At 41.6% G+C, this 53505-nt stretch overlaps 1 protein-coding gene across 2 annotated transcripts; it reads left to right on the top strand.

Moving 5' to 3' along the window:
• Nucleotides 1-11331: 11331 nt before the first annotated feature.
• Nucleotides 11332-51015, top strand: SUCO (SUN domain containing ossification factor). Of its 2 annotated transcripts, XM_031047269.2 has the most exons (24): nt 11332-11567; nt 23037-23145; nt 25402-25503; nt 26772-26917; nt 30121-30261; nt 30444-30594; nt 32528-32648; nt 32863-32987; nt 33462-33529; nt 34155-34262; nt 35401-35506; nt 37416-37436; nt 37670-37725; nt 38687-38778; nt 39509-39574; nt 40778-40852; nt 41431-41527; nt 42261-43421; nt 44308-44395; nt 45072-45176; nt 46960-47114; nt 47467-47558; nt 48779-48834; nt 48996-51015. In XM_031047269.2, the coding sequence occupies exons 1-24, from the start codon at nt 11503-11505 to the stop codon at nt 49440-49442; spliced, it is 3753 nt and encodes a 1250-aa protein (XP_030903129.2). In that variant the 5' UTR covers nt 11332-11502; the 3' UTR covers nt 49443-51015. The 2 variants fall into 2 exon arrangements, with proteins under 2 accessions (XP_030903129.2, XP_030903130.2); XM_031047270.2 differs by lacking the exon at nt 37416-37436 and having other exon boundaries at nt 48996-49442.
• Nucleotides 51016-53505: the final 2490 nt, after the last annotated feature.

Below are 53505 nucleotides of genomic sequence, written 5' to 3'. Positions count from 1 at the left end.
TCAATGTGATCAGACAAAAAGCCATTTATTGCAAAACATTAACTCCTTATATACTATTGCTTACACACACTTACAGCAATTTGGCATATCATGATTGGATACTTGTCTTGAAGACCCTTAGTGACTAACATATAATTGGCTGAGCACAGGTGTGAGAACTTGACCTCGAACACTTGCCAACAGTCCACAGTTCTCATAACTCAGTGAATTCCAGCTTCTTCTTATCTTGCTTGCTTAAGCTTCCTTGGGCCTCCCATGGCCTTGCTGTATCTTTCAGAGTTATTCAGAGCTCATGTAACAAATAACCATTCTCCTGTGAGAACACTGTCTCCACAAGGGAGCTCAAGATTTTGAACAAACTGTCATTCTCCCAAAGTTGCAAAGTAAAGCAGGGGCCTGCAAGAGAAAAGTCTGGAGGGCAGCACACCCCTCCTGCTCAGTGAGAAGTGCCACGGCCGCCAAAGTGGAGGGACATCACCTCCCACAGGCAGGAGCAAGGCAATGCTATGTTCTTGTGCACAGCCATGATGCATTAGGGACCAGGAACAGCAGCTGGGCTGAGGCTGGGACATGATGCTGCCTCCATGTGGTCAGGTCCATCTGGAAACTCCAGTGGAGGGGGAGAGAACAGAGGCGAGGGTGCTTCTTGTGCTCCTTGAAATATTCTCTACTGTGGCACCAAAGTTCCCCTTGGTGGCAGAGAGAGGCCAGAGGCTGCTGCTGGTCCATGACTCTCAGCATCCCCAAGCTGTGCTGCATGATGTCAGTCATGGCAAAGCAAAAAGCCCTTCTGGAAGATGTCAGCATAGGAGCCATAGCCCCCCATGGGGTGCTCAGCCACCAGACAAGGGTATCACCCTGATGCTGGCTCCACACCCTTGGCAGTGCTGAAGCAGTGCCAAGACCCATGAGCCTGGCATCCACTTGGTGCTTGGGAGACTGCAATGGGCTCTGATGTGGAGCAACTGCCACTGCAGCACTGGCACTGCATCCACACGGGACGGCAGTGTGTCCTCTGTCACAGTGTGTGCTCTGTCACAGTGTGTGCTCTGTCACAGTGTGTGCTCCGTCACAGTGTGTACGCTGTCACAGTGTGTGCTCTGTCACAATGTGTACGCTGTCACAGTGTGAGCACATTGCCCACAGTCCAAAGGGCGGCTCAGCCCTGCCTGGGTGGCCCAGACTTTGCCTGCAGGGGAATGACTTGCCTGCCGGCACAACAACCCTAGCGGGACCTGCCACGGGATCCGCCACGTCACCATCCGTTCCTGCCAGTCAGAGGGGAATGTGCACTGTGGAGTCACTGCTCAGCCCTCCTGGGGCTACGTGGCCGATGGGGCTCTCCTGGCAGGGATGAGCAGTATCTAAGGTCAAGGATGCAAAAGCCGTTTGTGAGCACATCTTAATTCCCACTCCGGAGTCCACACAAGACCTCCCTCACCTCACAGTTAGGTGTCCCCAGGTGCCACGGGCCTCTGGAGAGTCTGTAAGATGGTGAGTGCTTTGAATCCCTCTGCCGAAAAGCAGGGATGAGGAGCTGGATTTCATCGTACTACAAACTCTGTGTATATTGGCTTGGCTGTCCCCTGCCCTTTGCAAGGGGACCCCACTGTGGATCTGTTTAGCATCTGACAGGCTCTGAATGTTTGAATGCACTGCTAAAGCTGTTTGGAAGGAACGTTGGAAAAGGTGGCAGGCCAGGACTGAAATAGCTGTGACTGATGTAGACCTCCACTGGAGATATTTGAATATCAAACTATGCATGGCATGGTACCCTCCTGAAGGGCTCAGAGCTGCCTCCAGGTGTGTCTGCTTCTCCTCAGGGTGGGTACATCACTTGTGCCACAGACGTAGTCTCTGAAATAATGAAACAGCACACTCTGCTTAGGGTTTGAGCTTGCCTGAGACTGCACGGATGAGAGCAGCTCCTGCACTGCTCCATGCCCTTGGCTGGGGCTCTTCCCCTGCATCCCACCCATGTCACCCCATGGGGGACAGGGCTGTTCCAGCTGCAGGTCTGTGATGGCACCAGAAGCTTTGCAGGCTGCCTTGCGGTGCCTCACCATGCCTCTGCAGCAAGTGGTGCCTGCAAAGGTTGTGCTGCGTATCCTGGGCTGCTGCGATGGAGCTGGGTCCCTCCGTGGGCCTGGGGCAGTGGCACAGATGGGGCTGCCTGTGAGCACAGCTATGGATGCTTCGGCTTCATTTCTGTCAAGTGATTCCCCAGCCCTCCCTGGTGACCCTGGAGCTGAACCCTCCCACCACAGGAGCATTTTCCAGTGGGAGGCTGGCGGAGCTCCAGCTGCTGAATTTTTCTGTGCCCAGAGACCATCTCCTGCCCTAAACGGCCCCATGACAGGGGCCATGTCTGCTCTCTTGCAATCACCTACTTAAGGATGTTTTGGATTCAGTCCCCAGCATGGAGTGGAACATCACCGACCCAGTGCCTCACAGCTAGGCTGAGCCCTGAGGGAAGATGCTGAGGCATGAGGGGCTGATTGCCCTGATGTCCTCCATAGTGGTGTGCCCAGGCATCGGGGAGTCTGGTGCTGCTTCAGCTCTCCCAGGCATCTCTTTTCCCTGTGTGCCGATTTTCATTTCAAGAGCACAGCCTTCCCTATGGAGAGGAGCCTGTAAAATGGTGCAAGGGACATTGCTGGAGACCCTATGGAGGCATTCCTGGGAGATTTGCCTCTGTCCAGGACAGAGAGAGGACCTAAATGCTGGTAAATCACTGTTTTTCTCTTGTGCCAGCATCCTAGGAGCACATGGGCCAGGCTGGACAAGATGTGGGGGGTTGCAAGGGAGAATAAGACAGTAGGAAGGGAGGCAGAGCAGCCAGGGAAAAGGGAAACCAGTGCCCTCCCAGGCAATAAGCTGAGATAAGGAGGTACCCAGTGATGCTTCTCTGGGCTGGGGAGTCCAGGAAACCGGGCTCGGGTCTGAGGAGCCCAGGCTGCATTGGCATCTGCCAGGTGAGCTTTGGGATTTGCTGAGCCTGTTGCAGAGGCAGAAGGACAGGAAAGCTGCTGTGGAGCTAGGTCAAGGAGCTAGGGCAGAAGCGAAATACTGTGGAAAGGCACAAGGATGTGACATGTGGAAGACACAGCCTCTGAGGCAGCTGCAAAACTGAGTTCCCTTGGCCCTGGCATTCCCCAGTGGTCAGCATGGACTGGTGAAGCCCTGTGGAAAAATGCCCTCCCCACCACCTGCACTGGGCTCCAGGCATAGATAGGGGCAAGTTGGCCCAGCTGAGATCCCAGCCAGCTCCAGTGCAGTGGGTCAGCAGGGTCCTTTTCCATCGGGGAGCTCTGTGAAAGTCAACCTGTCACTAATGAAGATGGTTTTGTATTTTAATCTGCTTTAAAAATAAAAATCCCTAGGAAGTGCAGCACAAAATGGTATCAACAATTTGCTCTGCCAGATGCAGGGTGCTCCAAAGTGTGACACTTCCAAACTTCAGCTGCCCAGGTAAGCTCAGCTCAACCCTCTGCCATAGCTGGCACATTCCTAATGCACACAGGGGTGAAACCAGACACGAGGGTGAAAAACCCAAAACCTGCCTGTGGGACCTGAGCGTGGATTGCCATGAAAGCTGGAAGGTGAAAAATATCCAAGATTCAGGACTTGGGAGGGTCTTATGATTCACACAGGTGACCCTGAGACCTGCCAAAGCAGGGCTGGGGCTCCAGTACAAAGCTTTGCTGAGTGGTTTCTGACTCTGTTCCTCTTTCTTTAGCCCTGAATCTGAAGTGTGGGGATGGGATGTGAAGTGCTGACCCAGCTTTGCCACTGTCAGCAAAAAGACATCAAGAACTGCAAGTGGCAAAATACCAAAAACCCCAACTCCCTTGAGGGCAGACAAATGCACCATTGGGGAGAGCTGGTACCCAGGGTGGTGGCTGCTGGAGCCACACACCAGCTTTCCCACACCAGCTGTCCATTGCCCTGAGCCTCATGCAGCAGCTGCTTCCCTCCTCTTACAGCTCTGGGATATGGAGCAAGAGGCACAAAGGGACCTGGGGTTTCCTAACAAGGTTTTTACTGTCTGCCCAGGGTATGTTTATGTTCTTTAGCTGTATAATTGCAAAGCCAGAAATAGATGGGGAGGGGGGGCATTGGATGAAATAGTGTATGCAAACAGGCTGGCTTTTATGGGTAATGAGGCTGGGGAAAAATTTGGCATACAGAGGTCAAAGCAGGTTGTAAATCACTGCTTTAGCTTGGTGCACTGTAAAAGGATCCTCCTCTGTGCTCACCTTCCCACTTGACTAGTAAGGAAGCATTTGTTCAAATACAGCATGGCCTCAACCTGGAAACACAGCAGTTTCACAGGAGATATTCACCCCAGGAGCCCTTCCTGCCCTCTTCCCATGAACATCTAACTGGAGTCTCCAAACAGGAGGCCATGTGTTTGGGAATTATGGTGTGATGGGGGGCTGAGATGTGTTTTACACACACAGTACTTCTCCCTGCGATACAAGTACATCCTATACCAGAACACGGGGACGAGGGTCCCCTGCACCAGGGTCTCCAGGACACACATGTTCCTCTGACGGCATGTGGGTCCCTGAGGAGTGACACTCCCTGCTCCTGTCGCCCCCCCCGCCCTGTTCCTAAATGTCTGCCATGGAGAGGATGGAGCCAGGTGGGAATTACATTTATTTTAGTGCTTGGCAAGAGGGTAAGAAAGTGGCTGAGCCTATGGGGTTCACTGTGTGTGCCTGGACTGCCCTCCTCCTCTCTCACCTTCACCGCTTGCATCTGGCAGAGGTGCTGCTGCTCCTGCTCAGGCTGCATTGCCATGATGGCACATTCCAGCAGAGCTGTCTCTGGGCCTCAACCACCCTTCCAGCTGTGGGGGCGTGCACGGGGTGTCTCAGTTTTGGTTTTGTGTGGAGAAAGCAGTGATGTGCTGTCTTGCTGGATCACACATTGCCTGCCTTGGCCTCAATTTGCATGGGGCCATAGGAGAAACCCAGCACTGGGTTGCACTGGGTGCTTTCCCAGCCCCTCTGCTTGCCCTCAGTGCTTATAGGCAGCTGAAGCCCACACTGTCCTCCCAGAAATAAAGCCCCCAAAAGCTTAACGCCTCCATTACCAAGCTGTGCTGCTTCTTGGTTTCTGTAGCAAGATTTACTTTTTCTTTTCCCAGGGGGCTCAGACAGCAGCTGCCAGGAAGCACCAGGGGAACCAGCAGGCAGTGTCACAGCAGTTCACCCCGCTGACAGCCCCTGGTCCCACACCACATTTCCACCATGTGACCAAGAGCTAATTTTGATTCTCTGTGATTCAGCTGCCGACAGCCCTGGACCTTCTCTACTCCATCAGCCCCCCTGCCCTGATGGCAAGAGCAGCTCCTTAGCTGCTGACCATCTTGTCTCTCTGGCTGGCAGCAAGCAGCAGCCTCTGCACTGGTGTCACTGCATCAAGCAAGGATGCTGCTTATGGTTGTACCTTGAAAGTCTTCTGCCAGGTTAAGCGACGGCTCCTTGAAGCCATTTTCTATCAGTTCCCAAGCACTGGCTGTAGGAAATGGTGTTTTCTGTTCATGCAGGATGAGGCTCTGTGGTCCCAGAAGGGGTCCTTCCTGCTGCATCCTACCTGGCCATCCTTGCTGGAACAATCATTTCATCTCCTATTTCTAGGCAAAGATAAATTCAAACGGAGCCATGGCAAATAAGCAAAACAAATTGAAATGTTTCCAAAAGTGGAATTCCCATCTCAATTAATTTTCTCCATCTTATTTAAAGTTTTGACTTTCAGGTTTTGAGCCGCTAAAGAGGGGGCACAGAGCCAGGCAGAGGAAATCTCTCTCCCACCCTGGCTGTGCCCCTGGAGAGCCACATGAGCTGTCTAAACGGGTGGTCCCAGCCATGGTCCATCAGTGCTTTTGAGAGCCACAGGACTGTGCCACCACCTACCCTTGCTAGATTTCAAGGCTCTTTCAGGCAGGATTGAGGCTTGCTGGCTGGAGATCAGAGCAGTTGCTCTTCTACACCAGGTCACGCAGCCCTAGCCAAGTGTCACTGTGCAATCATCCCTGCCTGCCGTGAGAGCTGCCCGCCGCTCCTCAGCGCCATCGCACACCACTGCACTGCCCACATTAAATAAACCTAATGAGTCTCTGTGCACAGCAGGTGTTTTGGTCAGCTCCATCAACCGGTCACTGTGACTGTCCTCACAGCCTGGCAGCCCAGGGTGGTGCCCACCAGGTTTTAAAGAGGGGTGTGGAAGCAGGAATCAGCATCCATACAGGGGATGCCTTTAGGGCTGCACAGACACAGGTCCTCCCCATGGGACAGCATGGCAGCCCCAGCCCTGCAGAGACATGACATGAGCAGGATCACTGAGCGTGCAAACTCTACCAACAGTCCCGGCTGCCTCAGCCCAGGGGTGAAACCCTGCAGCAACCTTCCCCCAGAGTCCCATATCTTGGAGGCAGTTTATTGAGTGATGCAAGCGTAATTAGCTCAGCTGGAGGCAGAGCTGCTCGTTTGATTTTGCAAGGCAAATTATTCCAACCCCTTTTCTGTTTTATGCAGCCTGTTTCCCTTCAGTGTGAAGTGCAGACGAATTCAGGATTTTTTTCTAAGTTAAGTTTTATGCTGAATTCTTTCCTGCAAGTGGTTAACAGTTCATCTAAAGTCAGAGGAAGTTCTTGAAAGCAATCTTGCAATTTACAGCTTTTCCTTTACTAAATAAGAAACGGTCAGGAAATTAAACAGGAAATTGTGTCTGGAAGGAACAAAAGTTACATTGTCAAAGCCTCCTTATGAAAGATTTACTTTATTTTAATCAGTAAGGAGCCAAGATCAATAGTCAGAAGAGGAAGGAGCTTCTGTGAATTAAATAATACGTGGAAAGAAACCCAACACTTGGGAAAACAAGAAGCCTTTGTAAAGAGCAGATAGGGATGAATGGGACAGAAGGTTTAGCATCTGCTTCCTGAAAATGCTGGAAACAAAGGCCCAGGACATAACTCAGGATCAGGTATCTCTCCAGAAGTCAAACACTGCTCCCTGGCCTTGGTGCCCAAATCCCGGAGAGATACTCTATAGCCTGTGCAACACTCTGGATCTATTCGAGTGTTAAAAGAGTCCAATAGACAAGCATTGCCCCATAGCCATGCAGGGTTTGCAGGTAAAACCACAGCATCTTTTTTCTCCTCCTGCTCAGAAACACCACACTGAGGTGCCCTTTGGGTGGCTCCCTCCAGGTCTCCCTACTTGGGGCACTGAGCACGACGACCCGGCTTTTATTCCGTCAGCAGAGCAACGCTTGTACCACTGCCGGTGCAACACGTTACACTTTATATACCCAGTCTTTTGCGCCTGCACATCACCATTGCAGGCCATGGAGAGCCCTCCCCACCCAGGGGATGCAGGTACATACACCATCAGGTGGTACAGTGGCTCGAATTCAGCCCCTGCCCCAGCTCACCTCATGCTGGGCTATAGCCAAGAGAGATCTGGCTAAGAGCAAGCCAAAATTCCACTGCGAACATATAGCACCTTTTGAGAATCCCATGCAAATATTTGCTCCCAAGTAACCCTACAGTACCTTGGGCTTTGGGCTAATCATGGGTTCTAGCTGGGTAAGCTGTAAATTTTTTTACTATTACATTGCTCATCTTATCAGTGGTTGAGAAACAAGCTCAGTAAGCACTGGTATGTGGGTATGTCAGAGGTGATGCCTCAAAGCCTCTGTCTGGCTTAATAGGCACCAGGCTCTTTTGGTAGATGTTTATACCTGGTGGGGACTAACTCAAAGGAGGTTTTTCTCCAGGATCCTGACTGTATACCTGTATACCTGACAGGATACCTGTCACTGTAATGGTTCCCCTGAAATGATCTATCTTCTGTGACAGCTCTTTAGCTGTGTTTGGTCTAAACTGTATGTGATTAATTCCCAGCTGGTAACAGGACCAAAGTGTGTGGGAGCTGTGCCAGTTGAGAGCAGCTGCATGGGCTCAGCAAGTGTGGCTTCACAGCCTTTTCCCCTTCTCTTGGGGGAAAAGCTTTTGGTAAAGAAGCTGGAAGAATTACTGTCCTGGGAGCAAGGCAGAAGCTGACAATGGAGATGGTCCCAGCCGTATGCTGTGGCATGGCCCCGAGGAAAACACCACCTGCAAGCGCTGGGGCAAGTGCTCTGGCTGGAAATGCATAGCAATGAGTTAATAAATGTTTACCAGCTCTTCTAGCAGACAACTGAGCAGTTGTTTCAATTTATAATGCTTTATGGAAGGATTTCTCTACTGCTTTGCTCCTGGCCATCCCCAATGCACAGAGGTTGTGGCTGAAGCTGTGTTGGTGGGATGGGGAAGCGCTCTCTGCCTGCAGGGTGACTTGACTACTGTGAATCCTTGGAGAGGCTGAAGGCAGGACACTGGGTGTGTAGATGCACACCTTGCCTGGCATCTTCCTGTGCTGACACACTGCTCTCGCTCAAAAGGTAAGGTACCATAACTGGCAGCATCCATGAAGGTGATGAGTCCCACCCTGGGGGTCATGTCACCACGGAGGGACAGAAGGAGGCAGCTGCAGCCAAAGCTCCCATTGCCCTGCCTCTCTGCAGCAGCCTCCAGCCCTGAAAGGGGAGATGTATGGCATTCCCTGACATGGCTAAATCAGCTGCAGGTGGGACCTGCGCTCTTGCTCCCATGGCTCGGGGAATTTCCCACCTCCCAGGCAGCTCCCTGGGGCCACCATAGAGGCACACCCCTGGGCAGACATACTTTCTGCACCAATGATGCTCTGAGCATGGTCCTGCTGCCGGCCCCTGGAGGCACAGCAGAGCCCTCCACACAGCATCTCTGCTTGAAACCCTCACAAGGACAGTTAGACGCCCTCACAGCCACAGATCCATGCTGCTGCTGTGCCATGTCTTAGCTCTGCTGCTGCAAAAGGCTGAAGAAACCCTCATAGCAAAGGTGCTTGCTCATGCTCCACCAGTGCCACGAGGCAGCTAATCAGTGTTTTTCAGGACTCACCTCACTTCCATAACTGGTTGGGCAGCTCCTGTGTGATCCATGCTCCTGGGGCAACAGGATCTGACCCAGGAGCTGAGTGGCACCGGGGCAGGAGACTGGATGCTGACGCACTGGGAAAGCTGCCAGTGGGTTCTGTGGCTGGCACTGGGACATAGAGCAAAGCCGCTCTCTGTCAGAGCCACCTGCCTGGCCACTTTCATCTCGGTATAATCCGTACTGTGGTTTAGCAAGCCCATTTCCCATTGCCAGAGGTTCACATTAAATCCCATGGGCTTCTTTTGAAACCTACCAGTGACTTGCACAGGAATTTCTTCCTGTTCAACTTCAAGAGTCGCAGACTCATCCAGACAGCTCCTAGCCTGGCTAAGCTGCAAGGCATGGAGCAGCAGGTGCTGCTCTGCACCTCAACTTGCTGCCCCATGTGCTGTGCTGTTATTCCCCGTTTCCCAAAGAGATACAGGTACTGCAGGACAGGCCATTTCTGTCACTGGGAAGCCCATGGTTTGCTGACCCAGGGGGCTTTAAGCCACAGCCTGTGTAGAGATGAGGCACAAAGCTGGAGCTTCTCCCTCTTCCGTTCTCAATGTGTTGGCACACAGGTCTGTCTGCTGTCTGCAGCATTCTGAGCTCTCGGAAGGGTGGGGGATGCCAAGTGTTAATGAAAACACAGTATTACAAGGTGAGAAATCAGAAAAGAACAGACACAAAGACTCTCCAGAGGTTTCCAGTGCCAGCTGGGAAAGTTACTTGCAGCTGGTTGACTACAGTCAATCCATCCTGCAGCTTGTCATCATCAAGCTGAGAGCTGCAGGCACCCCTCCTTTTGGGAGCAGCCCCGGACCTCCGTAAGGGCCAGTTCATGGGGCTGGAGATGCTCTGGGATAAACAGGAACCAGGATCTAGAATGGCCCTGCTCCTGCAAGGATTGCTGTGATTCACACCCTCCCCTTCTGCTCTCGGGGCAAAGCTGTACTTCCCTGTTCGGAGTTCTGACATGTGCATGTGTCCAACACAGCATGCTGGTGACTAATCCACCTGTGCCTTCCAAGGCTGTCGTAATGCCCCATGTGCTGGGTGAGCAGCACACGTTGTTGTTCCCTGTGGATCTGATTATGCTGTGGCAGCAGGAACCCCAATCCTGAGCCATTTTTTGGTGACAGTAAGCTGTAAGGATGGTTTTCTTGGCTACCACAGCTCAGTGTAAAGCCCATTTTAGAACACCTTGCTTCAGATTTAGGCGTGGCTATCTACAAAATCCCTAACGTTTTTGGGTGTTTTTTCGCACCCAAATGTGCCTGTACCAGGAAAGGCACCTCTCCTTTGTCACACATTGGGCACGGGCACCCAGCTGCCGAGGTCATGCTCATGGCTGCCAGGCCTGCATCTCCCAGCAGTGCTCCGCAACCCCCAGGCATCAGAAGGCAGTGCTAGGCAGGGAAACAGGGGAGTTCTGTGCGGGCAGCTGCTGGGATGGGGAGAGAAGCTGGTCCAGCAGGGCTTGGCCAGGCTGCCAGGTCCCAGGCACTTCCCGTGTGGGGCTCAGGACACACCTGAGGACCTGCCGGGCAAACTGTGGCTTGGCTCTTTCTCCTGCAATGAATGAATATGCACAAAACCACACTAAACACTTCTCTGGCACCACCTGTGCCGACAGACTCGAGCCGGGCTGCCATGCGGCTGTCAGTGGGTGAAACCCAATCCCAACCGCTCCTCACGGGCTCCCGCAGACCACCCGCAAAATGGCTTCTTGGCCCCCACTCGCAGCAGCAGACCCCGCCGCCCCGCCTTCTGCCCCGGAACTACAGATCCCATCAGCCCCGGCAAACAGCTTCCGGTCCACGCCCATTCCGTGACGATGATTCCGCTGGGGGCCTTAAGCGACACCAATCAGCGCTCGGCTCTGCGGGGCAACCAGCGAAGAAGCCCGATTTAAAAAATACATTTTAAAAACGGTCATGTCGGAAAGCCGTTGCTTAAAACGCCCTCGCACTGGAAATAATGACGTTCTTCGCGTGCATCTCTGCCTCAGACTTTGCTGTTAGCAGTCGTTTATTACTGTGGCCGTTTCCCTTTAAGGTCTTGTTTGACACGGACACCTCAGAGGGGTCCTTTGGAGGGCGGGGAAAGGGAAAGCGACTCTCTTCATTTGTCGCCGTGCTCGAGGGGAGAAGCCAACCCTCGTTGGCAACCGGGGTTTAGGGGCGTGGCCACGCCAAAACGCGCAGGCCATTGGTCTCGGCGGAGCGAGGGGGCGTGGCGAGATGTCGTAATGGGTGACGCGTATCCTTCCAGCTCAGCGCGTGAAGGGATAAGGGGCGAGGGGGAGGGGCCCGGTCCGGCGGGCAGTAACGGCTGCGCTCGGTCGCACTGCTGTGCGTCGCGTGGAGGAGGGGCCGCCCCAACGGTCGTTCCTCTTTAGCGGCCGCCGCTGCTCACGCTTCTCCTGCGGTCCCTCTGCCGGGGAGGATGTGCCGCCGCTTCCCGGCCGCGGCAGGTAGACGGGGGAGACGATGAGGGAGCCGCCCCGCCGGCTTCTGGCCCTGGGCTCCTGCCTCTTCCTCTGCGCCCTGCTCTGGTGAGTCCCGGCCCCTCCGCGGCCCTTCGCCCTCACGGTAGGGAGGCTCCTCCGAGGCCTTCGGGCCGAGTGTGTTCTGCTTCTCGGAGCTCCTTGAGAGGACATAGGAGGAGGACCCCGCTGCCGGGCCTGCCTGCAGCTTTGCCGCTGCCGTCTTTTCCGGCAGCTCGGGGACCTCGGTCCGCTCACGGTGCTTAGCCTGGGGAGCCTTTTTCTGCCCCAGCTGCGGCGGGGAGAGCGCCTTGGTCGGGATACTGAGGGCTAATGGCCAGAGACACATAGAGTGGGAGGTGAAAGCGGAGATGGTGCCACTGGGAAAAAGAAGGTGCTTCCTCTCGGAAAAGCAAGAACGCCTTCAGGTGCTGGCAGCACATGGTGTTGTGTTAGGAGAAAGGCAGGTTACAGCTTTTGGGAGGGTTACTCACGAGGATGTGAACGACGGTCGTGTACTGTGCTCTTGAAAATGAGTGCTGTCAGATGTAGAGATCGTCTTCAGGTATCAGTGGTTTGGAGTTATTCTGTATGCTTTTGTATGAGTATTTTGTTGCTGCTTGGTGCTTTTAACTATATGATTTACTTGCTTTTTCAATTTCAGGCTGAACTCTGGCTGTGTTCTCTTAAAGATCAAGTTGCCTTAGTCTTGAAACAGATTTTCTGCAACTGGCTGCAGTCATGTTAAATTAAAGCCAGTGATCCTTTTCAGTTTTGCTTTGGTTATGTATTTGAGTGCTTTCATGGTGATAACCTTGTTCCAGCATCTTGTGTTTACTTTGTTTTCAAACTGCCTTAAAAGATGGTACTTATTACAACACAAATATTAGGAGAATATGTTTCTGTAATGTAGGTTGTAAGCATCTTAAACTTTGGCCTCCTTTGAACACTGACTCACTGTTTGCTGTTAAAACTGGCTAGTATTTCTCAAACTGCAAATACGGAAAACAGAACAGCAGTAGTTGCTAGAGATAATTGTGTGTCCCATATATTACTTTTAATACATTTCCTGTAAATTATTTAGATAATCTATTAAAAACATATGAAGGAAATAGTCTTTAAGGTTTGGGTTGTTTTTACAGTTAATTCTAGTTGGATGAAGAAGGGGGAGTTCAAATATTTCTTTGTACAAAATCAGTTGCAAATCGGGTGCTGACAGTTGCATTACTGGGTTCAGACAGTCCTGGAGCAAATTAGGTTTGTGTCATCACATTTTTTTTCTTAGGAGACAATACAATGAGTCCAAAAAGTGCTTGAAAACTCTGTTGCTGTATTTACTTTTGGAAAAAAATTTAATCGAACCTATACAGCTAAAACTTTTTTCAGTGAGCTGTGAACCTGGTAAACTGTTTTAGACAGTTTTCAACTTCTTGCCCAACTAAGTTTCTTCTCATGAATGGTTCTACTTGTATAGTTGGGATTCTTATTAGGAAAACAGTTTTCTTTCTGACTGTCTTGAAGGCAGATAACCTGTTCCTGCCTCGAAGTAATTTGTAGATGAAGGTTCTCCGCGTAACGATAGTGGTCAGAGTGATTTTTTTGTTGCTATGTTCTTTGTCTGCTGTTTTAACTGAATTGTTCAGCTAAAGAAAAAGTTCAGGCACATATTCTGTATTGATAAAGGATTATCATGTTCAGCTAACTCGGAGATGGCTCTTTAAAGCACTCTCTTAACTGATCTTACAGCTTGCACTAGAGTATTGCAAACCTTTTACTATTTAAAAAAAAGTTCAACTTGAGTGTTCACCCTGCCCACTCTGGCTGCTTTTGATTAGAGAGCCAATAGACCTTGGGAGCAGTACAAGCTCTAGTTGCCTAGTTTGATGTCCAAATATGAATTCACACTGGAGAGTTTAAAATCCTCTGCAGGATAGCATTGTGACATGCTTTAATTTCAGTAGCTATGTCAGAGGTGTATTTGGAAAGTCTTGAGATCTATTAATTCTGGCATTGTTGCTGGACTGTGTAGCATGATAAGTTGTGATGTATTTAACTTTTCCTTTCCTAAAAAGAAAATCAACAGCTTTGTTTATATAAGCAGTTAAGAATCTTTAAATAGTAAATGGAGGCTTTGTGTTATAAATGTTATGTGGGACAAACACATTTCAAGACAACTAAATTTGAAAAGTCATCTTCAAAGAATTTAATGGTGGCAAGAGAGAAGTGCTTTTATACATGAAACTAGTGGTCAACAGAATAATAAGAAGCAAAAAAAGCAGGGAAACTAGAATTGTTGAAAGAACACTCTTGGGGCTCTTTTGATTCTTACCTTTTAGTTAAAAATGTGACTGTGTATTACAAAACCTAAAAAAATCTGAGAACCTTGAGTTAGGGGATTTGTTAACTGATGTCTTTGCAATAAAGGCAATATGATGCTCTTTGGGAGTGCAGGACTTGAGAGTTACTGGTACTTGAGGCTTTCTGAAGCTACAGCTCTCTGACAAGGCTGGGAGCCAGCAAGGTTGTTTCAAGTAGTTCAGAAAAGCAGGATGGCTGCATGGCTTTAGAGAAATGCTTTTGATGGAGGTAAGCTTTAGGAATGTAGTGCTCTAAAAATAATACCTATCTGTGCAGACTGGAGCTTTGACTGTGCATAAGAAATAACTTCTGTTGTCCTGAATTTATGGAGATGGCTTTAGGCTTCAGTTAATCTCTTTGTGTGGATGATATAGTGCAAAAAATACTTTTAAAACTTGTAGTGCTTTGTAGTTTGACAATATACAGAGCTGAGTAAGTGGAACAGGTTTAGAAGCTTATGGGGATACTAGTACTATCTGAATTGAGACTAGCTGTGACAGTTGTTTGAAGTATAACCTGTATAAATGTTTCTGATGTCAGCTTTTGTTTTCCCATAAGCTGCACTTTCAAAGTGTTAGCTATGAGTTTAGTAGAGAAATAATACATACAGTAATTTGTTTTTCTGATTCATTCTGCCCCAGAAAGTGCATTGTGTATCCTGGTCTGTTTAGCTTTTATGAATTCTTTTATCATCCTCAGTTTTACAACTCTGCGTAAAAGAAAGATGGGTATAAGTCCATGTGCGCACTGGGATGCTTTAGTTGTTGTTACACTGTGAATGTGCTGCATCAGTAAAGCATGGCTTGTATAAAAGTGTCTGAGCAGCAAGATGTGCTGTTGCTGGTGGAAAACCCCTGGTCTAGTACCTCTGACTCTGAAATTAGTGTACCCTGAAAATTGTGAAGTTCAAATTGGGTCAGTGGCATAGCCAGGAATAAAGCCCAGATACAGCTGCACTGGAAGGGGACAGATTTTGATATTGCTTTGTATTTCTACCTATTTATGTGAAGATTCATATCAATGTTAACAAAATAAAATGTCTGGTTTTGCTTTGTGTTACAATGTTCAACATTTTTGAAGGAGTGCTTGTTGAAAGCTTCTGCAATGCAAGAGGAGCTGTGAAAAAAGCAGTGCTATACTGGCACTGTGATAACATCACTAGTGTTTATTTTGCCGTTCCTATCCTGTAGAGGCAAAAGCCATGCAAACCAGATTAGAGATCACTAAAGGAAAGGGTTTGCTAATAGGAAATTTATTTGCTTATTACTGGCTTTAGGCTTAAGCCTTAAGCTTGCGTCTGTTAATAACAAAGGTGTTGAGTGGTAGAGTTGGGGCGTGAGAGGCTTGTGTGCCAGTGTAACATGCCTGTTATCACAGAAATCCTCTTTTCAGCAGAGTATGTTTGCAGGAGAGTGCTCTGATGATTTCTACTACTGTAACATGTTAGTAATGATGCTGAGAATTTTATATGTCGATTCTCCTCTTGTGTAGTTACTTTAATCTCTTCAGAAGGCTGATATTGAAATGCACACACAGGGTGCTTAGTTTTATGGCAGAAAGCAGTAATGTGATTTAGGCATTGCTCATACAAACTTTTGTTCCAGGCATCTGATTCAGAAGTAAAGCCATGTTCTTAGATATGGAGTATCTTGTTTGGAAATGTCTTGTTTGGAAGCTCTGTAGTTAAGGTTGGGAAATAAGTAATTGTACTGGAACTCTTGGACTCAGTCAAATTTGAATATACCTAGCTTGTGGCCTGCTCAAGTTGAAGGTATTGTATGCAAGCAGGGGCTCTGGTGTCTTACCCAAAACAAATGCTTGGCTCAGTTATTGAATATTTAGCTTCCAAAATTATTTGAAAATCAGTGTTTTCATGCAGTAACTTCTAAAATATTTGTCCTAGAAACGTCATATTTGTTCGTTATGCAAGTAGTGTACTAAAGTGGCATGTGCCCCCTCATGAGGTTGCTGTATTGATGCACAAGACTGCCTGTTGCAATGAAATGTGCCCCACTTAACACACTCAATTTCAAGTTTTTCCGAAATGTTTTTCTCTAACCTGTTGTTAGTTGTTTTCCACTTTAATCTTATAATTGTATTTTACAGAACACTTTTGGCTTTTCTGCTTTTCCTGTTTTCAGTTTTCTGTATTAATCTAGCCTTTGGTGAATTCTGTGCTGCTTCCAAAGGCAGGTTGTGAATTTTTTTTATCAGATTAACATATGGAGGTGCTACAGCCCTTTGCCTGAAGAGGGTGGGTTTTTTTTCTATGCATGAAAACTTTTGGCTGAGAACAAGTAATACTCGTAAAAGCTTTTCTTGTAATTCTTGGTGAAAATACTGAGCTGGTACAACAGACTGATTCCAAAGCTAGTGTGGAGAACTGTTTGAGTGAGTGAAAATGTTGGTATAGAGATGACTTCAACTGGATTGGAGTGTCAGTAAAAGGTTATAGCAGTTCAAAATTAGCTTAGGTGCTCAAAGAAACCTTCTTTGCTTGACTGAGTTTTGGAATGGTAATCAAGATATTTTTAAAATACTTTAAAGGTAAGAAGCCTATTAAAAATACATGACAAAATGCTTGGGAGTTAGCTGATAGCAACTTTAGAATGATCTAGGGCAAAATTCTGGTTGTGAAGTTTATGCTGACATTCCACTCATTGGCACTGTGTTAAGCTGTGTTGCACTCACAGGGGCTTTTTACGTGGGAAGTTGATGCAGAGCAGCTGATGATGATTCTGAGCCTGCTGTTTCGATATTGTGGCTGTGTAGATAAGCTTATGAATTTAAGCAATGAGGGAAATCTTTAAAGGTGTGTCAGACATTACTGAAGACTCCAAAATCCTTAAATTCTAATCACAGTTCATAGTTATTCTAATATGTTCCTGTAGTCCTTTGTGGTTAGTGTCAGGCTTTACTGTCTTTTTCCAGAATGTGTTCTTTTCCCAAAACTCTTGCATTAAAGATAACTAGAGCCTGACAATGCAGGGATTCTCTTAAGCTGTGATCTTAAGTGCAGTATTACAGAAGCCTGTTACTGAGAGCTACTAGGAACTTTTAATCACTTTGAGCACTTCCAGATGGACACCTTTCAAGGGTTAGGGTTTGTAATTTTTGTCTGTGATTTCTGAAATAGACTACCTGGATGCTCCAAGAAAGAAGAGGTATATGTTCCAGTGTTACCTTGCAGCATGCATCTAATATAGGCTGCTGTCTATCATGAGCACTGTGTCAAAACTATACAGTTACGGTGCTGTGAAGGTGGCTATTGAGATAATAGCCTTTTCTAGGATAGGATTAGAGTAATATTGGTAGCACTGTAAGAAAGGCATGAAGGGCTTTTCCACTGTTAGTCCTTGACCTTTATTTCCATTGTTTGATTTAGGAAACAGGGGAAGGTCATGGACAGTGGTATGTTCTCCCTCTGTCTTCAATTTTTATATCTGAGTTATACACTACCTCAAAGCAAACTTTCTTTTTACACGTTAAAAGTGTCCACAGTCACCAGATCAGATCAGGGTTGCAGAGAAGTATGTGGCTGAGGGTGGAATGCAGGACTATCCCTTCAGGCAGTAAATGGGTTAAATCTGATAAAGTAACCTTGTTTTTGCAGTCTTTGCATGCTAATGCATTTAAAGTGCTGAAAGCTGTATTTTATACTGATGGTTGGAATCCTATTGTCTGAAGCTGTGGAATTCAGTGGTGTCAGAAGTATCTTTGTTTTGGGCTCCTCTGAATAAGTGAAGTAACTGTCTATTTTTTGTGTGTCTCATTCCAGTTAGACAGTTTGGAGAGCATGTTCTTTGCAAGGAGTGGGAAAGATATTAAACCCCTAAATTAATTGCAAAATACAATGGATTGGTAAAAAATTTGCAAAAAAACCTCCAACTTCAGCTGGTTTGGGGTTGTGTTTTTACGCGCTGGGTTTGGGTAGTTTGTGTCATTTCGGTTTCAGTTTGAGGTTTTTTTGTTGTTGGTTGGTTTTTCGTTTGGTCTTGGGGTGGTGGTGGTCCTGTCCCTGTCCACTCCTCCCGTCCCCCTGTTCCCCCGCCTCCCTTCATGAATAAAGGTGGTGGGTAGTGGTAGGGTATGAGACAGTATCAGTGCCTTGCTGACAGCAGCCTTGATTAAACCAGATCTGTGGATCTAATTTTCAGCTTTTCCCCTTAAAGGTCCATCATAACTTTTATCTTAGTAATGCATCCTGCTCTTCTGGGGTAATAAATGCTTCTAAATGGTGTGGGGTATTTGTTTGGTTTTGTTTGTTTTAAAATCAGGATTAAGGAAGATTAATGATTCTTCACTGCATTTATCAACACTTCCTTCCACTTCATGTGCAGAAATGAATGTTGTGTCTAGGGGGATTGTACTAAAGCAGTCAGTGGCTTGCAAATAGCTTTTTTTTTTCTTTGACTGGTTGAAATAATGCTGCCATAAAAACCCAGTCTTCATTTTCTGAGAGATCTACTTTGTTCTGCAGGCCTTCTTAAATGCAAGTCCCTCTTGCTGAACTGTTCTGAGAGAAATATTGATTCCATTAAGTTACTAGGGAGAGGGTGGGGGTTTCCTCCTTTTGCTGTTTCTGCTGCATTTGCAGTGGCTGGAAGGCTGTTTACTGCTGACAGGAGAGTTTGGCTGTGAGTCCGCTGAGCTCCTTGTTTATACAGAGCCTTTTTTCTCTTTAACAGACTAGTGGTAGTAGTTACAGATCTGTAGCACTTGTTCAAAGCAGGAGATATTTTTCTGACTCCTTGTTCATTCCCAGTTTCTCTCATTTTTTAATGTGACTAATCAAAAATAAATTATTCTATAATTGGGAAGCTTCAACCAACAAGTAGGCGCCTCTCTGCCATTAATAGGCTTGCTTTGTTGGCAGTCTGCTCCATAGGTCCAAATCCCACCCTCTGTCACTTCCAGAGGCCTTTTCTGAACTGATTCTGTGAATATTTTCACTAGAGAAGTGTCACATGGTAGGGACGGTGACATCTTCATTCTCTCTTAGCTGTTGGCCACTGGTGCATCCGTACTTGTTAGTAATACAGCCCTCTGAGAGGTGCAGAAAGTGTCAGTGATTGTCCTGCAGAGAGAGTGTCCCCTGTGTCTTTCAGAAGGGCTTGGAAATATGCTGATAATGGCTTCCTCTTTACTTTCCCTTTGCTTAAAATTACTCACTGACAGCTGTCAACTGTGAACTGTTTTGAACTGTTTCACTCTTTAGTGACCAGATGTAGGTCTTGTTTGGAGAGAGTTTAAGAAAATTCTTGAATAGTTCAATGAACAAATCTGTTTGAATTGCATGTTTTGTGTATCTGTTTGTGTATGAAGTCTTTGAAAGGGAAAGCTTAACCTGCTTTTCTCTGGGAAGGTCAAATAGTAGAACAACTCTTACCTCCAATTTTAATTTTTGTCAGCTGTAACTTGTATGATAATTTTTTTCTTACCACTTGTTTACTTTTTACTTGATTTTCATGCTTGTCAAACCAGTTATCAATAGCTTCACTATCTCTGATAGTCTTCTGCTGCCTCCTTCACAATTAAGAGCTTGAGCCAAATCAGAACTGGACAGTCTTTCACAAGAAACCTACACTGCAATTTCAGAACCACCTGTACTTTCAGAATTCAGTGTGTTCTTTCTCAAAAGCCTAACAGCTGTCAGTAGACCATAGCCAATTTGTGCAGCAGTAAGTGTACAGTACCATTTAGATAGGGGTGAGCAGGCTTTCTGCTTCAGTAGAGAGCCACAGTATGTACATGCCCTGTGAAGAGTGAAGATTCCGCCCTGTATTTCTGCCTGGGCTTGCATGTTTTGCTTTTGTGCATATCAAGCTGAAGAATTCATGGTGTGTTAGAGAAAATAGAATAAATAATGATAGTAAAAGACTTACATTTGTTTCTTTGCTCTTTATGAGATTTAATAGCAGCTGCTATTTTGAGTCATACTTAAGAAAAACTGAACTAGTGAAAATTTCTGTATACCTGTAAGTCACTAACTGTTGGTTAAATGTTTGAAATGCTCTCTTGAAGTATCTCTACACTGTTACATCATTACCTTGTACCTGAGACAGTATATCTAGTGACTAATTTCCAATACCATTTGGGCATTAGATCTGCCTGCTCGCTTTCTAGTCAGCATTAAAAATACTGCTATTCAGTCATGAAAAAGCGATGGGTGTATTAGTATCTACAGATACAGAAGCTGCTGTGCTTTCACTGGACATAGAATCATAGAAGGTTGGAAGGGATCTTAAAGATAATTTAGTTCCAAACCCCCTACTGTGGGCAGGTTGCTCAAAGCTCCATCCAGCCTATCCTTGACATATTGTGCAAGTTTACTAAACTCAAAGGGAATTCTGTTCTCTGTAAATTAACAGGTTTTTGTTTGTTGTCTTTCTGTGTATAGAGAAATATTTAACAGAGGTGCTGTGCCATTTGGCAGTTCTCTGTTATGGGCTGTATAATTTGTCAGCCTGTGGCTAAAAAAAAATGCCTGTTGAATATGCAGAATGCTGAAAGAAGAAAAAAGAATTACAGTGTCCTGATAATGTGATTAATTTGATTTCTCACAGAATAACTGGTCTCATGTGGCCTTGCATGCTGTGGCTTTATGTTTTTAAGGCTTTGCCAGAGTTTGATGGCAGCAGTTGAATGATACATCCTGCCTGCTGCATCCTCTGTTGTAGTAGGGCTCAGCTTTTCTTGTGGGTGCATGCATGACCATATGTACAAAATGAATTTTCAGTCCCCTCTCTCATAGGGCTTTCTGGGAGACTTAAGGCATTATGGTTGAGTTGGAGTATACACAGGAGAATTTCTGGGAATAAACAAATTGGATATTGGACATAGTTTAGGTTGGAATAGCTTAAATTTATGAGCTATTAAACTGTATTCTTCTAAAAGCTGCATAGAACAGTTGTGGTTGGAAAGGACCTTAAGATCATCCAGTTTCAACCCCCCGGCCATGGGCATGCACACCACACACTAAACCATGTCACCCAAGGCTTTGTCCAACCTGGCCTTGAACACTGCCAGGGATGGAGCATTCACTCTCTCCCTGGCAACCCATTTCAGTGCCTCACCACCCTAACAGTAAAGAATTTCTTCCTTATATGTAATCTAAACTTCCCCTGTTTAAGTTTTAACCCATTACCCCTTGTCCTGTCACTATAGTCCCTAATGAATAGTCCTTCCCCAGCATCCCAGTAGCCCCCTTTCAGACACTGGAAGGCTGCTATGAGGTCTCAGCCTTCTCTTCTCCAGGCTGAACAGCCCCAACTTTCTCAGCCTGTCTTCATATGGGAGGTGCTCCAGTCCCCTGATCATCCTTGTGGACCTCCTCTGGACTTGCTTCAACAGTTCCATGACCTTTTTATGTTGAGGACACCAGAACTGCAGCCCAGGATACGATTGGCTTTCTGGGCTGTGAGTGCACACTGAAGCCAGCTCATGTTCATTTTCTCATCAACTGACACTCCCAAGTCCTTCTCTGCAGGGCTGCACTGAATCTCTTCTCTGCCCAGCCTGTAGCTGTGCCTGGGATTGCTCCAACCCAGGTGTAGGACTTTGCATTTGGCATGGTTAAACTTCATGAGGTGTCGAGGGGTCCCTCTGGATGGCATTCCTTCCCTCCAGCGTATCAACCAAACCACACAGCTTGGTGTCATTGGCGGACTTGCTGAGGGTGCACTCAATCCCACTGTCGATGTCAGTGACAAAGATGCTGAAGAAGACTGGTCCCAATACCAATCCCTGAGGGACACCACTCATTACTAAAGCATGATTAGTTGTGTTATAGTATCAGTATATTAAGGCAAGAAATGTACACCTTTTGTGCTAAGTGCTTTTCTTGATGGGAAGTGCTAAAAGTAGGTATTAACTTGGTTGTGAAAATGCACCTTGTTTTAAAATGCTGATTCACAGACAATGATATCTTCTGTACAATTTAGTACCACTTCAATGGCAATATCTGCTGCATATAATTCCCAATAATGGTCTTCAAGTTTTTAAGACAGGTGGTCATTCAATTTCTAAATGCTAGCATGATCAAGTTGTATAAGTCAATCCTGACCTAATATTCTTGCTATTGTTACTGTTAAGGCTGTGTTTTAATTTTTCAAAATTTGTAGGTTGCTATATCCACTTTTCTTGTATGCTTATATATATATATGCCTCCTCTTGGGAGGAGGGGGCCTTTTTCAGGGTTCAGAGGAACATTTGTGAGAAATCACATGGGGTCATACATATCACCTAGATGTTATGTAAACAGTATTTCCTGGAAAAAATGTTTGGCTTTAAAATGGCAGGTGGTGCTGATGGTCAAGTATTGTTGACAACTCCACTTAAAGCTCAATTTGCATAGCATTTTGCAGTACTTTTTTGAAGTCTGCATGAAGACCTTTTCTGGCCTTTGGGCCTCCAAACCTAGTAGTTTGCTGCACAGATATTATCTAGGATGTCAAAGGGCCATGCACTCTAAGCAACAAAAGATGCTGTTCTGGTGCATTTGTATAGATGTTGGCTGCTTTTCTATGGAAATAAATTCTACTGAGGAGCAAAACTATTTAGAGCTGAAAATACAGATAGATCTCTGGAGGTTGAAATTAAAGGAAGCACCTGGTTTGCCATTTGTATCTACATTTTCATCACGTTTTGCATGCGTCTTTTGTTTAATGTACTTATTTTCTCTAATTAAATGTGCTTGATGCTGACCATACAAGATTTTACAGGTATCATCTGTACAGGGAAATAAGGAGCTTTAATTTTTTTTTTTTTTTAATCTGTGGCTTTAGTTTTGCTTGGTAATAATCAATGCTAAAGACACCTTATTGCTACATGGCAAAAGATATGGTTGATTCATTTTTTTCCTAACTTGCAATAACTTAACTAATTTGTGTCAGCTTCCATTTTGTGACCTGGTATCATTTTGTGACCTTTGCTGATACTTTTGTCTTTCAGAAGTAGTAAATTTACAGTGTTTTCTGTTACTAATTTCTGAAGTCCACCAATAGTTTTGATAAATGAGTATCTATGAACTGTATGTGCATATTTTTATTTTTCTAGGTACCTCATGGGAACAACTGAAAAAAAGATGAGGGAGAGAGAATGCTGAGGGAATTTCAAAATACTGTTTATTCATTTTAGATCAAGAATTTGACTCGTGTTGTTTTTTTTTGTGTTAAATAGGCTTCCTGTTTGGCATGTCTTTTGTAAGGACAGTCTTTCATCGGCAGTGCAATATGCTTCAGGTGATGCTTGTGCCCTGGCAAATGATGATGAAAATGTCCAAGAAAAGGTATGCTGACTGAAATATGTTAATTAGCTGCTCAGTCTGATTTGATATTAAATAATTAAAAAAAAAATCACACACTTTGATTCATTGGGTCTTCTTGGCCAGAATTTTTAATATATTCAGTTGTTCCTTGAACCATGATGTTGTCCCAGGCTTTTGTTTTTCTTCGTGTTTTTTGCAGTTATGTGACAGTACAGCTGGACAGTTGGTGGGGGGGAGGGGCTGTAAATAATAAATAGTAAAGCTAATAATAGTGGCTCAGTTTGTTTATTTGGGTGCCAGATATTAGAAGAAGTCATCACGGATATGTGTACCTGGCTCTCTACAGAGGCCACAGTATGCCAGTTGCACCTGTGTTGTGTTAAAAGCCCAGTGAGCAGATGATTGGTATCCTAAATAGAAGACTTAAGATTATTTTTTTTAAGTCACTATTTATCCTGGTTTTCCTCCTACTTAGATTCACAAAGCTAAAGCACATATGTGAAATGCTAGGGAAAAAGAGTTTGTCCCTTATTTACATTACTCAGCACTTCAGGTTGAATTGAGTGTACTTGTCTCACCCTAACTCATCACAAGTTTCTGCATATTGCAGTTTCTGCATAGTGAGTTCCCAAGCTGTTGAGTCATATTAGGAAGTCATGATAATTTAATTAATTTACTTACATAGGTGATGAATCAGTCCTACAGTAAACATGGGTAATATGGATGTTATTGGTCTTCCCATTTTGTTTATCAGTGAGTAGTAGTGCTAATCATGGTCCTCATTCCAAGAAGGCTTTTATATGCCACATCAAACCTGGAAAATGTTTTAAGTATTCTAGTTTACCTAGGTGGAGAGCTGCCTGACCAGGAAAAAAATACTTTAAACAGTGTATTTCACTGTCTGAAGGATTTCATCATCTAGGGTAGCTGTATTTTTTTGCCAGCTTGTGCAGCCAGATAGCATTCAGTACGATTCTTCTGGCTGCCTGAAAAATGTCCTGCTCAAATTTAATTTCTGATGTAACAAAACTGGGAAGATAAGTAAGCTTGGAGACTGGGAAGCCACTGGTGTATGTTTTCTTACTTTTTTGGCGCATTCTTCTCTTTATTCTGTTAACTTGCCTGCATTGTTAAGGAGCCTTCTAAATTTAAACCCAAAGGTATGAAAGCTCATACATTATGCTGTACTTTTTACTTATTAAAGAAAAATCTCTTGGGTGTGTGAAAAATTTTAGGCATGTGTGTTATTACTCCTAACTAGGCTGCCAGAGTTGTCCTGCTCAAAAAGAGCAGTCTTGCAGCCTTTGATCAGTTTTCCTTAGATCAGTTGTCTCTTCAAGGTATTGATGGTATTTAATCTTGGGGACTACCATGTGAGCTAATAATATTTGGGAAAAATGTTGCTTAGCTGTTGTCACTGAGATTTGCCAGTGAAGACACGTAGTTCCTGTTCTTTCAGTGCGTGCCTTAACTCTCTCAAATGATTATTATCATGTAATCTTGTGTAGCGTATCAGTCCATTTTGGATTTGAACTTCCAGTATTTGACCACAGGGCTTTAGAGAGACCATAGAAAATTAGGGGTATGTAGATTTGTACCAGGCTTCTTGCTGTATCTTAAAGTATTACTCAAAAATGTGTGTTGTAGTCACAACTTTAAAAAAAAAAGCTTGAGTGGCAAGTACATTTTTATTAGTTCTGCAGTCTGGTGGCTTTAAAAGCTTTTTTTTTCTCAAGTGTATATTTTTTGGTTTAGTTTGTCAATTCACTGCACTTGATTGTAAATCTTTATTTATAAAAGAGGAAGTTGCTTCAGAAGGTTACAGCAGTCTTATGAATTATTCCAGTTCTGCTGACAAGACTGCTGTAACTGAAATGTGTGAAGCATTATTTTTTAATGGTTGTCTGTTGCAAGTCATTTTAGGATTATCCCTTTCTCCCTGCTTTTTGGGCTGCAAGGAGGGAGATACAGAGGGTTTGTCAACATGGGAAGTCACTGCAAAGTGATTAATTTTCCTAGCACACACTGAACAATTTAAGACAATGCTGAAGTGGTCTTTCCTGTGAAGGTTTAATGGAATTGTTTTGATTTGCTGTAGTGTTTGTTTTAAAGATGGCATGAGATAAAATGACATTTTAAATGTTTGTGGACAGTGGCTCTGGAGATTCATGTAGCTTGTAAAGGTAGTGTTATTAAGTCTGTACCAAAGGTAACTCTTCTTACTAGAAGACATTGTGTTACTGCATGCTTCTTGTTGTTTTGCCTTTAATATGCTAGGGGGAAGAGGCTGGTCCCAGGCTGGAGCCTGAGCATGCAGACTCAAGTATGTGGAGTTATGCTACAGAAGAGCTGCTTGATGACCTTACGAAATCTGTCCAGGCAAGACTTTTATTTCATTCACTTCAAATGCTTCTTGGATTTCAGTCTTTCACTTTGGTTATCTGAAGCTCATAGTGACAATCTATCGCATTTCATTTGCACCAGGCTTGCCATCAGATTCATGTTTCCAATGAAGGAGAAAACGCATGAGCTAACAGATCTTGCGTTTCCCATGTGCATAAGTAATAAGAGTAATTTAATATTTGTAGGTACTAACTAAATAAATCTTTGCAAGATAAAATTGGATGTTATAGGTATGGGTATCTCTTCATAAAATAAAATATAAAAGCCTTCTAACTGAGGTCTTTTATAGAGATCAGACTTGGTGATATAGCAGTCCATTTTAGCTTTGACCCTTAGTGGCTTCTGTTATTTTAATTTCCTTTACTAAAATGGAAAAAAGGTTGTGTTTCAGTTGTATGTGCTATTAATACCATTAAGTCAGTGCTTGGTGTTAAATATTACGAAGCCCCCTGTTAAAGTTTATTTGATACATTTTTGTTTTGTAGATCACAAGACAACACACATAGGACATACTTCTGAATGTATATTTTATGGTTTAGATGTGTAATTTTGTAGTAAAATGTTCCAGACCTCTTCATGTTCAGTTAGATGACTTGTGGTAATCTAGCTATTGGCAAGAGGGTCTTGTGTAATAGTATTTTCTATTACTGCAGGAGTTAATCTGACCTGTTTCAGTGGTTACGTACTTTTCCATATTTAGAAAGACTTACTTTGATTGTGCTGTGCAAGAGGTTATGGAAACTGGACCTAGAATAAGTAAGACTCAAGACTACTGGACTCTAGGAAGTGATAAGCAATTTACCTCTTCGTTCAGTTACAACATGGAATAGACTTCTAAATCATTTTGGATCTCCATTGGAGTGATAAAATTGAAAGTCTTTCCTAAAATTAAGCTTAGGATGAAAATAATAATGAGCTTTATTGTAGTGGACCATGCAAATACAACCATGTATTTCAGTTACTGAAGTATTCAAGCTTGTTTCTTCGTAGCTATCTCTATAGAAATGCATGGTTGAGGAAGCTGTTGCACATGCCTTCCTCAATATTTTGACACTATTATTGCTTTGGAAGAGTGTTGCAAGTATCATGAAGTAGCACTGAATACTACCTGGGTTTTGAAGAAAACTTGTTTCTGACAGAAATGTGAATTACCAAACTGTTAAAATTCCATACTAGGTGTTTTTGTATGAATGCTTTTCCTATTCAGGTTTTGAAAAAATGTATGTTCATGTATGTTTCCACAGGCTACAGAAATGAGTGAAGCAAGTCAGCCTGAAGCTGAGACACCACCTTCAGTAGATTTAAATGAAGCTTCATCTAGCATAGTTGCAAGCACTGAAAGCACTTCCAGTTCACCTACCTCAGAGATACCTCTGGTATCACAGCCCGAGTAAGCTTTTTTTATTGTTTTGGTCTTCAAGAGAATATCACCTGTTGTTAAACTGTTACATCTTCAGGTTTAGTAGGCATAAGACTAGATTGCTACACATGATTCTTTTGCTGTAATTTGGTTTATGGTGTCAAATGCTAATAGAATATGCTATCATTTATTCAGTGCGTGGATTAAAAGTTGTGTACTTGCATGAAGGGTTATACTGTTGCCAGTATTGGTTTTGAAGCTGCTGCTTTAGCAGAAAAACATACAGGCTTTTACATGCTAGATAATCTGTACTACTTAGGTCTCTACCATTAGGATTTCTGACCTTCAAAAATATGCTTTAACATTGGTGATAACAAGCATCAAAGCTGCTTCAGTGATGGCCTCTGCTTTCAGTTAAGGGATAACTTTGACTTATTAGTATAAGAACAACCAAGACAGTTTGTAATTCTGGTGCTTAGTAGTGTATTGCAGAGCTACCTCTGCTGCTGGCAGTCTTCAGAAACTGATGTGCTTAATTTTGTTTCCTTTTTGTGAAATGCTGTGCTATCAAATGTGAACTCTAGTATGGAAGTTAGTGTCTGTGTGTACACTTTGAGGTACTTTCAGAAAATTCTCCTGGGATTTTTAATGTATGTTAAGGTAAATATATTCTGATTGCTGATAAAGATCTAATATTAGTGTAGATACAAATTCAACACACTGAAAATGAAGTAGACTTCATTTTGGTGTTTAGGGTTTGTTTTTTTTGAAGGGGTTTTATTAAGAGTCCAGATTTTCTGGTTTTAGCAAATCTTCTTCCTTTACCGTAGAAAAGGTGTGGAAGTCTGGTCTGCTGACTGATCTTGCCTAATCTGCTAGGGCTAATACTAAAGCACATCTGGTACTTCAGAAATGCTTTTAATTGGAAGTCTTTGAAAATCTAGCTTCCCACACTTGCAATTTTTAAAAAGCAAAACTGGAACATAATTTCAGTGTGGTTTTTTTCTGCTATTGATTTGTGTAATGTGTTATAAGTCCTACTGTTGTCATGTCTCAGAACAAGATTCAGGATGTTATTTTCTTTTGAACATTCAGCTTGGCATCTTATAAATGTTGAAAATGGTCTTGCTGCTGTAGCTGGGGAATAAGGGAGTGATGAACTCTGAAGACTCAAACTATGAAACAAATGAAAATGGCAATCTGTTTTGGAGCAGTAGTGTTCTGATTCTAATATAGTATTAGTTTGCAGGAAGAAAGAGTAGAATTAGTGTAGAAGAGATGCGTTTTATATGTTATTTCAAACTTCAGTTTAGCTTTAAATAGTAATAGATGGTCTCTTTTTGTACAGATTAACTTTAATATCTAAAACACTGTGGTTGAACTCCATACTTGTACGAGATCTTTACAAAGACTCAACTGCATTTGTAATGTTTAGAGAGTATTTTTCCTGGTTTAGATGTTGATTTCTACCAGTGTAACAAAGTCCAGCTCCCTTGGGTGTTACCGGTTTGGTATTGTAGCAGGACCTCAAAATATTCTAGAAGTAATTTTATTCCAAACTATTTTTGCCCTGTAACATCTTTATTTTTTTTTTAAGAATGGTATTGCTTGTAGCTTTTCTCTCCAGACCTAATCTGGGAAAAAATTCTTGAAAAATCAACTGAGTTATTGTGGCTGCAAGTAAAGACAGTTGCTGTGCAAAATGAGCTTGGTAATGCACCTTAAAAATTAAGGCAAAGCTGCTAACAAATGAAAGTACCTGAAGGAGAGGGAGCACTACAGCTTTTAGGCTTGTGCTACTCACCTTCTACTAAAACTAGTTACTTGAAGCCACTTGGGTACACCCTGATACCAGGGTATTTTTAAGTTCATACTTGTTCCATATTTTATTCAGTTGATTATTATTCATACTGTCCTCTATCTACTGAAATCAGGGATATGTGGGGGGGGGGTTAATTTTATGTGCAATGGTCAGATACCAGTCATTGAAGTGTCACATGCAGAGCTAAACGGTGCACATCTTGGGTGTGTGTGTGTTAGGGTATTCAGAGAAACTACTCATGGTTTGTAGCTAATAAATTCTTGTTCCTCATGTCAGATTTTGCTACATAGCAAAAAGTCTCAGATACCTAGGAGGGTTTTTTTTGGGTTGTTGGGGTTTTTTTTTTTTTTTTTTTTTTTAAACTGAGAGGACTTTTATATGAAAGGTACTAAAATTGGCTCCCTGAGTTTGTTATAGCTGCTTCTACTGATAATTGTAGCAGCCAGAACAAAAAAAGATTCCCTTTTAAGTTACTGATATGCTGTTTATGTTTTGGCAGCTCTGTATCATGGTATTAGATTAACCTGATTTGGTGCTCACATTGAAGAAGCTTACGTTGAAATTTAGAAGGCAGAATAAAGCTTATCTTTAGAATTGGTTTATGACTTAGATCAGTATGAAAGTCATCCCTGTACTAGCGGAGGTAGTTACACAAGTTATCAACTGAGAGTTATTTCAAGTTATGTGTCTGTCTTTTCCTCCCAGTCCATTCTATAGAGAGGCTTTCTTTTCAGTTTTTACCCTAGGATTTGTCTGATGTGATGTGTTCAGGCTTTCTGGGAGAGGAAGTTGGGCAGTGGGCAGATAAGCTAGTTCAGGCTGTTGATGCAGCTTGGGTAATGGTCTCTTGCGTTACCTTGCTTTTGTTATATTAGTAAAACATTAAAAAATTTAGTGGAAAGGAAGTCTGTTTGGCTCTACTATGCATCATTATATGACCCCTTTTCTCCTCTAGTTTTAGCCAAGTTCTTTTTTGATTGCTGCCCCCTGACTTGGGAACATTAGGAGCTTTTACTGGCAGAACTCAGACTCATGTTTGATTCCTTTGTTGAAAGGGAAAGGAAAATTGCTGCAGTCACGTAACTATGAAGCTGTTCTTAGTTTGTAGTAATGATGGGGGAAAATATCCATTGCAGCGTTTGGTAGGATGTTAGATGAGAGTTCTGGTAGATGAGAAGCTAGCTTTGAGTTCATTTGCTGGGGCAAACAGGCTGGAAGATTAAATTATATTCTTGTACAGGTACAGCTGAGAATGCAGTTTCACAAGTATAAGCATACTTTGTTCCTCTTAATTATTTCTGTGAGACTGTTGCTTTTCTAAAGCTTTAAATTATCTTTAGTCCTGTAGTTGATCATCTGGGTTACTTATATTATCAGAAGGGTAAAAAGCATGTTATTTCTTTCTCTTCAGTGCAATAGAAAATTCCTGTGCTGATATCCCTGTAGTCAGCTCTAGTGAAGCTGAGCAGTCAGAACCTGACTGTGATATTGGTGGGACACTTGAGGCTGACCCTCAGAGTGAGCCTTCCTCTTTTGTCAGTCCACCAGAGAGGTGAGTATTGAAGTAGGTTGTGAGTCTGAATGATTTAAAGGTAATTCTTCTTTTCTGTCCTGGCCTTGCAACAAACATTTGCATGTGCTTGCTTATCTGCGTATTTGTGTGTGTGTGTTAATATTGCTTATGGTTGAAAAATGTGATCATTTTATACGTTCTAATAGTCCTAAAATTTCCAGCCTTGCAGGTCAACATATAGATAACATATCATCTTCACATGGCAAGGGAAAGAAGACAAAATCTGAGTTTGAGTCGAAAGTTTCAGCAGCTGAAAAGGGCACAGATGAGCAAAAATCTGCTCTGAATGCCTCAGAGAACTTAAAAAGGGAGGTAAGCAGTGCTGATAGCCGCTCAGTACACACAGGAGGCTCATGCCCTCTGCTAGGTTACCACCCCTGTTGAAGATGAGTTGATATCCATTGCTTTCCTGTTTGTGCAGGCTTCACATTTTGAGTCCTGTATGTGTTTCTGATATTGTCATCTCAACAAGGGTATAATAAACTGGGAGAAAAGGGCAGCAAGTTTTAACTGTGCAAGGGTTGATCCATTGGCACAGACAGTACTCCTGAGCTGAGCCTCTTCAAATGCAAGACTTAGTTTTGTTTAATATCTGCATATGGAGCAAAATCCAGCAGAAATGTTCTTCATGTAACAGATCAGTAATCTGGGACTTCCTGTAGGATACTGTGCATGGTAAATTTTTTCACATGGGTTTAATTAAAATAAAAGGGGGGCGAGCAGGTCATGGTATGGTTCACATGGTCTAGGTAAGCCTGTACAAGTCTGAGAGTTGAGTCTTGACTGAGTCAAGAAGTTCCTGGGTACCAAGCAGATGGTTAGAGGGAACGATAACAGTTGGAGGAAAAAACAAATGTTTGGGGTTTTAGGAAAGAATAAATTTATTCTTTCCTAGGCATCTTACTTCACCACTGTTGAAATTGGATACATAGCTGGACAGGTCTTTTATGCTTAACTGTATGACCACTTTTATAGTCTCACAGTGAGGCACTTCCTAAAGTTTACTTTTTTTTTTTTTTTTTTTTAGTTAAAGAATTACCAAGGCCACAGCAATACCATTTTTTTGCTATTTTAGGATCCCATTTAGTCTGTCACTAGTAACTTGGATAACTCTCTTTTAAAGTTAAGAATCTTTTCCCAAGATTATTGAACAGAGTACCATGTACCTTAAAATAATTAGATGCAGTCAGAACTTGCTACAAACAAATTGTGTAAACCTTTATTAAATCCCCCCCCCCAGTTTACAAGGCTACAACTTAAGTAACTATGGCATTGGCCTGATGTCATAGTTAAGCAAGCACATGATTTGGCATTGCTTACACAGTTTGTTTTTTGACTTACCATTTCATCATAGTCCAAGGAGGATCTTACATCCTGAACGTTCTTTGAAGTTAGAGGGTTTTTTCAGGTCCTGTTATTTCTAAATACGTGTGGGGATATATTTTTGTGTCACATCTAAAGTTCTGTTGCAGTATAGTAATGTGAAGAATTCTGTACTCACTTTTGTCAAATATGTGAGTTTGGCTCTTTTTTTGATAGTTTTCAGCTATAGAACTATATGTAAAATAATTCTTGCTTTAAATGCAGAGAAAATGTCAACCTACAAAGCCATCATTCTGGAAACTACATGTAAAATATTGTCTACAAAGTAATCTCTACACTTGAAATGTCTAGCAAAAGTTTTTGTGCATCTGATGGTGTGCTGGCAGAGTGTTTGTACAAAGATGTTAAAATGTGACATGGAATAGCATAAGGTTAACTTAAAATGGTTGGTGCATTGCTAGGCAAGTCCAAAATATTTTTCTTTAATCATTAGACATTAATAAAATGTGTCTGTGTTTTTTTTTTTTTTTGAGGTGTTCAAAAACTTTAGGGGAACTATGAAGTCTGTCATGACCAACATTCATATTTAGAAGTTTCTGCTACGGGGAAGCCTTTTCTCCTTAGGAGGAGGAAAAGCAAAAATACCAAAGAAAAGTAGGCATTTAGAGAGACAGAATGCTTGTTTTACTTAAAATGTTAGTTTAGCCACAAAAATTACCAGCATCTCAGTGAAAGAGTATAACTTTGGGAGGAAATCATCACATGCTTTTCCTGGCTAGTGAGCTTACCTTGGCACTAAGTTTTTAAGATAGGTTCAAATGATGTATCTGCTGTTGATGAGAATATGGTTATTTTTAAGTATTGAAGTTTGTTTTCATTGGTGCTGAAAGATATTCACAATTGGTGGTTAACTTTTCTGCAGAAAGACTATAAGAAAACAGGAGAAATTGACCCTACATCGGCGATGACTCCAAAGGACCCTGGAGACATTCCAACATTTGATGAATGGAAGAAAAAAGTCATGGAAGTGGAGAAAGAAAAGAGTAAGTTCAGGATTCATTGATTTGGTCTAAATGCAGACCACTTCCTTCTTGTATCAGATTTGATTTGGAATGCAGCCTGGAACTTAATTTTTCTGCTAGAACTACATAATTAATGGCATTTAGTATATAAAACCAGTGAGCAGAAGTTTCCTGAAAGTGAAAATACTGTTTGTTTGCATGGTTTGTTATAGTAGCAATATTTTCTTGTTCCTAGGTCAGTCAATGCATCCTTCTGCTGTTGGTGGGCAGCATTCCACAAAAAAAGTCCAGAAAAATAGAAATAACTATGCCTCTGTAGAGTGTGGTGCCAAAATTTTGGCAGCAAATCCGGAGGCAAAGGTAAGCATTTACTAATTATTAGTGTGCATTATTTCAGTTTACTCTTATGCAAGAAGTAGTACAAAGTATGCTTAAGCTGACCACTGATTACTGGAAAAATCTTTATTTCTATGTTCAGGTTGATTATAATTTTTGATTTATAAAAATGGATCAAAAGCTATGATCTGTTTTTTGAAGAGGGTTTGCTATAGGGAAGTTGATGTTGTTAAGTGCATTTGGAAGGGGGAAGAGTTTACTCCCTACAGAAACAGAACTGAACTAAGTTGTATTAAACAGCTTGCCATTGTAAATAATCTATGATTGTGCCATAGTACTATGGCATCCTGTCTCTAACATACTATCTTGTTTAAAAGGTTGTGAAACTTGGTATTAGTCTACATCATAATATCAAACTTATTTTTGAAGACTGGGGAGAAAATCTCGGTGCTGTGTTAGTATCTGCAATTGAAAATACTAATTCTCTTCTTCATACAGAGCACTTCAGCTATTTTGATGGAAAACATGGACCTTTATATGCTAAATCCTTGCAGTACTAAAATCTGGTAGGTTACTGAGGCTTGCTCGTAAGATGGGAGTGATTATAGTTTTCCGTCATGATGGGACTGTGGGACTAGATTGTGGTGTGTCTCTGTCTGAAGTCTGTGTATAAGGAAGTTTGGACTTAGCAATAGACACTTTATCATGGCCCACATAGAATTCTGTCTCTGGTATTGGGAAGTAAGATTAAGGGATAACTTTATTCACTCTGTAGGTTTTACATTATTGTAATCTTACAAGAAGAGAACTTGAGTGTTCAAGTTAAGATTTTGGTTTTTCTCCAGCTGTCAAATAACGGCAGGAGACATGATCAGAATTTAACATATACTAAGTGGTATTTCAAGTGTGGTTTAAATGATGTTTGGGTTTAGTTCTGTAACTGTTGCCCTTGAGTGCAGGTGCATGGAACTTTTGTAGCTGCAGGTGCTCTCTAGAATTACTAAGGTAGGTATGCAGGTAAATATCACTAGTGATTTTGAAGGGAGCAGCAAGTAATGCCTTCTTATTGTAGAGCATTTTTTGTAGTGTTCTTTTATACCCAGTGAAGGATGTGGTAATTGGGTAAAGGACTGAGGATTATAATTGTAGAAGGAAGAGTGTATTTTTCAGTCTTTTCTTTTTGTCTTCAAGGTTTGTTATTGAGCTCTGTGAACCAGTCCAAGTAAAGCAATTTGACATTGCAAATCATGAATTATTCTCTTCAACTCCTAAAGACTTTCTGGTGTCTATTAGTGACAGGTATGTTATCCTAATTAACCCTTCTCAATGAAAAAATAAATAGCTAAATGGATGGCTTAATATCTATGTATATACATATGACCTATGTATATAGGGTCATATGTATATACATATATGTATATAGGGTCATATATACATATGACCTATGTATATACATATGGTCTATGTATGCTTGTTATTATGGAAACTGAATTACGTTTTGTGAAATTACATGGATTTTCTTTGTCTATAACATCAGTTACTAGCATTTTTTTTCTGTGGAAAGGAAACTGAGTTCGTAGAATTACATGGCTTGAGTTCTTTCCATGCTTCCTGTGTTCTTTCTTTGTCACCTTAAAAATTAAAAGAAAAAGTCTTTGAAAAGTAACAATAGAGCAGCAGAAATGTTACAGGTGATAAAATGAACATTTACTAACAGAATGCCACTGGGGTTGTGGTCTGTCTCCTCCCTTGTCATTCAGACTATTTTCACATGGCTTAAGCTGTCTTCAGTGCAGAATGCTGTCAAAAAAAAAAAACCAACAAAAACCAAACCAACAAAACTCTCAAATTATTAAATTTGGAATTGGAACAGATAAGTATATTATTGGTTGGCCAAATGTCTGGTTAAAGGGTGGCTGCTCTGTGTCTTAGGCAGTGTTGTACCCACAGTGCTTTCTGGGAGTGAGCAGATTATTCTGATATGTGAGAGTGCATCAAAAAAAACCTCATTTCTTCACTACTCTGTGTAGATTCTGATTTTTTCAATAGTTGGTCTGTTTTATTTTTTGCTGCTTGTCTACAGTGATACTTAAAATCTATTACCTATGTGTCATGTTCTTCAGTGTTCATACGAGGTGATTTTTTTTCAATTCCAGAAACTTTACTGTAGACTGATAGAATTTCAGTAATTGGATCAAGTATAGGATTTCATCCTTCAAGGGTTTGCAAACCATCTTAAGTACGTGAAGAGCCACTGCTGAGGTTTTGTGTTGGCACTAGCTTTATTTTGCAACTCTTCTTTCAATAAAAATCATATTGCTGCTATTTTGCAACTTGGAAAAACAAAAAGTATTCTGTGAAAAGGTGTTTTGAGAAATTTTAGCATGTGTCTGTACACAGTGGTTTTCATTGTCTGACTCCATTGTTTCTTTCCTAGGTATCCAACAAACAAATGGATTAAATTAGGTACTTTCCATGCCAGAGATGAGAGGAATGTCCAAAGCTTTCCTCTGGATGAACAGATGTATGCAAAATACGTTAAGGTAACTTACTAATGCAAAAGCATCCATGCTTCTCGGAGAAAGAAGGGTTTGCTGGGCTTACCCTGTATAGCAGAGCATCCCAGAGAAATGTGTATCAAAGCAGACTTTACCATTAATTGCACTGGTTTTATTAGTGACCCTACTGTGATTGGTCATGTGCTGAATCCTCACAGAATCACAAGTATATTATCTTATTCAAAATGGTAACTGAGAGGATCTTGGGAAGCATCTCTTGCCTTGTGCCTGAGTCTGTACTTATTCGATACCTGAATTATGAAAAATCCAGTTTTCTATTCTCTAACATAACAAACTGTCTCCTGAATGCAAGATGAGAAGTATTTACCTATTTTGTCTCTTGGCCATACCAGTTTTTTGTAGAGATATATATGTATACACAGACACATACATATAAAAATACATGTATACACACTCCCTGCAGAACAGATTAGAATGGGCGTATTTCTTAATACTTCTGTGCTGTATTCTGCTATAGATTTTTAAATGAATCTGAAAGAAAAAGTAACTGACTCAGGCAAATTTAGGCTCACTGCTACTGGAGTACTGGCCACGATCACTTTCAAAATAATTTGCAGCAATCTGTCTTTACTCAGGAGACTCCAAGAGGATAGACCTCTGTAAATAATGTGGTACTTAAGACTGGGATAAAAGCTTTTGTGAAAATACAGATGTAGCAGAGGTTTAAACACAAAACACGGACCTTTTAGGTCCTCTCCAGTGATGTGTTCTCTTCCAGTCATGGTGCTGCAAAAGAAAACTCCAGGCAAAAAAAGCAAACAAAAATTAAAAAAACAACAAACCAAACAAAACAACAAAAAACTCCAACCAACCCAAAACTGGTTTGTGCTACTGAATCATGATTGGTGCTTTCATGAAGAAATTGGCTCTGAATGACAGTTACCTAACTTCTGTACACAGAAATTCTGCATGAGTCACAGGATAAAGATTTCATGTATGTTTTAATTCTGCTTTTGGTCTGAATTAATGCCTTAGAGTAGCCGGAATCCGGAATTACACTAGGTGCTTCAGCACTTAATCCCTATGTGGATATAGTGTTCTGCCTTGAGTAATGTAGTGTTTTAAAATTTTCAAAGGATTGTTCTTTATAGCACAACACACACAAAAATATGCAAATTTTTGGTGTATCCAGACTACAGAGGAAGAATAATAATAAAAAAAATCTCAAAGTTTAAGTGGCTTTAATGAACTTGCATAAAAAATAATGGATATTTTTTTTGAGTGCTTTATGGGAGTAGTTATCTTGATCTCACTTGCAGATTATTACAGTCTTCATTAGTGGTGTCTACACAGTTATTTAATAAACTATTTTTTACTTATTAATTTAGGTAAAACACAAGTGTGTAGTCAAGTTCTCACTAGAAATACACAGATGACTGAATCTTCCAAGTGTATCATCAGATGCTCTATACTTTTCTTCCTGCAGCGTTTCTATAAATTGAAGCATGTTAGGTTGAACTTGAAGCAGCAGCAGTGCATAGAGTGCATGCTATGAAGGGTGTTTTCCTTTCTAGTTACTTTATGTAATCTGTTCTCATTAAGGGGAAAAAACCACAGTGAAATTTAACATGCTTCAGTATTCTGTATGCAATAATGCTGCTAGAAAATCTTACTCAGTAACTTTAATTATTGAATAACTTAAGTTCATTAACAAAACTTGTTGCATGTTACCTTTTATCTGCAAGGTGTGAAGGCTGAATGAAATCTTGCTGCCTATAGCAGATGAAGTAGTATTGTAACTTTATCCTTCATAACTTGTTATGAGGCATTTATAGTGCTGAATTAAAACCAGCAAAATTCTAGTTGCCTGTGGCATGTGTTCAGCCTTTGTACTGACATCTTTTTTTTTTTTTCCTTTCCCTTCTTGCTTCAGATGTTCATCAAGTACATAAAGGTTAGCAACCTCTTGTTCTGGAATGATGAATGCATGGGGCTTGTGGTCTTCTCTGCTGTGACGTAGCACTCTAATGCATGGCAAGAACAAATCTTTCAGTCTTTTCTGTTATGGGCAATCTACAAATCCCTTGAGTAAACAAAACTTGCAGTTTCAAGGTTGGATGTATATGTTAAATGAACTCTTAACTGTGGGTCTTGGAGTTTCATTTTTAAGTACCTTTTATTCTTTAGGTGGAGTTGATATCGCACTTTGGATCGGAACATTTTTGCCCTTTAAGTCTTATAAGGTAATATTTTAAGAATTCTGCTTTGTCTTTCTACCTCCTTGCTGTGAGGAATAGTGTATTTTAAGAATAGTTGGGCAACAAATCCTAGTTTTCAGTTGTATTTGCAAATACTGTGACCTGAAGTAGTTGCCTAACTTACCTGCTGTGTAGCATGCTTCACACCTATTTAGAAGCTTTCAATGTTTAGTTTTGCTTTTCCAATATATAAGGAAGAGTTTATATTTGCAGGGGGGGTGCTAGGAAACAGGAACATGAGCAGCCTTATAGGAGGACGTGAGCATTTCAAGGCTGACCAAGCAAAACAACGAACAAATGGTAAACTAAGAAGAGCAGGTGTGATGAGTGCTTTTGGAAAGCTGCTGTGTTGCATGGCACTCCAGATACACACTGTTAGTGATTGTGTGTAGTTCAGAGAATAATCAGCCTCTGTCCTGCTCCTAAAAACCGATGTCAGTTCTCCTGTCAAAGCTGTGTCAAAATTTGAACCTGGGAACTCTAGTGTTACAATATAAACCATATTCTCAGTTGAGAAGACTTGTCCAAAATTGGATTGTTTTCATTTTATTTCAGCAGAGCAGGTCAAAGAGAATGTAGTAGGTAAAGCGAGATAGTAATTAATTAGATACTTCTAAAGTTGGTCAGAGGTGAGGCTGAAGAGGAGGTATAAGAGCTCATGAAGAGTTTAAGACCAGGACACCTTGTGCTCCTTGAACAGGCATGAGCTCAAGTTAAAAAGAAGTCTCTTTGGTGCAGCACTTGAAAGTGTGCAGTGGATTTTGTGCATGCAGCTTCGAGAGAATAAACATACCTGCTGCTTGATCTTGGTTAGCTGAAGGCAACTGTAGCTTATCTAATTTGCTACCTATTGCATAATGTTTATATTGCTTAGCTAATTTTTAAGTGTGTCAACCAATTACATGAATAATACAATAATAAGTTTTTATCTTAACTTTTTTTATAGGGTATTTGGTACTAGCATGGTTGAAGAGTATGAAGAAATAGCTGATTCTCAGTATCAGTCTGAACGCCAGGAACTCTTTGATGAAGATTATGGTAAGCATATAATTTCTGCATTTTTAGCTGTTAAGGCAAATCTTCTGCTAGTGGTGTGTCTCATCATTTCCTTCATATGATAAATTATTTTACTGCTAAATTTACTCTTAGTCTTGTTGGCAACATTTCAGTATTTCTGGTCTTATCCAACAATTCTTCTAAGTTTTAAACAATGCATTGTGGCTATTTGGAGGGCTAATTTAAAATGCTAGTAATAAGTCTCTATTTTACTTGGCAGGCTAGGCAATAATATCTTCATGTGCTGAAAGTAGTGATGGGTAACTAAAATAATCAAAGCAGATCACATGAAACAGCTTTGTTCTTAGTGTCCATAGCTCATTTCCTGAGATTATTTGTATGATCAATGCTGCACGCAATTGGGAAGGGCCTTATTTTGGCTTGTAGACGTCGTGTTTAAATAAATATGAAGGGGCTTACCTCCAGCCCTCATGAGGAGAAGGGATAAAAACACTGTATGGAGCAAAATGAGCAGTTTGCTGCACCTGTGTCATGAATTTAGGAAAACTGAACCTCAAACTCTGAATGTCTTTAGGTTTCTCAGTGCTTGGAGTTTCATATTTCAGTATGTAATTTTTGACCTTTAACTTTATTTCTGGAGTTTTAACACTGCTAAAATTACATAGTTGAATGATATGTTAAATTTTGCTGTTTGTTTTCTTTGCCTGTAACACGTGTAATCTTGATAGTCACAAGTGTTCTTTATGCATAGATTATCTACTGGATTACAATACAGGGGAAGAAAAATCTTCAAAAAATCTCCTCGGTTCTGCTACAAGTGAGTATGATTTATTAAAAAAGTCATTGCTGAAGCAAAATGAGCTTATTGAAAGTAGAATGACATTTTGTCATGCAGCAATTGTGACTTTCATATTTTTCTGCTGAAAAAATTTATTATGATTCCTGAAGTCTTAGAAATCTGTCATTAGTAGTAAAATGCTGCTCATCTTACAAACTTATATGTGTGATGTACAGGTATATTTTGGTGGGGAACAGATAGGCAAAGTTGAGCCAGTATTTACAATATGCAAAAGTTTTCTTTCTCCATTCCTCATCTTTTAAACAAGCCTGGCAATGATGTTTGCTTTCAGTGCCAAGACCAAGGAGTTGGCTGTATCTTATGTGTGTGCTGATATAGAGCAGACTCTCTCTCTGTTTAACTTCTGTGATTTTTTTTTTTTTTTTGGGGGGGGGGGTGGGGTTGTGGGGAAGAGGAGGTGGGAGCTGTTCTACTTAACAGATCTAAGTTGGGTCTGCAGAGATTTGCTACACTTTTCTTCCAGTTGCCTTGACTGATCTAGATTACATTCAAGTAACAAATTTAAAAATGTAGGTTTTCCTGCTTCAATTCTTTAAAATATTTACAATTGCTGTTTTGCAGGAGTATCAGAGCTGAAAATAAGGTTTAGGGTCTAGGAGAGAAGTGTGATGCAAAATGACAGTCCTGCTTAATTCGAGCAAACCTGTAGTTTTCTGTGGATATCCTATGTTCAGAGGCAGAATTCTGTCTCGTTCAATTAGCAAATGACATTGGGGCCCTTCTTTTAGTACTGTTATGTCGAGTGATCCAGCCTGGCTTTATTAGAACTCCTCCATTTGAGTGTTCAAGCTTTAAATTTCTGGCTTGGGACCTCCCACAGTGGTTCACACATTCCGGTTAACAGAAAATTCCATGTGTAATTATTCTTCTGTTTTGTCTTTGTGTTCCTTGGTTTCAGTGGAGTAATGATCAGTGAGTTCTCTCACTGGCATTAGAAGGTGCAGCTGGCAAAGGTTAGATACAGGTTTTCAAAAACAGCTTTCTAGCTTTTTAAACTTTAAAAGCAATAGATGTATGCAGTGTCATAGAAATGACAGCAAAGTTTTATGGCCTTATACTGCAATTTGTTTCAATCAGGTGTAACAAAATAGCAGATTGCTCAGTGGTGCTAATCTCTGGGGCCTTTTGAGAACATCGTCTTTGAGTAGTTTTCTTTTTCAGATGCAATCCTAAGTATGGTAAATATTGCTGCTAATATGCTTGGAGCCAAAACTGAAGAGTCATCTGAAGCTGAAGGTAAGTTTGTTTTTTTTTTTCCTTTTTTAGTTTTTTTGTTGGTTGTTTGCTTGTGAAAAGCACTCTGAAAGCTTAATTTCTTTTTGTTGTAGCTTTTGTGAGTTGTTAGATGTTGTATGTTTAAATTACTTTTTTCACCTTTTATGGCATACATGATTAGTACCATAGCATTCTTGGCCTACTGATTCTGAAAAGTGGAACTAAGATGCTGAATTTGTGGAGAAGAGAACCTGTACAAAGAGATCATACATGTTTGCTCCACTATATTTGGAGATCTTTACTGTCTGTATTACTTAGCTTCAGTTGTAAAGTCTAACTTGATGCTTCTTTCTGGAAATATTTTGAGACTCTCCATAATGTCATATACACAAGTTGTCAATAGGACTTTCATTCAGGTGACTTTGAGTGACACCTGCAGTTAATTTGGTAGTGCAGTTAGTGATCTTTAAGAAAAATAACAAAAAGCCAAAACCAACCAAACAAAACCACCCCTAAACTTAGTCCACAGAACCCCAATATTCATTGAAAGTGGATGTGGTTCTTGAATTTTCATGTTCATGTTTTCCTCCTACCCACAGCAGGGAATACAAGTGTGTCTGAAAATGTCACTGCTACCCCTGACACTTCAACAGCTGCACCAAGACTGCCTGAACCAACTCCTGTTCCTTTGCCAGAGTAAGTGATTCATATTGGGTTTTTTTTTCCCTATTGTGTTCTAGCAGAGACTTAACAGGCACTAGTCTGGAATCTTTGGTAGCAGAATGCTCACATGTGGCATGCTGCCTTAAGCAAGTAAAAAGGCAAGTATTTGGTCAAATCTTTGGTAGTATGGTAGTGTATTAACCAGGGAAATCTATCTCTTGTTGAAAATATATTGGCAAAGATACAGAATTAGGTTGGAAGGAGCAGGTGTGTAAAAATATTCTATGGGCTTTTTTTCAATTTATTATAATTGTTTGTAATTGATTTGGCTATGTAGAGCTGAGATTCTAGCTCTTAAATGTTAAGACAACTTATGCTCTATTAAGTGATTTTATGGTCTTGTAGCACTCTTGATTGTTGAGAGGTTAAGGAAGGTCAGTGGAAAGGTTGTGGTTCTTGCTTTTGCATTTGAAGATTGCAGCAGAAGTGCCAGATGCTTTTCTGTGTAGACCTTGTTGATATCTGAACTGGTGACAATATCTGATAAAGCTTGCACTTTCTGAAGCAAGGATTGAAATAATTCTGTTTGCAAATTTGGACTGAAGAACACAAGAGAAAACACTAATAGAATTTATGACTATCCAAACTGACCTTTTGTCACAGGAATGAGCTTTGCTAGTTTTCTGAAAGATCCTACTTTTGCAATCTTCCAGAGCAGGTATGTAAAACTCTTCAAGTAACATCCTGTCTTTAACTCTTATTGTAGACTTGTTACTACAGATATTCCACAGATGGATAAAGAGCAATTAATTGTGGATTTGACAAAGGAAAGTCCTATTGTTCAGCTAGTACAAGAGTATGAAGAAGATACAAGCCAGTCAACAGTAACGTTGCTGCCCAGTGATGATCAAGAAGAAGCATTGGCATGGTTTGAACTTGAGACAGAAAAGTACTGCTATGACATGGCAACAGTATGTTGTATTTCCACCTTTTCAGAATACCTGTTTAAATGGTGTTCGGTTGTAGTAGCCATGCACCGGCAGCATAGTAAAACTGAAGGAAAACAGGAGCAAGATTACTCTGCTGATGTTCAGCAGCCACAGACGGTTCTAATTGAACCTATACATACGTCAGTAGATGAGCCTTTGCCTGAGCAATTAGACAGCAAAGTTGAGAGTTCATCTGGAGCTACTGTTGCAGTTAATTTTAGCAGTGTGGTCCCCGAGGAGATCGGTAATGAGACCACAGATTCAGTTGAACTGGAGCCAAGCCATCCTCAGACTGTCTCTCAGGCCCTCCTCTTAGAAGTTGCTTCTGAAGCTAAGCCATTGCCAACAACAGACATGGCTTTGGAGCCTGAAAAAGATGTGAGCCAGGCAGCACCAGGGATTACACCTCCAGTGGATATACCTGAGATCAGTACAGAAACAAAAAAGGCTGAGAGCTCTGTTGTGGAAGAAAGCCCTGTAGCTTCTGAGAACATTGTGCCTACTGAGGTAAAAGAGATGAGCATAAGAGAGACTATGGCTACTTCAGTGATTTCAAAGCCTACAGAGACTGTCCAGCAGCCTGAATATACAATGGACATACTAGCCAGTGAGGCTGGGGAAGTAAAGGAAGGCACTCCAGAAGTGCAGAAGCCTCTTTTGCCTCCTGCTGAGTCTTCTGTACCTGCTGAAACAAAGGATGATGATCAAGCAACAGAAGAAGCTTTAATGGCAATTCCAGTTTCTGGGGTACAACAGAGGACAGCTACAGATTTCTATGCTGAATTGCAGAATTCAACAGATCTAGGCTATGCTAACGGAAATCTTGTTCATGGATCTAATCAAAAGGAGTCTGTCTTCATGCGTCTTAATAATCGCATAAAAGCTCTAGAAGTAAACATGTCTCTCAGCAGCCGTTACTTAGAAGAACTTAGTCAGAGGTAAGTCTGAGGAAGGCTGGTCAGAGTCTACCAGTCTAGTGTATGTAAATATGATTTTAGCCAGCTGTATGAAGGAACATACACATATGAAAAGTAGTACAGTCAAAGCTAAGTAAAATAAATCACAGCAAAAAAGCTTTATGGAAACCTGAGAAAGTTAATAGTACCTAATCTTGGGTAGCTACTGGAGACTAGATGTCTGCAGGTAGCAGGGGTTCCCTTTCTGTATTTCAAATACAATCACATTTATTTTTGTTTAAGCAGTAGTGCTGTGAGGTATTTTTAAAAGGATAAGGTATTGTGAGGATGTAAGCACTAATTCTGTCCATAAGCCATTCAACAAAAGGGCACATCCTCCTGCTGCTCTTAAACTGAATGACACAGACCTACAATGCTTTGTTTACTGAATTGATTGTTCCTACTTCAACTACTGTGTTACTTGTAATAACTCTTGTGGAAGAAGGGAGCTTGGTGAAAGAACCAAGAACTTTCTGTGAGAGTTGCATGTGTATTAGTGTTTATCTGTGGTACTCCTTAGTCATAGGAGAATCAGGAAATGTGCCCATTTCAGAATTGGCTCCAAGGAGTGGGCTCTTCCGTATGCTGTTGTATCTGTCTTGGCAGTCAGTGTTAGCAGACAATTCTCCATAGTGAATTCCAGTAAACTGGTGCTAAGCTCTAAGGTGTTGAAATAGATTTGACTTTAACCTTGGAAGAAAATGTCAAAACCCCAAAACCAGAGACACAACTGTTTTTATGTAAAACTTAAAAGGATGTACCACTTCATGTTCAAATAAAACCTTTTTGGGTGAAGAGTTTTCTGGTGGCATAGTTGTATTTTCTGGAGATGAACTAGTGCTTCAGACGTTTATACTCTTTCTTTTAGGTACCGAAAGCAAATGGAGGAAATGCAGAAGGCTTTTAATAAAACAATAATAAAACTTCAGAACACCTCAAGAATAGCAGAAGAGCAGGTATGGTTTATTGAAGTACTTAAGCATTTTCCTCATTAGGAAAGTTTACTTTTAAGAACTAGTTACAAGGAGGTGCAGAAATTCTTTATAATTTTTCTGCTTTTTGTTTGAATAATAGCAAATGCTGGTCAGTCAGAGGTGCATCTCTTGGTTAACCTCCCTGTTGCTTTGCTCGCCTTCCTTACTTTCTTGTAGGATTAAGAATTCTGTTAGGGTTCTTCCTGGGAAAGAGATAATAGCTGCAAAGGCCTTGTTTCTGTCTGGCTTGGGCTCTTGTCAAGTGGCTGTCTACCTGGTCCCAAAACTGAAACTATGTGTTAGCCCTTAGGCTTTAGCTTTACCTCGTCATCTGCATGTGTATTCTGTAATGTGATAATACTCAGCTTTCTGATAGTCATTGCATGGAGCTGGCTACTTAATCTGCCTTTCATGAAGGTAGCAGAATTGACTGTAATGAAATATACTTGGCATATATTACAAAAAGTTATTTGATAAACGCAGTGCTGATGTTTCAAATGCTGTATGAAAGTTGTGTTAAAAACAATACTGAATAGGTCATGTGGCTACAAAATGCCTGGCTGTATCAGATAGAACAGTAACTTGGTACATGTGAGCATATTATCATAATGGGAACCTGACAGCTAAATAGCATGGCCATGACTCTCTTTTAATACAGGATCAGCGGCAAACAGAAGCAATCCAGCTGTTACAAGCACAGCTCACCAACATGACGCAGCTAGTTTCTAATCTGTCAACAACTGTGGCAGAATTAAAACGTGAGGTAATTATAATTCATCTTGAGAAACTCAAAGGAAACAGATGTATAAACATAACTCAATTTGAAGAGGCCTGGAATCTTTAAATGAAGCTTTTAATTTGAATGGTCTGTAGTGTTGCTTTCAGCCTACTTTAGCAGCTGGCTAAGGGAAGGAAGGAATGTTTAAGTAGTGTGATCTGTCTAGGGCACTGCAAGATTGGTGATAATTTCTACTGCAGCCCTAGTAGCCCCATGATTGAAGTCTGAACTAACTATGAAGTTAAAACTTAGTTAGAATAACTTAATATCTCAGCCTTCATGTAATGCACTGGAATTGATACTGTTCTGTTTCTTAAATTAGAAAACTTAACTATTGATTTTGAAATGGCAGTAATGGGATCTGTTGCACATCTGGAGTGTTTGTGTGGCAGAGGGAATGGTAGAGTTCATGCTTCAGGAACGCTTCTGGCACTTGCTGCATTATATAACCAGTTGTACTGCATGGCTTCGTTACACAACTTCAGTAAAATGGGTTGTTTTGCAGTGTCCAGCACTCACACTGTTCACTTAAATATTAGCAGACTCATGCTGTAGGAAGTTTAGTGTGAAAATGTGTGCTGGTCACTGTTAGGACTGGGCTGTCATCATAAGATGAGTATGTGGAGGGTTGCACTCTTAGCTACTGAATGGGAGGCTCATATGGCTACAGTCTCCTTCTTTCCTGGCTTTTGTGAGCTTTTGAGGTTAGGAGAATCTTGGTGACAGTATTAGAAACATATTCTCAATGTTTACGTTCTCCAGCCTGGGATTTCAAGCTGTACAATCTTTTCTTAATGGTGATGTTGCCAAAGGACATCTCTTTGAACTGTTTTCCAACACTTAGTGAGCCTCCTTCTTTGGTGGTTGGCTGGCTAAGCTCCTGTTCATGAGTGCTGTGGTTTTAACCAGTATTTGACAGTGGTGATTCTCAGGGTACTTTAGATGAGTATCCTGGAATTTTAACACATGGCTTTCCCTGAAGTCAGCTCTAGTAACCTGTCTGTTAGTCAGGCATAGTCTATTTATCTGAAACATTTGCTTGTTATAAAATGGGAATTTGTGTTATCTTTTGTGAAGTCTTTATATGACTTCTAAGATGTCTTAGTGTGATTCAGATAGACTTTTTTTTTTTTTTTAGGAAAATAACTGTGCAATTCCTTTTCTAAGCATTATCTGCAAAATAACCTTGGATTTCAGCTTCCACTTCTTTCTAGTAATCTTCATATGTCAAGCTTCAGAAATGAACATACTTCCAAAAATCCTTCTGTTAGGTTGTGAAATGGATGAATAGTCAGAAAGATTAAACCCATTGAATCAAGTGGATATAATGGTATTCTGTGAAGTTCTTCAATATCAGCTGATAAGCATGACATAAAATTGATTTAGTGCTGCATCCATGTCAACTATAAAACAGAGGTCCCTTAGTACACTTTTTTGTGCAAAGTATATTACTTTCAGATAGGTTTGAATGCTGTTTGCAAGGGGTGTCTGCTTCTCTAAGTTCTGGTAGTACTGTAGTCAGTGAAATCTTGTCCTGTGTTACCAGCTGGTGGTATTCAGGCTTTATTCCTTGAATGCTGCATAGCCAATAGACAACATCAAACCTCTGAAAAAATACTCATATTTTTAACAAGTGTTTATCAAAATGGAAGGAAAGTGACTTGAGAATATCAGTTGTGTTCTTTTAAAGATTTTAATATTTAAAACAAGAATAATAGTATCATTAAATTATTTTTTTGTTTTTAACATCTGTTTGAAATTCTTCCAGGTTTCTGATCGTCAGGCTTATCTTGTGATTTCTCTGGTTCTCTGTGTCATTCTGGGCTTGGTGCTTTGTGTGCAGCGGTGCAGAAGCTCTTCTCAGTTCTGTGAAGATTACCTCTCAAAAATTCCTAAAAGTAATCATTACCCTAGCCCCAAAAGGTAATGTATTTGTACTTGAAACTGAATTGTTCTTGCAGCTTTTAACAGTATTTCCTAAGTCTGCTTGGACTGTAGTATCTACATTAATTCTGAGTCTTGTATCTGCAAGCTCAAAATTGGTAATTAAAAGCCATTACAGGTCTGTAGGAAAGCTCTTCTGAGAGCATTTTGAGGCTACTACACTTAACATGCTTTGATAGCTTGTTGCAAATACAGAACTGTGTCTTTTTGCCAGGGTTTCTTGGCCATCTCTGTGTAATTCTGTCCTGCAAAGATGCTTCTTAATGAAAAATGTATATAATGAAGTACTGAGAAAAATGTTTTAAAAAGTTTTGTGGGTTTTGTTTCCTAGATGTTTTTCCTCTTATGATGATATGAATTTGAAAAGAAGAACTTCTCTTCCACTGGTCAGATCACAGTCTTTTCAGCTAGCTGGCAAAGAAGGTATTATTCACATACATTTATACATACATTCACACATACATTCACATATTCATACACCTAGTCTCATGTTTCTCTTAGTGCTGTACAAGTATGCTACTGCAAGCGTATGAAAATGGAATTGCAGGTTAATGTCAAAGTACACTGGATTATGGTATTTCTTGAAGGACAAGGTGGTTCATGAACAAGTTACTGGATACTCGCAGAACTGTGACAAATTCTGCTAGAACATTAAATGCGATGTGCTGTCACTTATAGCAGCAATCCATGCAGGTGTGCAGGTCTGCAAAGCTATGCAGCTTTGTAACTAGAAAGTGGCATTTTATTTTTTTTTTTTTTAACTTAATGCCAGATGTGGGAAGTCTGAATACCTTCTCAGAAATCCTGGCCGCCTGTTCTTGAAACTTGGCAGATATTTAGGATCCAAATTTGTCAACTGTAGTAAGAAAACTAAGACTATTTACCTTAGATTGGGTATGAGGAATAATTTGGTGGGTTTGATATTCAGGATAGTCTTGGGCAAACTAAATATTTTTAGGCCATCACCATCCTGCAAAACCAAAGGTGTTGCAGATTATAGTACCTAACAAGTATGCAGCTGACACTGCTTTTCTGGGTGCAGTGAACTTGCTTCACAAGTTTTTGTACTGTGACTAAATCTACAGGAGTACTCATGAACTGAGTTGGGAACATCTTGCAATAGCAGACAGCAAAGGACTTTTTTTTTTTTTTCTTTTTTTTTGCAAAACCATGCTTTTTCAGAATTCTCCCCTGCTTCAGCTTGGAAGAATGATTTACAAAGCACTGATGGAGGAATACCAGACTGGTCTAGTCAGTCTGAACATCCGTGTCCTTGATAGGTACACAGACTTGAGTATCTGTCCTATTACGGGTAGGCTGCACGTTAAACACATCATATTGCTAACAGCTTGTTTTTGTAGAAGCTAACTTTTGCTGACTACTGCTCCTTTTCCCCAGAGGATATTCTCTGCACCTCTCCCATGGCCTAATCTATCAGGAGGCAAGCGTTTTCAAGTGTATGTCACTGGCAGCTGCCATGACAGCTCTGTGTGTGTTGACTTCACTGTCAGTGTTCATGCATTGTGCCTCCATTAGCTTGTAATGGGAACAAAGATGTGTGAGATAAGTAATAGTGTGACTTAGAGTTGTGTTGCTTTAGAGCTGGCAGTGTCAGGACTAAGTTTGTGTTCCCTCTCTTACAGGGGATTCAGAGGACCTCTACATTGTAGAACCCCTGAAGTTTTCTCCGGAGAAGAAGGTATAGTGGCTGTCAGAAGGGCAGGCTGGGCTGAGCTTGTTTCTGCTGGCAGGTGATGCCTGTCTCAGCTGCTTTCCCCTCCAGTGGTTCCTAGGCTTGGGTTTTGTACTCCACTTACTTTCCAGAGCCTAACTCTTATTTCTTTTCACTTGTGATTTCAGAAAAAGCGTTGTAAATACAAAAGTGAAAAAATAGAGACTGTTCAGTCAGCAACGGAGCCTGTGCATCCAATAGCCAATGGGGAAATTAAAGGAAGGAAGCCGTTTACGAACCAGAGAGACTTCTCTAACATTGGGGAAGTTTATCACTCTTCATATAAGGGTCCTCCATCCGAAGGAAGCTCTGAAACGTCATCACAGTCTGAGGAGTCCTATTTTTGTGGCATTTCAGCATGTACAAGTCTGTGCAATGGCCAGACCCAAAAGACAAAAACTGATAAGAGGGCTATAAAACGAAGACGGTCTAAAGTTTCAGACCAAGGGAAGCTTATAAAAACTCTAATACAGACTAAGTCAGGGTCAATGCCAAGCCTGCATGACATAATCAAAGGCAACAAAGATATAACAGTGGGAACACTTGGTGTCACGGCAGTTTCTGGACACATCTAAAACTAGCTGAACTCAAACAGGAGAGTGTTTGTTCGTTTGAGAACAGTCTGTGGTACTCTGTGGGAGGATAGTGGGAGACAAAGAGCTCAACTAATTGGAAAGTATTCAGAAATTTGGTTTCTGTCTTTTTAAATAGATGGGATTGTGTCAATCGTGGCTATAAGCTGCAGCTTTACAAGGCTGGTAATTTCCTATGAGAACAGCTTTGGGGGGGAGGGAGGGCAGGGTTCATTTTCTAAAGGTTGGTTGTTTTGGTTTGTTTTTTTTCACAGTTCCTGGGGCAGAGATTTTTTGAAACCCAGTTTGTTGGGTGGAATAGGGATAAAAGCCTAATCCTCTTCCTTTAGCTTTGTTCCTATTTCTTGCACCTTCCCATATTTATGTGCCTTTTGTCTATTTATAATGCCACTGGAAGAGGGGAAATACAGTTGTTTGTCATTTGGTTTATTTTGTAATTTCTCTAGCTTTTTTTGAAGATGAAACACTACAGTGCTGTAAAGGGACATGTGTTGGCCTTCAGCTGGACTCAGTAATGTGGACTGGATACTGTAAAAATCTTAATGGATGGACTTGCCTGACAGGATTCTGGTTCTGCAAACTCGGTTGGGGAAAGTATCTCAGTGGGGATGGTAATTTGCAACTGCAGTCTGAGGTACTAAATGAATTACAGTGGCTCTTTAGGATTTCCTATGTATTATGGGAACTTAGGGTGCAGAATGCATTTGTTACCTGAATTGCCTGTGAAGGAAGTGAATGAGGAACACTTGCCATTTCTATGCTGAGAGAGTTCAGGAAAGGCTCAGCTGAAGAACATGAGGGCAAGCTAGTGCAGCTGCAGCTGGGCCTTGTCCCAGCCAGCTCTGGATGTGTCGAGTTTGCAAAGCCTTGGGGTCTGACCAGTCAGGCTGGTTCAAAGTGGGTATTTCCATAATGTTTGCTTTTGTATTGGCTAACAAATGTGCAGTGTTTGTATGGTTGGTATTTTCATATCCAAGTGTTTTTTATTTTTACTGTGACTGTATATTTGGATACTATAGGATGTGTGATTGCTAAAATGTTGAGTGTGACTGTATATTTGGATACTATAGGATGTGTGATGGCAAAAATGTGTGTGTATCTGAGAGAGTGGAACAAAAGATTATTCCTTTTGACAGGTGTTACAGGTCACGTAAAAAATAAGTTAACTTATTGAGCACTTTTAGAGGTACCCTTTTTAACAGATCTAATGCCTTTCCTGGGTATTGTATGTAATGTGACTTATTTAAAGCCTTTGGGTTTTTTTTGCTGCTTTCTTGTTAGTTTATGAATACTTTAAAGTGATGTACTTTTGGAGTTGATCTGCACAATTAGCCAGTCAGAGCACATGAACCAGGTGTGTTGACATGAATTCAGAAGGGTTTCAAACCTGGATGAGGAAAATACATCCTGGTATTTTCCAGGCATACAATGGAAAAGTATTGTGTGCCGCCTGAGTGCAGCATACAATGTTGTGGAACAAGAGTATGTAACTACAGAGCTGTAGTGCCATTAGAAACTGTGAATTTCCAAATAAATCTGAACACTTTGTCTTTAATTTACTGGCATTTTTCCTTTTAAAATGAAACTTGTGGCTTAAATTATTTGAGGAGGACCAGTCTTTAAGTTTCAGTCCAGGACTAGGACTGGGGTCCCTTAGGCCATAACAAAGAGTTCATAAACTTGTCAGCCTGTGTGTGTTTAAAAAACAAAAAGGGGGGATAGGTGAAGGGAAGCTGAAGGCCCAGTGATGCTTTGTCTGAAAGTTCAAGAAGGATGGCCATGAAAAACTGCTAAAAGAGTTTCCAGCAGGTGTCCATGTTTTGACCTGGGGGATCCTTGGAAGCGGTAGTTTTCTGTGAGAATGGCTGCATGAAGTTACCTCTTGGTACTCAGAGCTGAGGTTTTCAAAGAATATAAAAGACCATTAAAAGAGACTGTTAGACAGTTATCATTTCAAACTAGAACAGTAAAGTTTGTCACATAATGAACACATAGGATACATGCCATGGGGATACTGCGTATGCTAAATGGGCAGAACAGAGCTCTGGTGAGAATGTGGCTTGAGGCCACATGGCTTCTAATTCATGCTGGCAATGCAGCAGATGCTGTGAGTGCTGGATAATAAAGTACTGGACACTCCTCACTCAGGCTTCCATGTTTTTGGACTGTTCTGAAAATGCCTCACAACATCCCCACTTCTGAAAGTGTACCCCAAATTCAGCATAAAGAATAAATTATATCCTGGGCTGTGTAAGTTAACTTTCCTGAGAACTGTATACTGTGCCTAAGAAATGGTGCCTCTGGGCTCTGAGTCAATATGAGCTTGTGTGATATTCAGCTGGACTGATGGGTTTCAAAGGCACTCGTGCAGTGCAGCCTTTTTTAGTATTTCAAGTATTGGGATAGCAGAAACTCATGTCTTACGGTGAAAAATGTCAGCCTGGGGTTTTTTTATGCCAGGTCAACAGAGATGTCTGTTAACAGCAATGACCCCTGTGAATAAAGCACAGCTATGGCAGGAGTCGCTGCTGGTGCATGTGACTTTCACATTCTCGTAAGTACGTTACCAAACTGTCTAGCTCTAAACTTCCCAATCAAAGCGTAGGTTATGCTTCAGCTGTCAAGAAAGGCAACATCTGAATGACCCTATGGAGCTGATAGTGCTACCACAGACTTAAAAGAGTGTTCATGCTACTGCAAACTCAAGAGTTTATTCTGTCAGTAGACTGGAGATTGAATCATAGCTTCCACCTGCTGCTGTCTTGCTGCTTTGAGTATTTGTAACCACCCTTTAAAAAAAAGGGGCGGGGGGAGCTTTTAATGTCAAAGTTCTTGTTGCTCAATGTTATCCTTTCATGTGGGCTTGTCACTTTTTGCTTCCAGTTTTATTAGTGTCACACTGACTCTATCTTTCAGAACTTGATTCTTTGGTGAAATCAAGTCTCTCTAATTGGTCATAATCTTTATTATAGAGACATAATAGTTTCTAATGAAGACAGCTTACAAGCCTTGACAAATTCCTGTGATTGTGTGCATCATTAAAGGGAGGACCTAGTCCATCTTGTGTTATTATATAGTAAGGTTAAATAGTTGTTGGTGTAAGCCAGCATGTGTATGCAGTAGTGGCCCTTGGGCATGTCTTGAGCCCAGGGTCAAAAAAGCAGCACGAAGGTTTCCATGAGAGGATGGATAGTCACAAAAAAACCCACAGTTCGTAAGTGAATTACTAGCCATGTTTGCCAAAATTGAGGTATTTGGGTTATATACATGAAGCATCAGGGCGGAAATCCAGTATTTTTAAAATATGCAAACTCTACCATCAGTGTGGTATTGGTAAGTAGAGAACTCCAATGCATGGTGTCTTTGTGTGGCTTCTGCTCTTGCCAAGTTACAGTGTGAGATGATACAAGATGGAACAGCTTAGCATGCCTCATATAATTAGGTGCAAACATGTTCCACTTCATTTGGAACAATTCAAGTGTAGAGCCCTGACCACAGGGTGCTGTGGGTGGGCCACCAGTGTGTCTCATCTGCTGGAAACCCTGAGTGTCAGACAGCACCAGGAGCTATTGAAGATGTAACTGGGGTTTGCAGTAGCGTGGGAAGAATGAGTGTTCCCAGAGCTTGTTGAGATAAAATGCTTCCTTAGGAAAGGGGTGGCAAAAACTCACGAATCTTTCTTACACACCCCTTCTCTAATTTAAGAATCGTAATTTTAATAGACGATAGCAAGAAGCTTTCTGCTTTTTCATTAGAGTCACTAATTAAGTCACAGATTAGAGGTAAGGCTTTTGGTAGAGAATGGAGATGAAAGCAGCTTGAAGTAAAATCCCAGGGAAGTCAGATGAAGGTCCCTTGGTGTTTTGGGAACTTAGTGGGTCACTAGTGACAGGGTGGTTGGGAAATGAGATGGGCACTCTTGTGTTGGGCTCTCTTTGTGCCAGACTGATGCCATAGGGCCTGAATTTGCTCAGTGACAGAGCTATGTGTGATCCTGGTGGAGCTCAGTAAGGATCTCGGGGTAGATCCCAGGGGGGTTGTTGTT

Source organism: Melopsittacus undulatus, chromosome 6 (assembly GCF_012275295.1).
Source record: "Melopsittacus undulatus isolate bMelUnd1 chromosome 6, bMelUnd1.mat.Z, whole genome shotgun sequence".
In the NCBI taxonomy this organism is placed as follows: domain Eukaryota; kingdom Metazoa; phylum Chordata; class Aves; order Psittaciformes; family Psittaculidae; genus Melopsittacus; species Melopsittacus undulatus.
The sequence above is the reverse complement of the archived record's forward strand: the minus strand, read 5'-3'. Positions and strand labels throughout refer to the sequence as shown.

Excerpts from the sequence above, each read along its gene's own strand:
- SUCO (XM_031047269.2), top strand. The coding sequence starts at position 11,503 with ATGAGGGAGCCGCCCCGCCGGCTTCTGGCCCTGGGCTCCTGCCTCTTC. Across the intron at positions 30,262-30,443 it reads TTTGTCAGTCCACCAGAGAG|CCTTGCAGGTCAACATATAG; the intron begins GTGAGTATTGAA and ends TAAAATTTCCAG. Across the intron at positions 48,835-48,995 it reads AGTTTTCTCCGGAGAAGAAG|AAAAAGCGTTGTAAATACAA; the intron begins GTATAGTGGCTG and ends TTGTGATTTCAG.